We start from the raw sequence: 72089 nt of genomic DNA, 5'->3' as shown, positions 1-72089 counted from the left end.
GTAGCCAAGAAACACATTAACCTAGTGTCTAATCTACCCAACACTGAGAATATTAACCAACAAACACGCTATCCTAGTGTTTAACCTACCCAACACTGGGTATAGTAGCCAAGAAACACATTAACCTAGTGTCTAATCTACCCAACACTGAGTATATTAGGCAACAAACACACTACCCTAGTGTCTAATCTACCCAACACTGAGTATATTAGCCAACAAACACACTACCCTAGTGTCTAATCTACCCAACACTGAGTATATTAACCAACAAACACGCTATCCTAGTGTCTAATCTACCCACCACTGAGTATATTAGCCAACAAACACACTACCCTAGTGTCTAACCTACCCAACACTGAGTATATTAACCAACAAACACACTACCCTAGTGTCTAACCTACCCAACACTGAGTATATTAACCAACAAACACGCTATCCTAGTGTCTAACCTACCCAACACTGAGTATATTAACCAACAAACACGCTATCCTAGTGTTTAACCTACCCAACACTGGGTATAGTAGCCAAGAAACACATTAACCTAGTGTCTAATCTACCCAACACTGAGTATATTAACCAACAAATACACTACCCTAGTGTCTAACCTACCCAACACTGAGTATATTAACCAACAAACACGCTATCCTAGTGTCTAACCTACCCAACACTGAGTATATTAACCAACAAACACGCTATCCTAGTGTTTAACCTACCCAACACTGAAGAAATTATCCTAAAAAACACATCTATATACTGACTAAGTAAACACACTAACATAGAACATAGTGGCTAATCTACCCAACACTAAGTATATTAGCCAACAAACACACTACCCTAGTGTCTAATCTACCAAACACTGAAAAATATAAAAATAAAACTGTCCTGTTGTTCTCTTAAAAGACCACTAGCTGTCAGTAGCTGTGGCCACTAGGGGGTTAGTAGCAGCCTCTCACTTATCAGGAAGTGAGAGCAGGTTCAACCTCATGGGAGCTATTGTGTGTTGTATCTCAGTTAATCCAGTAAGATCTGCACACATCCGAATGCCTATGATAGCATCGTGGGTATGTACATATTATTTTATTATGATCTACCATCATAGACGCTTATTTTTTAATATTGTACGCTTTAAGGGTTGTTATATGTCATGTTGAGAATTGATTGGGGTGCCATTTTTGTGGTTTGTACTAGTCATGTGAGTACATATGAGCATGATACAGTGTGATTCCATGTTTGCATTGCATCACTTAACAAAACAAATTAACTTAGTGTATATTACCCAACAAACACACTAACCTAGTGGCTAATCTACCTAACACTGAAAAAATGATCCCACAAAACAAATTTACCTAGAGACTAGTCTACTCAACACAAAACAAAAAAGAAATTAACTCAGTGTATAACCCAAAACTAATAAAATTACCCAATGAGTGTAGACCCAACAGCTAATCTACCCAACACTGAGAAAATTTACCCTACAAAATATGTTAACCTAGCAGCTAACTGAGAACTGTTAAAATTACCCAGTGAAACATGTTGACCCAACAGCTTATCTACCCAACACTGAAGAAATGACTCAATGACAACAATTAAGTTAGCGAACAGAAAAGAGAAAATTGCCAAACGAAACACATCAGCTCAGGTGCTGAGGTGAATATATTAGCCCACTGGCTAACTGACATTGAAAAATTAACCAACATAAAACACATTAACCTAGTGACTAACTAAACATACTAATGTAGGTGCTAATTTACCCAACGCTGAGTATATAAGCCAACAAACACACTAACCTAGTGGCTAATCTACCAAAACCTTGAAAAAACTACCCAACAAAACACACTAACCTAGGGACTAGTCTACTTAATACTAAAGTAATAAGTAGTAGATAACTCAGAACTGAGGAAAATACCCAACAGAACACATAATCTCAACAGCTAATCGACCCAAAACTGATAAAATTACCCAACAAAACACACTATACTAGGGTGTAGTCAATACTAAAGTCAATACCCAACAAAAGAAACTGATGGAAATCACCAATTAAACAGATGGATATTACCCAACAAAACACACTATACTAGGGTAGAGTCAATACTTAAATCATTACCCAACAAAAGAAACTGATGGAAATTACCCAACAAAACACACTATACTAGAGACTAGTCAATACTAAAAAAATTGCCCAACAAAAGAAACTGATTAAAATAACCAATAAAACAGATGCTCTCAACAGCTAATCTACCCAACACTGATGAAATTACCCAACACAACACACTATACTAGGGTGTAGTCAATACTACAGTCATTACCCAACAAAAGAAACTGATGAAAATAACCAATAAAACAGATGCTCTCAACAGCTAATCGACCCAAATTTGATGAAATTACCCAACAAACTGATCCAACAGGTTGAGTGTTTGGTTGGAAGCAATGTTTAGTGAGCGCTAATACTGAATTCTAATACAGACTGAAAAAATTCATTCACTATTACAGAAGACGGGCAGTTGTCCTTATGAGGCGCTTCTCGTTTTTCTTTTTTTTTCTGGAGAAGAGATAAAGAGGACGTTCTGTCTTCAGTCTGATGAGGAGAGAGAGAAACAGAGAGAGAGAGAGAGAGAGAGAGGTTTGATTGGAAGCAGTTGCAGATGGGCAACATTAATCAGAGAGATATAATCAAAGCCACAGTGTTTCACTGCTGTTCACTGCATTCATTACAACTCCTTCACTTAACTCTGCCCTATAGTTAACACACACACACACACACACATACACACAAACACAGTGAGCAGGGGTCAAAACATTCAGTACAATTAATCAGTACAATCAGTACACAATTAATCTGGAACTTTAATACGTGCATTTATTTTAACACAAATGTATAATTTCAAAAAGTTTGACCCTGGCTTTCTTCTGCTGATTACTTTTTATTAAAGCTGAAATATGGATTAAATCCCATAACTAACCTTCAGCTACCCTTTCATTCTATTCTTTCTGTCTCTCACTCTCTCTCTCACACACATGCACACAGTTTATTGAGTTTAACAGCAGTAGTGGTTATCTGTTAGAGCTGAGAGCGGTGCAGTGGTAGCTGTGTTCAAAAATGGCCAAATCTACAGCAAGATGTAAGGTTTAATATTTACTTTATCCAGTTTGCAATGTGTACCAAGCTACACATTTCTTAGTTTTTCCTCCCTCCCTAAAATACAAATCATGACTAATTAAATGTTTGCTTTCTGGTAAAGCTGGATCATTATTTAAGTGTTTAAGTATTACAAATAAACAAATTACAGTACTAGTCAAAAGTTTGAACACACCTTTTAATTTATTTATTTACTTTTTTTTTACATTGGACTATAATACTGAACACATAAAGAATCATGTAGGAACTTTAAAAGGTTAAACAAAACAATATACTTTGTGAAGCACTTAGGTGCTGTTATCTGGAGACTCTTGGGCTTACTTACCTGGTACGGTCCTGATAAAAGTGTGTTAGTTTAAAACTTATTTTTACTAAATAATTTCATTTTTTTTTCTTTACAGTTTGGCATCATTTAAGATTAAAGTTACCTTTAATGACATCATTGGCATCATAACCTTTCACGTTCTCTTCCTGTTTTGGTTCCCTCCAGTCTGTCCCTGTGTTTATTTTTACCCTCCTCTGCTTGTGCCCTGTGTTTATCCCTTGTCTCTGGCCCTGTTGCTCACCTATTGGTTTGTAGCTCCGCCCCCTTGTTACCTGGCCCCAGGTGTTTCCCATTTCTTGTCCTTGTCTGTGTGTATAAATAATCCTCTTGTTCCTCTGTTATTTGTACGTGGTTGTGCGTGTTTACGTCTGTCAGGTTATGCGGTTCTTTGGTTTGGTCTATCCCTGTGTTCTCAGATTTTAAGTTTTTGGTTCTTTTTTTGTTTGTGTTGTTTTAATAAACTACTGGCAAGTGCATCTGCTCTCCCCATCATCTTTTTTTTTATCAATTGAGTATAATGGTATCATGTGAACTCTAGTAGTTGCTATGGGCAGTATCTCTATATGAGGCCAAAGGGTCAACTTTTAAAAAATATATAATAATTTGATATCATGGTGCAGAGAAATTTAATGTCCACTTATGAGGAGGTATGGTCTCATGAGGATATTTTCACTTAATATTTCTCATATTGTCTCCATGCTGAGCTTAAAGAGGTAAAGTTTAAGCTGTCCACCCTATCGCAGTAAAATAACACAGTAATTAAAATAATTTTAAAATATAGAAATTAATCATTGGAACAGAACAAGAATAGTCACTATGGTCAGTTTCACATGTTTGTAACTCTAGATCAAACACATTTCCATCAAATTTGATGACAAGTTTGTCCACCCTGTCATTGTCCATCCTATTTTGCAACTAGCTGTAAAAAATATGAGTCATTGTTTTAAGCTTTAGTGGCCAGTGTATTTATAATATTTTCATTAAGACCTGTAGCTAAGCTGTCCACCCTGTTATGATAAAATATGTAAAGTATAAATCAGTAAAGTATCTTTGTGCTTTAGGCGCTTCTGTTTTTCCCACACACAGCTCGGAGGTTTTCAGTTAGACAACTACACTACCCAGAACGCACCACCCGCTGACATCACACACACCCGATCACGTGACACCTCACCTGCTTCCTCCAGGAAGCCCCGAATACTGATTACCTGCTGTATAAAAGGACACTCCACGCGTATTGTTTGGTTTATCCACTTTACAAAGCGTTATTTTCTCTGTTTGTTTTTCTCGTGTATGACCTTGCTTTTTGTATCCTCGACACAGATTTCTGCCTGTATCTCTGATTGTGGATTTACTGTGCATGATCTGGACTGTTTAACGTTTTTGATTTTTGGATTATCTCTGATGCTGGCTTTCCCGTGTATTAACACTGGACTGTCTTCCGTTTATGGTATGGTTTTGCCTACGTGGCTACTGTTTTCCGGTGCTCTACTGTTTCTGTTTACGACTACCCCTGTACCATCCAAGCCTGTAATAAACATCTATTTTATCTGTACCTGCGAGTGTCTGTATTCCGTCACCAATATGACAATCTTAATCAATATAAGGTCAATATAAAGAATTTTACATGGCTACAACAACAGGTTTTCATTAAATTCCAGTTTTCACCAAAATGATCCACCCTGTTGAGCAGCTTGCTGTAACACGGTGGACAAAGGCATCACAGGAAATAAGGCTGGGAATATATGATATCTGTGTTGTCTAAAGTCTCATGATAAATATGATAAATGGCCGAAAGAATAAAACCTTTTAAGTCTTTTTATTTCTGCTAAAAGTGACCCACACACTCATTCTTAAACAGTTCTGACAGTCACAAGCCCACGAGCTAGAGACCCCTGATTGTAACTGACCGATCAAATATCGCTGCGAGTTGATTGGCCGTGTCCAGCATGTGAAATTACCGGCATTAATCTAAAAGTTCTCCCAGGACGGCCTCTCTGTTTGCGACGCATTGATTAATCAGTATTAAAATCACACTCCTACAATATCTAATTAATCCAGCCCGGTCCGACGGGACCGTTCAGGCACAGATATATACCCACTCTGACAACTTCAACAGCCACTAATGTGAGTGGAAACCCAATATTTCTTACACAACTCTATTTGTTTAATAAATTCAGCTCTCCTGTGAAAATTTAAGTCCATCGGATTGTCAGGCAGAGCAATGAGACTGAGAGTAAAACAGCGTTTATGAGACGGCTTATCTGCTATAAAATCAGCTTGATGTGCGAAACTGTGAGACTGGGATATTGGGAGAGTGCTAGTACTAGTAAAAACTGTTTTAAAGGCATGTAAAAAAGAAAAAATACAGTTTTACTATAAATGTACTGTTTTATTTTAATAGGTATTCAGTAACTGATACATATGTAAAGAACGTGATGTAAAAATTAATTACAAATGGTGATTTAGCTCTGGGGAAAAATAAATCCTAGAAAATACAGAGAAGAGTTGATAGTTGGAATTAAATCTTTATACGTGTGAATGTTATATATGTATGATGATATATTACAGCGAGGACAATATTAGCCTGGATACAAGATGAGATACTGTATGGTTGAGCATGCAGGTATACAGGTTCCATATAGCATCCTGCAGCACATTTACCGACAGATGTTGCAGCTGGGTCTGTAGATCCTGCTCTACACTCGTAGATTGTTCCCATAAATGTTGGATAGGTGACATTCATGGGAAGCCCTTGCTGTGTATGGATGAGCATTATCCTGCTGAAAAATGCCAATTGGTAGCTCTGTCACGAGTGGCAGCAACACACGTGGCTGCAGGAAGTCCTGCACATATCACTAAACAGTTATTGTCCCCCGTGTCACTACTAAGGGTTACTGACTGTCGTGTCTGATGCTCCCCAGATCTTCAATCACACCAGCAGTCTGGGCAGTGTGTTGCTCTAGAGCAAAGACAGGGTTGTAGAGCTCACAATGAGGCCTCCATACTCAAACCTGAATGTAATAGAACCCTAAAAAGAACCTGGATTCATCACTAAAGAAGAAATAATATGGTTCTAGTCTGTAGCAGCACAACACTGCTGCAAACAAAGGTAACCATCCTGTAGGAATTGATGCAACCACTTTCAAAGTCAAATTTTAATGCATTATAAAAGCATGTCTAGCACTCAAAGATCTTTCACCAAATATTGCATCTGAGAGCCTTTTTATATTGTTTCACCAGTAAGAGCAGAGTGTGAAGGTTCAATTATCAGGGTAAGATCACAGTTTTGCTCAAAATATTGCAATGCACCATTATGGGTGACATACCAAAAGAGTGAGTGAGTTCAAAAGAGGACAAATTGTTGGTGCACGTCTTGCTGCCGCATCTGTGACCAAGACAGCAAGTCTTTGTGATGTATCAAGCGCCACGGTATCCAGGGTAACGTCTGCATACCACCAAGAAGGATGGAACCACATCCAACAGGATTAACTGTGGACACAAGAGGAAGCTGTCTGAAAGGGATGTTCGGGTGCTAACCCGGATTGTATCCAAAAAACATAAAACCACGGTTGCTCAAATAATGGCAGAGTTCAATGTGCACCTCAACTCTCCTGTTTCCACCAGAACTGTCCATCAGGACAATAAATGATTGTGCTCTAAAAGCAGGTGTTTCACTTTCATTGTCCAACACCTGTAAATGTACTGTATATAAAGTATACATTTGTACAACTTGTAAATTACTTTGTATAAGAATATTAAATTTACACACAAAAAAGTGACGTACAGTACTTATATACATTTATATAATTACTTAAACAACTACATAAATTAAAGGAGGACTCATTAATTTTGCAAAGAAACAATTACTGTATAAAAAACACACTGAAATGAAATCTAACCATAACATACAGGACTCGTATCTTCACAAAGTGCTTTACAGTCTCTGAGGCAAACAAAATAAAGTGTATGTTGTTGTTTTTTTATAAACAAAGGAATGATAGCAGATTAATCATGCTTAAGAAAAAAAAAACATTAAAAGGAAACATCCAGAATACATCAGATGAGCGGAAAGAGCGTTGCTGAGGACGATCGTTTCAGAGTGACTAATTAGGTTCAGCTGAGCTCCGGCGTCTCTCGCTAAGAGAAAGCCAAAGCTTAATTACCTTCCAGCTCTAAGAGACTCTTCAGGAAAATCCATAATCTCAGGTCTGAAGTTGCGGAGAAGCTGCAGAGGAGCTGCAGTGAAAAAAAACTTCATTTTTACTCTTTATTTTCAAGAACAAAAGTACACTGTCAGTGTGTAGTCATTTCCCTTGGGCTATCTTCTCTACACAGCATATCTATCTATCTATCCATCTATCCATCTATCCATCTATCCATCTATCCATCTATCCATCTATCCATCTATCTATCTAGACGTCCAGTTAAGTATTAATTATTATGCTACAATGCTAATGCATTGTATTTCCTCTTTCACAGGTACCCCAGGACAACCCTTGGACTCTACCAAGACCTTAAGGACCCAGGTGAGTACTCTGTTTGTTTTAAGAATGTCTGTGCAGGTAAAATGTCTCTCATCATAAAGTTCTTCAGTGACCAAGTGCAATAGTGTAAGAGCATGTTTTTATTTTCCTTACTGTGAAGTGAGATTTAAAACTGCAATGAATGAAGCAGGATTAATTTAACAAATAAAAAACGGTAAAATGTTTTGCCAGATAAGATGCAAGCCAGTGATCATCCTCTATTTAGAAACAAAGCCACAAGATAATCTTGCCTGAATAAGCAATATTTAATCATATTAAAAAGGGCTAATAAAGACACACTGATAGTCCTCTAATTCCTTTTTTGAGTATTACCTAAATACCCATGGGAAGTAAGACCTTGTCGAAAAGACACTCAGCTCTGCCTGCAATCTCCAGTCTCTGGACTACAATACCCAGAACACACCACTCACTGACATCACTTTTATTTACGATCACATATCCAGGAAGTTGTTCACCTGAATACTGATCTCATGTTCTCTCTCGCTAGTATAGAGAGTCCTTCTACCCACACTCTAGTGCTGAGTATTGTTTGGCTTATACCACTTTACAAAGCGTTCTTTAATCCCGTGTTTGCTCTCTTGTGTACTGACCTTATTTTATTCATTTTGATTTTCCATGTTTTTCGCCTTGCCTTTGGTATTCTCTTGCCATGTTTTAACGCCTGGACTGTTTCTCATGTGTGTAGCCCTGGATATTTCTGTTTACCGTTGTTGACCCTGCTTGCTCTGACTACTCTCTGTATGCATCCATGTGTGTCTGAGCCCTGTCCCACTATGACAGCACCCATTATGCAAATAAATTTTATACAAAGTATTATATAAGTATTTTTTTTTCCATGGGGATGTAATTAATACCTGAAGACGTGAATAATAGATAGATAGAAGGAAATTCAGGTTTTCAGCAGTAACAACACAATACAATAAGAAACATATTTAAACATCAATTAAAATACAGAAAATATATAAGGGTATAAAAAACGTTCTATACAAGATAAAGGAGAAGTAACGGAGAAGTGCAGTATGCAGTAGATGTTGCTAATGGTCTTTAAATAAATATGCATACGGAACAAATATAGTTCAAATATAGTTCTTCTAATACTATTGCCAGTAGCAATTCTTCACCTACATCATATTTTTAAATAATCACTCAACATGACTAATTAGTGCTTGTTTAGGGAAGGTTAGCTTGTTTTTAACCAATAATATAATGGTGCTGCTTCCCTTCTGCCAGCCTATTTTGCCATTACATAGAAAAAAAATCTAGAAATTCTGCTTTACTGAAGTTTTTAGTCAGTATTAATTTATATATAAATTACTGAATTTAAGTAAAATATAATTTATAATATTTGGTAATGGAAAAATAAAAATACAGTTAAAATTAAGATTGAGAATGTTGAAATAGGAAGGGTATATATAAAAAAAATTCTTGGTATAACAACTGATCATAAATTGTGTTGGAAACAACCCATAAAATTGGGTAAAAACTAAAATCTCAAATTCTGGCAATACTATATAAAACTTAAGATATATTGAATCAAAATGTATTTTTTACTTTCTAGTTGTAAGCAGGAGCTGTTTGAAATTAAAGAGAGCAAGTATGAACTTCGAGGAACAGGTGTGTTTAAAAGAAAAATGTATATCTGTTAAAGAGGTTAAGTTAGGGAATAATTTTGAAAAAGATTTAATAATGTGTAGAGCACTGTGCAATTTTAAAAGAATGTGGTGATTAACACTTATAAAAATGAGGAATGTACAACTATTAATATTGATTAAGACTTTGCCATTCTTCTGTATTATTTATGTGTAAGATGTGATTGTATAAGATATAAGAAGATTGTATACGATTTAAAAAGGCAAAATAAGTAATAGCTTGAATAGCTTGTTGAATACTAATATCATTTTTTTGTGTGTGTGAAAGCATATGGGCACTTAATATTTTTCATTACTGTTATTATTGCCATTTTGCATAAATGTGTGTAACCGTGTGATAAACAGAAATAAACTAAACTAAACTAAACCAAATAATATGGTAACTTGCTTGTATTGCCTATAACATCGTAACCAGGCAGTCAACCATTATGAAAAATATTGTACAATATAACTGAATACTAAAGAGAAGTTAAGTAGGGCTGGCCCGAATAGCGTTTTTTGAGCTCCGGATATTCGGCACTGATTCGAAGCGAATATTCGAATATTCGTTTTTAAAAAAAGAGGTAAAAAAAAAAAATAAAAAAAAGCAAATCACGGCCCCTTTAATCCACTGAAAAATTTTCAATTTGCTCTGACCGACGAGACATATTCACCCCGGATTTTTGGTGTTTTTATCCCCCATATTTTTGTGTTTTCACCCCATATTTTTTCTGTGTTTTTAGCCCAGATTTCTTTGTGTTTTCATCCCGGAATTTCTGCTGCCCCACACCGCGGCTTATCCGCTGCGTAAGCAGGCTAGGAGGCTGCTGCACGGTTTCTCCGCTGCGCAAGCCAGCCCAGTAAATTGCTGTTTGTGTTTTCACACTTAGGCTATTTGCTTAAAAAAACAAACAAAAAAAAAACGTTTGTTCAGGAAGTATTTTATATTCTTAAACATTGTTAATTATATTAGAGGACAGTCATTGTAAACTGTACTTGGTCTATTTCGGTTAAAGGATTGTGCAGGGCATATTACTGATTTTGTATTTTTGCACTTGGGCTATAAGCTCAATATTAAATATTTCGTTTGTTCAGAAATTATTTTATATTTTTAAACCATGTTAAATTATATTAGAGTAGAGGAAAGTCATTGTTAATGACGTTATTGTACTTGGTCTATTTCGGTTTAAGCATTGTGCAGGGCATAGCCGTATTACTGATTTTGTATTTTTGCACTTGGGCTATAAGCTCAATATTAAATATTTCGTTTGCTTAGAAATTATTTTATATTTTTAAACCATTTTACATTATATTAGATAAGAGGAAATTCGTTCAGATTCGTTCATTTTTGTAGGCCAGGCTTTTGTAACCGATTTAGCCCCTACTGTTGCCACATTACCCCTTACGTTTTATTATATAAATCAGTTTCGAAGAGCCTGCATTTTTTTTATATCATGTATAATAGAGGTCTGCGCGAGACTGATTTTTAAACCCACTCTTCCACGCTCCCGCGTTTCTGTCTCGTTACCGCTCCACAAAAAAATTGCTTCTTTTAATCCCGCGCCCGCCCGCCACATACACATTTCTGCCGCTCCCGCCCCACGTTCCTAATATAAATTAAATAAACTACATTTAATGCTTCAAATTTACTTATATATTTATTAAAACAGCAGCGCTGAATAGTGTGGTCCCGTTCCTTACCCCAGTCCAAACACCATCGGTGTGTGCGTGTGTGTGTCGGTCCATCCTGCGCGTTGAGAGTTTTCTTTAGGTTTTTTTTTTTTTTACAATTATTACAGTTTTCTTGCTCCCGCATCGTCTGGATTAAACTCCCGCTCCAGCCAATAACAGTTCAGTTCTGTCCCGCGCGCAAGATATTCTGACGGGACCCGCTAAAACAGAAGTGGTTAGAGTGAGGTGGAACTCTGGAAAGGAGAAAAAAAACGAATATCCGAATACCAAAATTAAAAACCGAATACCTACTCAACGAACGAATATCCGAATACCCGAATATTCGGGTCCAGCCCTAAAGTTAAGACAGGTGGGAAAGACTACACAAAGACGGTTAGTGAGGGTTGGGGAAACATACCAAAATAAATGCGAATAAATGTGGCCAGGATACAATAGGAAAAATGTCTAAGTAAGAAATTAAGTAGACAAACCCATATTTTTTGTGTGTCTCAGCTGTTCAATTTAAGGTAGTATTTACTCAACCCAGAATAGCACAGCTTTAAATACTTTGTTCTAAATCCTAAACTCTGTTTCATTTTCAGTTAAGTTAATAACTTAAATAGCTTCTGTAATAGATAATAAAAACATGCTACAGGAGAGCGTGTGCAGTAGATTATTTATAAAGCATTTAGTTAATTTGAGTTATGTATTTATATGAATCAAGATAATGGAGAATGCAGAAATTAAGTTTGTTGTTAAAATAATGGGGTTTTTTTTGGGTTGAGGAGGTGGAGTTTTGTTCCTGGATTTGCTCCTGTGTGTATATATTAACTTTTTCCCACTGGAACTGAATATTACAAAGTAGAAATTAGTATTAATATATTTTACTACACCAACAAGGGCATTTTTTCTCTGTGCTGCGGTGCAGCTGCTGTGGAGCTGCTGTGAGACTGTGGTGGAGCTGCGGTGGAGCTGGGAGGTGCAGTGGTGATATGGTGCTCCTTGTTGTGTGTTTCAGTGATGAGGACCTTGCTGGACATGCAAGATTAATGACCAGGAATGGATCAGCTGCCTGGAGCTCTGAGAGTCTCTTAAAACAGGCCACGCTCCCCCAGATGCAGCACAAACAAATCTAAATTCCTCTCAAACACTACACACACACACACACACACACACACACACTTCACTGCATCTGCGCTAAACACATGCTATCTGCTCTGTGCAGGTACACTGGCTATTGTTTTACTTTAAGCATAAATAATAGGTTTGTAGGTTTGTTGTCCAGTAGTTTCTTTCAGTAAATATTTTATTTAAAAAGTTTGGGTTAAATAGTAGCCCTTATTTAAACTCCACTACTAACATTACTCAAAGCTTTTCTTGCCACACCACAAGAGGGCGTAAGGGGGCCTCCCCTGCTGCCCTATTAAATGATGTGCAGGACATCCTGTGACCATGTGCAGATTCATCACCAATCCAGCATTTATGGGAGAGACTGGGACGGCAGCTTCAGCAACCTACGAGTGTAGAGCAGGATCTACAGACCCAGCTGCAACATCTATACGAAAACTCTATGCTTTCATGCCCAACTGTATCTCATTATACATCTTCACTGTATCCATATCCATAACATACAGCTCTAGAAAAACAAATAAGAGACCACTTAAAATTATGAGTTTTTTTTTATTTGATATATAGCAAAATCAGAGAAAGTGCTTTAGAAACTGAAGTGGTCTCTTAATTTTTTCCAGAGCTGTATATCCAAAATTATATTTCATTTATGTCATTTAGCTGACGCTCTCATCCAGAGTGACTTACAAGGTTATTACTATTACAGAATTGAGCCAACGTAATGTTAGGAGTCTTGTCCAAGGACTTTAAAAGGTCCCAGTATCCCACATGATGCGGTAGCTCACAGGCAGGTAGCCAACCAACCAACATATCCAACATTAACACATATAAACATTCATCACATTCCAACTATCCACATCTTGCTGTATTATTTTATTATGTATGATTTACTGTATAATTTTATAAAGGAGCTAAAGTGCTACAGATAGCTAACAAACATTCTAAAAAGCTAGTTATCAACGTACTTGGCATTCCAAAGCTGTTGGGAAACTCACATCCCATTCATAACAGGTTTTTGTTACTTATACCATATGTTTTTTCGCTCTTAATGTGTTTGTGCTGCTTTAAAGATGAGATAAATACCCCAAATGTGCAACACAGGCACATCTAATTACACCATATTTCTAACTGAATAAAGCTGTTCATTTTTTGGGGTTGTAAATCGACACAGCCAAATTTCCCAGTTTGAAACGGAACAAACAGTTTGGTGCCCAATTTGCAGGTGTGGCAATTAGAGAGGCTGCAGAAAAAACTTTAAACATGTGGAGAGAGAGGGTGATAAGCAGATTTCAAACAGAGACAGCAGAGCTTCAGGAGCGAGAGAAAGTCGTTAAAATCGATGCGCGCTGACAGAAAAGAGGCAGGAATAGAAACTTAACTGCAAACAGTTGTATATTTGTTAAAGAGTGGGCAAGAAAATGAGGAACCGTGGCATTAAAATGACCGGGTCAGAACCGGGATGAACTAAATCTGTGCCTAGTTAAAGCCACAGTGAGGATACTATGAATATGTGCCCACAGAAGCACTGAATAACAATTTAAACTGGGTGTAAATATGGGAGTTGTAGCTTGACCTCTGGGCAGCAGAAACAATGGCATTAGTATAAGAACCATTTGACTCTGGAATTATTATTATGGTTGCACATTGTATATCATTATCAGACTTACATTCTACTGATAAAGAGATTGCCTGTTTAAATCCTGTTCATGTAGCTTGCCATCAACTACCCCCACATCACTCCAAAGGGTGATGTTGATCAGCACGAGGCGTCTGTGAGCTGAGGTATCAGAACCGAGTCGCTGCTGTTTCCTCCGAGTGCGCAGCAGCTCGAATAGAGGCGGTGGCTGAGTTTGCATGTATCGGAGGAGGCGTGTGCTAGTCTTCACTCTCCTGGGGTTAGGGCATCATTAGTGATAGTCCTTATAAGTGGGTTGAGCAATTGGCCTTGCAAATTGGGGGAAAAATTAGAAAAAAAAAATTATATTTTTCTTCTTCTTAACTTTCTGCCAAATTCTTTTTAACTCCTCAGCATCTGCTGACCCCACTCTGTCATTTTATGTGGCCTACCACTTTGTGGCTGAGTTGCTTTCATTCTGAGTTGCTTCCACAACTAGACAGTAGACTGTGGAATATTTAGTAGTGCAGAAATTTTAAGCCTGGACTTGTTTTTTCTGCCAAATCCTTCTAAATCCTGATTGGGTTAATTGTGCTTCCATTCACCATATTCTTTCACACCTAATTTCAAAAGTTTTTTTTTTCTACCATTGCTTTGGTTCATTCCAGAGAATACAGTTCAATTGTTTCTTGATTTTCTCTTGTTTTTCTTCCAATTTATCTTGTCCCATCCATTCAGCTGCTAGCCAGTTGTATATCCCCCATCACTAGTGATGCCTCAACACCAGGAGGGTGAAGACTAGCACACACCTCCTCCAAGCCAATCACCACCTCTTTTTGAACTGATGCTGATGCAGCACTGCCGAGTAGCATCACAGTGCACTCAGAGGAAATCGCAGCGACTCGGTTCTGAGACATCAGCTCACAGATGCATTGTGCTGCGGACATCATCCTTTGGAGTGATGAGGGGAGAGAGAGAGAGAGCCATTTACCCACCCAGAGAGAGCAAGGCCAGCTGATGGCAAGCTGCATGACCGAGATTCGAACCAAAGACCTCCCTATCAAAGTGGCAGCGCTTTAAACCACTGGACCAGTCGGTACCCCTTATTGTTCCTTTTATGGAACAATTTCAGAAAAATATTCCTTAATTTACAATTATGAATACTCTACACACCCTCTACAGCCCATAATATCATCAAAAGAGCCAAAGAATCAGGAGTAGTTTTTGTATGTAAGGGGTAAGGCTGACGGTCAGTACTGGATGCTGGTGATCTTCGGACCCTCATTAAAATGACAGGTATTTTGTCTGATAAATAAACAAACAGACAGATATATCGATACTTTCTATACAGATACTAAATAGAAAATTCACATTGTGCACAGAAGACATAAGTTACAATAGAATGATACAAATAGAAAAATAGAGATAAAAATAAAATAAAAATATAGAGAACTCTTTGTGTTATGTTTAATGAAAGAAGTGCAGTTAAGCAACGTAAACCAGTTTGTAGTGCAAATAGAGAAAGCCGACCGATGTCAGCCATTAAAATAGTGCAAACACAGTTTGACTTGGCCCTGTCCCAACACTTTTTGAAGTGTGTTGCTATGAAGTTGTAAATGAGTTCATGTTTTTCATGAAATAAATTGACAAAAGTATTCGCTCCCCTGCATTGCAATTGATAAGTTGAGGCAAGGATAGAGGTGTTCAGCCATGGAAACCCATTCTATGAAGCTCTCTTTGCTCTACTGTTCTTGAGCTAATCTGAAGCTACATAAGGTTTGGAGTTCTATAGTGATTGGTGACCTCTGTGCACCATACTCCTCAGCTTCTGCTGACCTTGCTCTGTTATTTTTTACTGAGAGAGTGAATAGCTTTTGTTTTGCTTCTACTGTGTTATAATATCTCTGACAGTTGACTATGGAATATTTTGTAGTGAGGAAACTTCACGACGGGACTTGTTGCACAGGTGTTGCATCCTCTCACACTGGACCACACTGGAACTTAATGAGCTCTTGAGAGAGACCCATTCTTTCACTAATGTTTGTAGTGTTGGAAGTTTTTGATACTTATGAGTATTTAGTAGAAATGACTGAATTTCAGGCCTAGTAAAAAACAGATGTCCCACACAGACTCACGTCAGATCAAGCCAGGAAGTGTGACAGCAATTAGTGCTGGGGTGCCTGGCGCATCCTGGGAGGGAGAAGACTAGTTACGACCTAGCGACCTAAAGACCTAACTTTTGTTCAAATCAAGAGTGTATGGGGCACCGAGTGGTCCAGCGGTCTAAAGCGCTGCCCCTATGAGCTGGAGGTTGCAGGTTTGAACCACAACTCATGCAGCTTTGCCATCAAGCTGCCGGCGCTCAGAGGGAGCACAATTGGCCCTGCTCCCTCCGGGTGGGAAGATGGCGCTCTCTCCCCACATCAATCCTAGGGTGATGTCTGCAGCACAGGGCGTCTGTGAGCTGATGTATCAGAACCGAGTTGCTATGATGCTGCTCGGCAGTGCTGCATCAGCAGCAGCATGAAAAGAAGCTTTGGCTTGCTTCACATGTATTGGAGTTAGTCTTCAACCTCCTAGTGTGTTGGGGCATCACTAGTGAGCGGGTTGGGTAATTGGCCATGTAAATTGGGGAAAAAATAGGAAAAAAATTAAATAAAATTATAAAAACAAAATCAAGAGTATAGATTTGCTGTATGTGTGTGTAAAACCATTTGTTGCTAATGTGTGTGTGCCATCTGTGCTGTATAAAAGTCTAAACCAGAGTTGGCCAAGGGGTTCGACTTTGACAGCCGGCCGAGGATGATCGAACCGAATAAACCTGCTTTTCTCTGAACCTGAACTCAGAAGTATTTGACTTGGTTGATAAAAAAATGACAAGAGAAACCACACTGCTGAGGACACTGGAGGAAACCTGTGACCATGGAAATGATTGGAACCTGAGTTAAATGATTTGGTGGGGTGAGCGAATACTTTTGGTAGTCTAGTGTATGTGTTGAATGTGTGCATCAATGTGTTCTGTTGTGAATTGTGAACATTCACATTTTATACAGCATCCAAACTTTTTTAGAATATATATATTTATGATATATCTGAGTGAATCTCTGGGTCAGATTCAGCCGCAGTGTGGTGCAGCTGGTTGAGAAGAAATAATGGGCAGCATTTGCAATTAGGTTGAATTCAGGCTGTTGAGAACAGGATCAATTCTCCATAAGTTCCAGCAGATGTGCTCGGCCGTGAATTGGCTGTGAATATATAATGAGGGAGCCGGGCGGTGATGCATGCGGGGCCGTGATCTACGCTGAGAAATAAATGGCGCTGAAAAGGGCAGTGTTGAATAGGCTGGATTCAAATGTGTGCATCATTTCCACATGAATAAAACATCCACGTCTACACAGGTACCGGGGAACGAACCTACACTGATGGACGGGGATTGTAGTGGTGCAACAGATTTCATTCATATGGAAAATATTATACACATATCTGCCTTTATGTACAGTATATTCAATCCTGCATTCTCTGTAGAGTTGGACTGAGATATAATTACACAGGGTGAGTAATTGTAGATGATTTTTGATCAAAGGCCTTAAACACTATATGTCCAAATATTTGTAGTTAATCACACATTGCGAGCATGTCTAGTCTCTGCTGAGATGTGCTGCCAATAGAATAGGACTCTCTAGAGCAGGTAAACCAACATATTGGCACCTTATCTAATGCCAGAAGTGGGTACACACAGGTATAAGGCCCTCAGTATTGATCTGTGGAGAAATGGAACTGTGTTCTCTGGAATGATGGAGCTCTATCCAATACTTTTGGATGGGATGAGTTAAGGAGTTGGGAAGTTGGGTATGAGGTGGGGTGGTGATAATGTTTACAAAATCTTTTGATCCTGACCCAACACTCACATTTGTTGAATGTGAAATGCAATCAAATCCCCACAGCAACCCTGCAGACTCTTGTAGAGAGTCTTCTGAGGACAGTAGAGACAGTTACTCCAACAAAAGCAGGATAAACTATTTTAATAGACTCAATTTCAGAGGAAACAATGAAGGAATGAGCAGATGTCCCAATATTTTTGTCCATGTATTACATTATATTGTAGCCCTGTTTAATTTTCAAGTTATGTAAATTAAGAAAATTCTAAAAACAAGTTCATTTTTATTTTTATAAAAGCTTTTTGTGCTTACTCACGGTAGTTAATAAATAATTGTGTTTACTCATGTTAAAAAAACTTCTGTTAAAATATATATATATATTTTTGGAGCAAGATAATTGGTTATTTTTCCTGTCAGTCAGAACTCTTGAGAAGTGGGTGGAGCTAGCAGCTGCGTTGTGAGCAGCAGGGGGGCAGCAGGAGAGAGAGAGAAGGAGAGAGAACTAAGCAGAGTCAGCCATGCAGCACAGGAGCTGTTTTGGTGCTCAATATAAGTCCAAAACGTGGCTAACGGCCAGTTTAAACCACTTGTGTGACTTTTTGTGGCATCTTTGATGAGGACACGGACAGTGTTTCTGACGAGCCCAGTGAGCTACATAGAGCTTGAGAGCTGACGAGGGAGCTGTTTCTTCTTGGCTGTTCTACCATTCCATGAGCATCGCTCTCACCCTAAACTTCTACTAGACTGCCTAAACTACTGCCAGACTGCCTAAACTACAACTTCGCTGATTCTACGTCGTCCTGCTTTCACCAGACACCCAGAACATTCTCTAGAGAGGTCGTGAGTACTGAGAGTGCACAAACAAATATTTTATTTTGCTTACTTTAAGTAAGTGAAGCGGCTATTAAAGTTTTGAGCCTCACCGTACCCAAGCCACGACTCAAGCCTGCAACTTTTTGTTTCTTTTATTTTTTCTATTACTTTTTCTGAGTGTGTGTGAGTCTGCGTGTGTGGGCCCACAAGTTAGGTATTTGTTTATTTGTTGAGAGCTGTTATTTATATTTTTTGGAGAATATTTTGGGTTACATTATTGTTAATTAGTATACTGGATAAGCTACAACACATATGTCTAAAACCTCATCTATTTCATTTATAATTTAAAACTGTGATACCTGCTCTGCCAAAATTCATACAATAATCTGAGTAAAAGAAAGGTAGCTAAGCATTAAAACTCATTTTTTTGGTTAATAGAGTGTTCATTTCATTAATTACTGGTTATTTATTTATTTATATTTCTTTATTTTCCTTTTTGAATAATCTCTATTAAAATAGAGTGTGTGAAACGGAGAGATTTCTAAAAATAGAGTATACTAAGTCTACTTATTTTGTTTATACAAAATTTGAAATACATTAGTCTGTACCAATAATCATTGGGACCCAGGGCCCTGCCTTTAATACATAGGTGGTTAGGCAGGGTGTTACATATAAAATAAAAAAAAATGTAAGAATGTAATAATGATTATTTTAGGCTTTTGGAATGGAGCTTGATTCATACTTATTATGGCTCATTTATTATACTTCTCTCTTTTATGAAAGAATCCTTTCCAGTTAGAAGCGAAAACAAATGACAACTTAATTATATTGTAATAATTTTTTTTCAATATGTCACTTCACTACATGCAAAAAATCTATTACATTACATGATAAGGGTTTGAATACATTAACAACAATTTATATCATTAAGAGTTGTTAAAGCACGTGTGTTACTACAGTATGAGCAGTTATTAAATTATGAGTTACTAGAGTACACCTGTCAATACCAAAGCCTTTTAACTTAACTTAGTTGGGATCATATGATTGGCTATATAAAAAAGGTTCAATTGGTTAGCACTCAGTCAATTAAGCAATACAGAGAAAAAGATTGAGGCATTTAAAGCAGCAACATCTAAGCTTTTTTGTCTTAAGTTTAAAACAGTAGTAATTTCTAAAGAGTCTAAGGTGGACATAATATTGTTATTAATTAGTTATCAGTTTTCTGGCGCAACCATCTTTAGGGCTTCCCTTCAGCAACTAATATATTCACTCTAAAAACAATCAGAGGAGTCTGGTAGGTTTTTTGGATGTAACTGCTTTCTAACGTTCGACAGTATTTTATAAATTTAGTAAAAGAACAAATCAATATTATACTCAAAGAAAATGTTGTCGCTGTCCAATGAAAAACACTTATCTCCAAAACAGCAAAAGAAAAGACAACTTTCAAAAAGAAACTTTCAATGGAAGTCAATGTAAAAAGAGTTTATTTGGGTAATTTTGAAGAGTTTCTATTGGTCCCTTCATCAAAAAAATTTGGCACAGTGTAAGGGACAGTTTATCTGTTCAAACTATGTAGTAAACTAAAAATGTACAAAAATGGAGATTTTTACATAAATCTGTATTAAAAGTGCAATTACACATTCTTACCAGAGAGGTCTCCAAATCCCCAAATCACCCAAACTTACACACTGTTACTTTAATGCAGAACAGAGCAGGATTGTTCATTTTTAACCACTACACTGGCTACACTGATTATTTTGTAAGTCACACTTGATACTGGTGTCTATAATTATGAAAGAAATGAGTCACTGGAATATATATTTTTTGAATATGAAATAATTATTGTCAGAAATAACCACTGGGTTTGTAATTGTAATTATTAAAGTTGTAATTATTTAGTAGGGTTGTAACCCCACCCCCATTCCACTGGAAATTATACTCTTACCTACAGTCTGTACACCAGCTAGTTTGAGATGCATGCTGTCTAATCAGCAGGTTTTGCCCTTGTAAATAGTTTTAATCATTTTTTTTTTTCAAACATAATTATCTTTCAAACGAGACTCAAATTCCCAAAACAACTCCCTGGTCCTTTCACTATCTTTCTTCCTCCTTCATCGTCCTCATCGTTCATCATTCACCAGCTACAGGGTGCAGTTGATTTCTTTCAGAGCTAACTCCCCATGTCTCAAATCATGTATGTAATCCAAACTGGCCTCCATTAGGCCTCAGTCATAATAACTCAGCGCTAAGTGGACTGGAGTCGCTGAGCCTGCATCAGTCAACAGGTCGCCACTGTGAACCACCTCCCCTACCGGCCAGGCCTGCAGGAGTTTGTGTGGTGTGCACACTCATTAAGCGCTAGATACCACTGTGAAGCAAATTAGCAACTCAGCTAATTAGAAAATAAATTGGACTCATTAGCGCACTGAAGTGATTATACTCTAAGAGTATTGATAGATAGGAAAAGAAAGTCATTAATAAATGAGAAATTATAGCACCTGCGTGAAGTATGATTGTTAAAATACCATAAAATCACCTTCAGTGGGGGGGGGGGGGGGGGGGGGACTGCTACAGGTTTCAGTACAGGTGTGTTTGTACACAGAAATAGAGATGCACTGAAGTGAAAATGAACAAATTTTTTGTATGGATGAACGCCAAATACAAAAATACGTTTTGCTGTATTTCATTAATCTTTCCACTTTTTCCATTAAACAAATTACAATTTTCCAAAGCAAGTACAAAAGAACAATGTAAAAATATAAATTGACCACTTCATTTTAAAATCCTAACAGACACACTGACAAAGCACAACACTTTTATCACAAAGGTGCTATTCTAACCGTAAATTTACCTGTGCAGTACTATTCTAATCATGAATTTACCTCAGCTGTGCTATTAATGCTATTAAGAATTTACCTTTGCAGTTCTACTCTAATCATGCATTTACCTTAGATCTACTAATCTAATCATGATTTTACCACAGTAGTGCTATTCTAATCATCCATTTACCTAGGCAGTATTACTCTAATTATGAATTTACCTGTGCAGTGCTATTCTAATCATGAAATTACCTCAGCAGTGTAATTCTAACCATGAATTTACCTCAGCAGTGTTATTCTAATGATGATTTTACAAAACCGGTTTACTCTAATCATGAATTTACCACAGTATTGGTATTCTAATCATACATTTACTTCAGCAGTGATATTCTAATCATACATTTACCTCAGCAGTGGTATTCTAATCATGACTTTACCTTAGCAGTACTACTCTAATCATGAATTTACATTAGCAGTGCTATTCTAACCATATATTTTTCTGTGCAGTGCTATTCTAAACATGAATTTACTTGTGCAGTGCTATTCAAACCATACATTAATATGTGCAGGACTATTTTAACCATGATTTTACCTGTGCAGTGCTATTCTAATTATACAATTTACCTGTGTAGTGATATTCTAAACATACATTTACCTCATCAGTGCTACTTTAATCATACATTTACCTCAGCAGTGTTACTGTAATCATAAAACCATTCAAATCAGAAGTCTACTAAGCAGAGTTCTCGGATATCCATCCAGAACGCTTCCAGAAGCTCTAATGTTCTTCTCAAATAAAAAATTACTGCTCTCTCCATATAATGACATTTTTAAGCAACCTATCCGACACAACATAAAGCCAGGCCCATAAATATCTGACAGCAGGCTGAGTTATTGTGAGTTATTGTGATTTAAAGCATCACTCAGAGCATACTGGAGCTGAAATTGAGTAATGAATATGAGCCGAAAATGAAGAGCCTCATTATTTCACTTCCAAGCAGCAGATAAAAGGTCTGGAGCTGATTGCGAGTGTGGCATTTGCATTTGAAATCTTTTGGAGGAAAGTCCAAAACCTGCCACCTGCTGTCTCAATCTTTACCGGTGTTTCAATATTTATGGTCCTGATTGTGTAAGGGCAATTCTTCAGTCGGGGGGCACCTTTTTCCATCTTAACTTCTGAATAATGAAATTAGCAATAGTTTTGCATTAATTATATCAATGCATAATTAATGCATAATGCATGTGAGTGGTGAATCATGCTCAGCAGTGACAAATGCTAGATGGATGGGACATGGGACATGATACTAGTCTAGTCACTTCTTGTTCCATGGCCTTTTGAATGCCAGTGTATTTATTGAATTTTATAAATAGTTTAAAACCTGGGAACATTAAAATTCCTTTAAGTTAGTATATTTATGTTAGGGTCATTATCATTATAAAGTGCCTTTGAGACATTGCAATTTCGATAAGAAAAAGGTAAGATTTCCCCTTTCACTTTATAATCATGTTATTAAGCTGCCCCTTGGGTGTTAAAAATACATATTGGTCAAGCTTAAACACTTTTTATGAATTAAATACAGAATGTCAAAATATGGGCATATTGCAAAATATGTCCACCCTGTCGGGGACAAATGTAAGCTTCAACTATATGTTATTTTTTACATAATTATAATTAAACATACCTTTTCAGAAAGGTCTTTTGTCCCTTTCTAGTTAACACATTTCAGATAATGGGAAAAGTCTTTGGGAAATACTAAAATTAGAATAAAATTACAGCTCATCTACAGCAATAGCCATAGGTCTTCTTTGTTTTTTAAAATAAAATGACAAAAACAAATGTAACTAGCAAAACTTTTTAGTGGTTTTGTTTGGTCATCATTTGGACATCAGGAAATCACACACGGGGTTAATTTATATTCAATACATATTTAGTTTTTTTCATTAAACTTAAATTTGACAGGGTGGACATCGGCACGATAGGGTGGAAAATTACATGACAGGGTGGACAAATGCAATTCATTAAGTACAGAAAAACATTAGAAAGGATGAGTTAGGTACAAACTGTACTCAGTTAATTCATACACCAACATCAGAACACATATGCTTCTCAACAGAACATCAAAACAGAACATCAAAAAACATCTAGCGTAGGCCTACTCATCAGAACATTAGGACACGTATCTAGGTCTACTGTAATTGGTCCTCCATGTACTTCCAAATAGATGGCTCCACTGAGAAAGCACGCCTGTTAACTAGTTGCGGTTCCGGCATGAGGCACAGAATCTGCCAATCCCCATACCAGTTGATGTCATCACGAGGACTTGGCCAACAGAATTTGTTGATTCCTTTGTTGTGCATGCATTTAACTTTCACGCTGTGCTCCTCTACATCGAGAATGATACCAGGGTATCAGTGGCGGATGCTGGTCTTTCAAGGAGGGGAAGCTCAATTTCGGCCTACATCTTAACATATGTAGTTTTATTTATACGTAAATTCTACTCTCCCTGATATTTATTTTTTTTGTAAACAAAATGCATTATTTTCAAGTTTTCACTACACAACAAAAAGGTACCCATTCTTTACATTGAACAATTACATAAAAAACGACGCTATGACATGAATAAACATAAAATGATCAGTAAAAAAAACACTACGCAAAATCTTTAAAGTTGGTAAAGGAAAAAAATGCAGGTAAATTTATTTCCTTTTTAATTTCCTTAAATAATCACTTTATTAATTTAAATTATTTAAATTATTTTTAATAATAACACAATACTTACTACTGGCCCCTGTTCATTTATGTCCTGAGATTCATCAAGAGGAATGGCCATCAGTACATTTTATTTGTTACAGCACTTCCAGTCAGCCAGCTCACTTTATCAAACCAGAACAGCTGAAAATACCTGTAACTTTTCCCCACCTTTTACACCAATTTAATCTGAGCAGTTGATCTGCCCTGCTGCTGTTTAACTCTAAGTTTTTCTTCGTAAGGAAGACTATCAAATGGATTTTTACACTAAAAGATCGCTGATTCGCACATTTCGCTGTCAATCAAAAAGGCACTCCGCCTCAGACAGATCATCCAATCATCACGCAGAAGCTGAGCGTCCGGGCCGGCCGAGGCCAGCCCACTGCCCCATAGACCCCCAGAGACGCTGAGCGTCCGATGGGCGGGACAAAGCCCAGCATTTATCCAATGGCTCGTCTCGTTTGGCCGCGCGCTTTGCTCCGCTATTGAAGTCTGTGCACTGTTTAAAGCAGCGCTGTGAAGCTGCGGGAATGAGTGAGAGGAAAGCCGCGGCGTTACCAGTGATAAGAAGCTGATTCTGAACTAAGTTCAGCGCGGTGTAGCGCATATTTAATCAGGGACATGTACACACAACAGTATATATTTAATCACTTATTTTTTTACATTTTAGGGGAAGCTGAGCTTCCCTTGCAGTCTTAGAGCAATCGCCACTGCAAGGTATCCATCATTGTCGTAGTTGGCTACACACCATTCACCGATGTGCTTCTCTTCGATGACTTCTGGCCTCCAACTTTTATTTGGTTTTATTTTGGTTTTAAATGATCAGATGCCAGCAGGGACACTTTTTGAAGGTTGAAACATAAACAATATAGTATAATGTTATTTTATTACGTTATTATTGTCATTATTGTCAAAAAACTATCCACCTGTCCCCCCTGTCATGCATCATGTCCACCCTATCAGGAAAGTATTAATGACAGGGTGGACAACGATAGGGTGGACATTTTCAGCTAAAATTAGCAATTGATAAGCACATGGGGGCCCCTCAGCTAGCAGAGTTAGCATTAGCGAAGGTGACCTCAAAATAAATATGACAATATTTAAAAAATTTGAAAAATAATAATATTTTTTTATATTTCCCCATGATAGGGTGGACATGTTACGCTCGACACCATGCAACAAGAAAGACAATATGAAGAAAATTGTGAAATTAAGGTGTAAATACTTACTGATAAGGGGTCGTATGTGTCAACCATCATTGAAGATCGTCTAAATGGTGGTCGTGATGTCACCGATGACATCGGCTACTGCATTAAAGGGCCAGTTACAACATAATGACAGGGTGGACAATGATTTGAGGGACATGTATTAACTACTTAATATTTATATTAAATATCTGTTGATAACTACTAGAATTACCCATTTATGAAAGTTCTTGTCAATAATAATAAGACCACAAAAAAAACATTTTAATTTTGTTTAATTTAATGACTTATTATACTCATAGTTGCTCCCACTATTGTGAGAGGGACATGGCAAAATCGCCTACACACACTTAAAGAAAATAGTACAAATTAATAAAAAATAACTCCAAGATGGCAAATATAGTATAGATATGTTTTAATGATTATACATTTGTAATAAAAACTCAAAACATAATTATTTTACATTAAATTGAAAATAAATGTGTGATTCTGACTGGGACCTTGAAAGGCACTTTATAATGATAATGACTCGTTATCCAGTATTTAATATGAGATCAGCTAAATCCCAGAAGGTTTCTGAGAGAAGAAATTCCAGGAATTTCACAATGATTTATGTGTTGAGATTAGATTTTGTCCTCTTACAGGGAGTGGGACAGTTTACCCCAGGGGGGCTTCATCTCGTCTTTACGACCCAGAATGTTTTATTTGTACACTGATGCTGAAGCGGGCTGTCTGAACTGGGCCGGGATTGTAGAACATCCCTCCCTCGGCTGATAGATAATACATCTTTACCTGTCATTTACTCTGAACAATATCAGCTGATGCTTTTCAATCAGACACAGCAGGATATGGGACTGATTTTCAACATAAAATATAAAAGTAACAGTATAAACAGTAACTTCACAGAGTAAATATACCCTATGATCCAAAAGAATACATGATTAAATTATGAAATTTTGAAGATATAAATATTTGTAAGATATGAACTTCCCTGATATATGCTCATATGTCTGTCTTTGTTTTTACAATAACATAGCTCTCTTAAAGGAGAAATAAAGTCTGAAATGGACTTGAGGTGTAGTGAAATGTAATAATGTGAATGAACTTTTGTGTAAAATAGCCCCCAGCATTCAGAAATACAGGGCTTTTAGCCAATGCTCTCAACAGTCTCACAATGCCAGTGATAGAAGCATAGCACAGTCCATAAAAAGAAATTAACACTATTTTTACACCATTAAGAAGCTAAAAAGTAGCTTCACACTTCATTGGTAGAATTCTGAGGGACCTGACATTTAAAATAAGGCACTGAAAACTTTGAAAGTGCACAGGTAGGTCATTACAAAGACAGTACATAGTACATTCAGGTACAAGCACAATTATTTAAGAAAAAAAAAAATAAGAACAGATCTCTGAAAGATCAATGAGGTCTGGACATCAGTAAATTAGGCTACAAGAATAATCTCTGAATGATTTTTCTCTAATCTAATATAATTTAAGAATTTAACATAGTGTAAGAATATAAAATAGAATATAAAATTATGATAAACTTACAGCCTAAGCAAAAAAAAAACACACAAAAAAAACAGGACGTGCACAGGAATCTTGAAGGGCAGTTGCTCTCACCTGAAGAAAGGGCGTTTTGAATTTTCTGCATTAACACAACGTGCATGTGAATAATTTGAATAGTGCTTTATGTCCTGTCTCTGCTAGTCGGCTGAAGCTCCCCCCGGTCCTGTGCTGCGTTTTTTTTTTTTTTTTCTTTTTTCTAGTGAAGCATGGCACACCTGCGCCCCTCCCTTCTCTCGAGGTGACTGAATCTGACTGAATCTTGTTGAAATATGAAATCATATTTGCCTATATTATTTGTTCCCCTCCCTCGGAAGGGCAATATCAGCCAAGGACGGCAAAAGGGCAGTTGCCCAAGCACATTGGGCCATAGCGTCTGCACTTCACTGGCGCTACGGCTAAGCAAAGCACAATCATAAAACCGAAATAGACGAAACAATAACATCATCTACAATTACTTTTGTCTATTTAAATATAACTAACAATGTTTAAGAATTTAAAACACTTTCTGAACAAACACTTTTTTTTATTTTAAGCATAATTTTTAGCATCATTTTTTGAGGCTGATCCGGCCTGATGAAAGTGGCGGGAAATCTCGGGCCAATCTGGCACGAGTTGAGGTCGGGCTCGGAATCAGGCAGAGAATCTAAACTCTTGGGACCAGTACATGTCTCCGCATATGCCTGTGGTGGCCAGCATTAGAATGGCTGTGATGAGGAGATAAAGCGCCACCTACTGTACCGACCCAGTAAAGACATGTGTTTTCCATTGCTAAGATGCCAAAAATGTACCTAAACACACCTTATAAGCCCATCAGCATAGATATATTCACAAGCACCGTTGATTTTTAAATAACCCAGGTGGAAAGCATGAAAATAGGTTCTAGACGTGGTGGTAGAGAGCGTCCATAATGTCAGCGCATTTAATTGTCAAGGCCCAAAAAATGAAAAAAAAAAAAAAATGGTGGTGCAATAAATAACATATTTAACCCTGCTATTATGTTCATTTTTCAGGAACAGCAATGGTTCTCCCGGGTCAATTTGAACTGGTGCATGTTTAATTATCCAAAAGATGTCTGAAAAAATAGTAACAAGCAGTGTGAATATTTTATGTCTAACTCTAATGGCTAATTATTATCAATATAGTCAATATTTTGTGCAGTGGTGTTCCTCACCTATAACAAGTAGTGGTTCAATTAGGATTATTATTTTACTCTTTTTTTCATGAAAAAAGTGATGTTCAAACTTTTTTTTACTTTTGAAAGACCAACATATAAAATAATAGTTCTACATAACATTACAATTTAGTTTTAGCTTTAGTTTTTGCAGGGGGTGGTTGCAAATGTGTGAAATGAAGCGTTTTCATATTATATGTAATTATATTATTACATATTATACTAATTAAGGCAAGCAGAATAATTTTTTGACTAATTTTAATAGAGCTTCAAACTTTAAAACGGGTCAGTTTGACCCGTAACATAACAGGAGGGTTGAAAGCAAAGTTATTTATTGATTATTTTATTGTTTAAGAATTTTCAAAATGAATTTTTGAATGAACTTGCATAGTTCCCCCTTTATTTCACATTTATCCAATCATTTATTTCTCAAAAGGTTTCTGGGAGAAGAAATCTGAGGAATGTTGTTACTCAGATAAAATCTCACAATGAATTATGTGCTGAGATTAGATTAGATTTATCTCCCTTATCTAATCAGAACAGGAATACAGGACAGTTTACCCCGGGGGGCTTCGTCTGGTTTTTGCGACCCTGAGTGTTTTATTTGTACACTGATGCTGAAGCGGGCTGTCTGAACCGGGCCGGGATTGTAGAACATCCCTCCCTCTGCTGATAGATAATACAGCAACACGTGTCATTTACGCTCAACAATATCAGCCGGTGCTATTCTATTCAGTCAGACGCAGCACACTACCGCACACCTCCCTGCTTAATGAATTAAAACCCGGCTCAGGAGACTGGAGAAATTTCCCCCCGCTTCCTCCAGTACCAGCGTCCCAGTGGGCACATTGTTGGCGCTGCGTGGGATGACGGATAAGCTCTCAGCGCCGTAACTCTGCCCGATGTGGCAGCTAAACATGATGAAGCTGTTTGTAGCCGTAAGCGGCGCATGACTGCGGCCTGCCAGAGGAGAATGAATCGAGGCGAGGGAAATGGAGTCGCTGAGGGAAAAAGAAAACTTTACATAGGTGCGAAAGCCTGGCTAGACAGTAAGCAATGCTGAGGGAGAATTGAGTTAGATTGTGATATAGTACCCATATTTTCACTAGATTACCAATTGGGCTCTTTTAATAAAGTTTTGAGATTGTAATACATTACCTGTCTATTCACTACAGTACAGTTTTCCTGCTCTTTTAGCTGAATTGCATTGTTACTAATACTAATGTATAGTCATAGCTTTTTTAATTGAGTTAAATTGTAGTGCAGAAACCGCACTTTCACACAATACAGTTTTTTTTCTCTTTTAACTGAATTAAATTGTGAAACTGTATCCATTTTTTTTACTATAGTACAGTTTTTCAACTCGTTTGATTGAACTATGTTGTGAAACAGTACCAATACTTTCACTATAGTACAATAACTTTTTTTAATTGAGTGATGTTGCAATAAAAAAATGAAACTGAAACACCTGGTTTTAGACCACAATAATTTATTGTCCTGACGGACAGTTCTGGTGGAAAAAGGAGAGTTGAGGTGCACATTGAATTCTGCTGTGATTTGGGCAGCCATTGATTTATGTTTTTTTGGATACAATCCGGGTTAGCACCCGAACATCCCTTTCAGACAGCTTCCTCTTACAGCATCCACAGTTAATGCTGTTGGATGTGGTTGGTTCTTCTTGGTGGTATGCTGACATTACCCTGGATACCGTGGCTCTTGATACATCACAAAGACTTGCTGTCTTGGTCACAGATCCGCCAGCAAGACGTGCACCAACTATTTGTTCTCTTTTGAACTCTGGTATGTCACCCATAATGTTGTGTACATTTCAATATATGGAGCAAAACTGTGCTCTTACCCTGCTAATTAAACCTTCACACTCTGCTCTTACTGGTGCAATGTGTAATTAATGAAGATTGGCCACCAGGCTGCTCCAATTTAGCCATGAAACCTCCCACACTAAAATGACAGGTGTTTCAGTTTTAACTGTAAAACATTACCCATAATTTGATTATTGTACTCTTTCTCTGTTCTTTTAATTGAGTTAGATTATGAAACAGTACCATTAATTTCACTATTGTACACTTTGCCTGCTCTTTTAATTGGGTTAAATTATGAAACCGTAGATTGTGATACAGTACCCTTACTTTCATTATAGCACGATTTGTGTTTTTTTTTAATTGAGTTAGATTTGGAAACAGTACACATACTTTCACTATTGTGCACTTTTTCTGCTCTTTTAATTGAGTTAGATTATGAAACATAACCATTAATTCTTCTATTGTACACTTTGTCTGCTCTTTTAATTGAGTTAGATTATAAACAGCACCCATTTTTCATTATTGTACACTTTCTCTGTTCTTTTAATTGAGTTAAATTAAGTAAGAAAATACCTATATTTTTACTATATTATATTCCTCCAGTGCTCTTTTAATTGAGCTAGATATTAATACAGTGTAATACAGTGATATTTCTATATTGTAGCGTCTGCTCTTTCAATTGAGCTAGATTAGGTCACAGTATTCTTTACTCAGTACGTTTACTATAGTAAACTTTCTCTTCTCTTTTAATTGAGTTAGATTATAATACAGTACCCATATTTTACTATAGTACACTTTCTTTCCTCTTGTAATTGAGTTAGATTATAATACAGTACCCAAACTTTCTGCTCCTTTAAATTGAGTTAGATTTCAGTACATTGCCCATAAAGTTCTCATACTTCCACAGTAGTACAACTTCATTTTGATTTTTTACTGTACCACTGTGGTATGATGTGAGTCTATGTTGTTCACATGCTGTGTGAAATTTCAGTGTTTTAAATGCTGTGCTGTGGCTCAGGCGATATCACAGACTGGTGAAAGGGATGCTGGATAGGAGAGCAGGGGTCTCAGCGGGTATCAGATTTCTAATGAAAAGGAGACAAGCCCCCGGAGGACCACCGGAAAGCTTTCATATCCCACTCCAGCTTTTACTCTCAAGGTCAAATCCCCATCAGGAGCGAGTCTGGAGGCCACAGGCTCAGGATATTGTTTCTGTGTCGGTGTGTGAGGGATTGATGGGGTGGGAGGGTGTTTGTTGTGCTTGTTTTGATTTATTTCTGGTATTAAAATGCTCCTGACTTCAAAACCTCCTTTAGAAATGAAGGAGCTGTTATTTATGGTAACTTTGGTTAAGGAGGGGGATAGATTTAGAGGCTTTAAAATGTTGGTGACACTGTATTTTATGGTATTGTGAATACTTTTTTTTTACTTTTATTTTCTCAAATATATATATATATATTGTATATGTATTTGACAATGAGGTATTTGCCTAAAAATATGATTTGTATATTACAAATTACACTACTTTTAAAAAAGAATAGTTAAACATAATTTAGCTTTGTTTTAATTGCTTCTAAAATGTTTAGAAAAAAGATCAATCGACCGCTCAACATAAAATAAAAAACAGACTAAAAAAAAAAAGATTTTAAGATTTCTTTGTAAAACTATTTTAATATGAGGAAAAAACTGCAACCACTGTGAAAATATTATACAATTTATTGGTAAAAGCTTGTAATGTGTGTTACAGCATACCAACCATAGCCAAACATTTCAGTGGCTCTTGTAAATGGGTGGTATATATTAGACAGTGAGTGAACAGTTAGTTCTTGAAGTGTTAAAGCAGGTAAAATGGCATAAGAATCTGAGAATTGACTGGTCAGAACATCTGTGTGAGGCAGGTGTTGTGTGGTGGATCAGATACAGCAGTGCTGCTGGAGTTTTAAACACCTCAGTGTCACTGCTCTACTGAGGATAGATCACCAACGGTGTCCTGTTGGCAGTGATGAAAGACTAGAGAATGACCAATACAAACTGTGCAGCAACAGATTCAGAGTTTCAGTCTCTGACTTTAATTTATCTACAAGGTGGAGCAGCTAGAAATAGGAGTTTCTAACAGAGTAAACAGAGAGTAATTAAACAGTGTTTAAAAACTCCAGCAGCACTGCTGTATCTGATCTACTCATGCCATCAGTACAACACACACTAACACCTCATACACCAGTATTTAAGAACAGGGTGAAAAAGGAGTATAATAATTAAGTATACAGAGAAACAGATACAGGACTACAGTCTGTAATTATAGAACTACAGAGTGTCCCATGTGATCAGTGGCGCTGAGAAGGTATGCAAACTGCTTCTACAAACATTAATGAAACAATGGGTCGGTCTCAGGAGCTCAGTGAATTCCAGCAACAAGTCCAGTTATAATGAGTGATGGGAATAACGGTGTCAGTAAGGAGTAATCTAACTAATTACTCTGAATGTAACTATAACGCCGTTACCATTTCCGACACCCCGTTGCTGCACGTTACTTTAGCAGCTGAATAAACTTTTTTTTAACTTCTCGCATGCAGACAAAGGGCCCCATCATACACCCCGCGCAAGGTGTGTAGCGTGGCGTGTTGCCACCCGTCAACAGTCTATTTTTACGCCTTGCACGCGTCCTTAAAATAGCGTTGGACTTTTGGAATATATTAACGCTGATGGGCGTGGTGGTCTGGAAATGATGTGTGTTCAGGTAAATTTTTGGCTTGTTTCTATCTTGGCGGCGGAAAAAAGCTTTGTGCGCAGAGTAACATCTCTCTTCTAAAAAAAAAAAAACAAACAAAAAAAAAACGTTTTAATAAATAAGGTCGGACACGTATAGTAAAATTCATGTTATTAAATTCACTAAAGCCAACAAATGTACTGATAAATAATCAGGAGAAATCAGGCAAAATGCGCTGCGTCTCTCTCTCTCTCTCTTTCGCAGCGTGGAGCTATAAATATTATTATTTAACTCAGTTCAGTTAAATAAAAATAAGTAAGTTAAGTTAATCAAATATTGTCAAATATAAAGGATAGGTTGAGGTTTTGGTGAGCTGTTTTCATGATTTGAAACTGAAACTAACTGAAACTTTTATTATTCTGCGCAAAAAGCCTGTGATTGTTTTAATGAGTATTTTTAATGGATTGTTGATTTTTTCTATTATTTTGTTTAGTTTATATATACATTTTTCCTTGAAAAATTCCTTGAGTGTGGTTTGGTTTGTTTAATTTAATCCCCAGACGGGTATTTGGTTTTTCCGGTTTTTTTTTTTCAGTATTACAAGTCTTAGTAATTTTCTTTGGTCCTGTGCAGTTTTTCGTTTCTTATTTTTTTTATTCGTTAGATTATATTTTTGTAAACCTTTTGCGTTTATTTTCATTTGTTATTTCTCTAATAATAATAGTAATTACATCATTTATTTACTTTTGTTTATTTTTTTTATGGGGCAAATAACAAAAGTAACGCAATAGTTACTTTCACAGGTAACTAGTTACTTTTATAGTGGAGTAACTGCAGTTAGTAACTCAGTTACTTTTTTGGAGAAGTAACTAGTAACTATAACTAATTACTTTTTCAAAGTAATGTGCCCAACACTGGTTATAAAATTTGCTCACTGCTAAATATTCCACAACTGTCAGTGATATTATAACAAAGTGTAAGACACTGGTTAAAAAATGATGCTGAGATCACCAAATTTCTATGGAGTTAATCACTGCCCTCCTACAAACTTCATTTGGCCTTCAGATTATCAAGAACAATAGAGTGTAGAGAGCTTCATGGAATAGGTTTCAATGGCAGAGCAGTTGTATATAAACAGCTCTGGAAATAAAATTAATAGACCACTTTAGATTCTGAATCATTTTCTCGGATTTTGCTATTTATTGGTAAATGTTTGAGTAAAATGAACATTATTGTTTTATTCTATAAACTACGGACAACATTTCTCCCAAATTCGAAATAGAAATATAGTAATTTAGAGCATTAATTAATCACAATTTTCATTTATCTTGGCATGTTCTCCTCCACCAGTCTTACACACTGCTTTTGGATAAGTTTCTGCTACTTCTGGTGCAAAAATGTAAGCAGTTCAGCTTGGTTTAATGGCTGTGATCATCCATCCTCCTCTTAAATATATTCCAGAGCTGTATATATACTATATAGTGTAGTGATACATCAGATGTCAGATGAAATGCCCCTATACACCTCAAAGCAGAAACCCAACTATTCAGCTGGATGGCTCGAGTGTGTGTGTGTGTTTTCAGTAGGGATATGTGTGTTTTTCATTTGTAAACAGCAGCTGTTGGGTTGAATTATGTTGTGGTAAATGACCCTCGAGATAACGAGCAATTCCGTCCGTTTGGAAGCTGCAGAAAAGGCCAGACACAGAGGACGAGGTTGCCAGACGTTCGGCTGAAAAGGCTGGGTCAGGGTTGCCAGATAGATCATGGTTTTACATCCTTTTTAAAGCGCAGTCTGTTCAGACGCATTGTTGGCTAGGTAATGTGCTGTGTTAATGACTGCAGGAGAGAAACTGAGATGTTCAATGGTCCACAGCTGAAAACAACAAAACTGGACTGAACTAAAGTCTGCAGGACTGAGTCAGCACTGAGCTGGAGACTAAACTAAACATATCCTCGCTACCATAAAAATATAAAACATATTACTGTCTTGTATTAACATTTACTAAACAATTGCATTAAGATGAATAATTTAGCTTTAAGTTTATAAGCCCACATCAGATAAATGTTGACAGTATCTAAGTGTAAACTCAGTTTTTCTTATTTCTATGTCTATTTTGACCATTATTGGAATGCAGACATTAAAAATCCAAGGTATTTTCATGTTTTGTCTACTCAACTTAATTTTTATTTATTAAAACACAATAATTTCTGCATGAAAAAAAATTGAACTAGGCCATTTTAGAACTAGTAATGAAGGACTGCTCCAAAAACTACCATTCAGTTATAGCTGATATAACAGTATGGGCAAGATATTACTCTACTAACCTTTATTCCTTTATTAGCTTAACACTTTGTGGCTTGCAGTACGTTTTATGAACGTTACAATTAAAAACTTAGAACAATCAGTCTGTCTATAAACATTCTAGTAATGTTTCTGCAACATTACTTGTGTCAATATGTTAATTTTTAGTTTATGAATTTTACTTAAAAATGGGAACATTATGTTAGAATCATTCTAATAACTTGGAACATTATTTCTGTAATGTTACAGGCTACCCTTCCTGGAACCATTTCAAAACATTGCTAAATGTTGTTTTAGCTAAGATTGAGCTCAATTGTAATACAGATATACATTCATTAATACAAATTTACAAATTTACTTTTTAGCGAATCCTGGTCATGCAGCTTGCCATCTGCTGCCGGAGCCCTAAAAGAAAGCACAATTGGCATTGCTCTCTCTGGGTGGGTAGATGGCAAGCTCTCTCTTCCCACATCATTCCAAAGGGTGATGTCGATCAGCACAGACAAGGCGTCTGTGAGCTGATGTATCAGAACCGAGTCTCTGCGCTTTCCTCCGAGCTCGCTGTGATGCTACTCAGCAATGCTGCATCAGCAACAGTGTGAAAAGAGGTGGAGGCTGACTTCACATGTATCGGAGGAAGCATGTGCTAGTCTTCACGCTCCTGGTGTTATGGTATCACTAGTGATGGGGTATATACAGCTGATAACAGCTACATGGGTAGGACAATTGGCCTAGAAATAAAAAAATGGAAAAAAAAAAATACAAAGGATCATCCAGACTGTTTTCAGCAACAATTCCAATATCCAGGGTCTGTCCTAGATCCTAGGGCAACATGTGCTCCCTTCAATGCAACATGTTTTAAAGAGGCGTTTATGAATTTTATTAACAAAACAATGCAAAACCACATGCTGCACACATTCTAAAGGCATACTGGCTTCAGAAAAAGAGGGTACAGTGTCCCAATCCTTCTTCAGTGACCTATCACTTTAAGGACTAAAAACTGCCCTGAATTAGATGTCCAAACTAATCCTGTGCCCATTACTCTTTAAGATCTCTCTCTGTAGTACAGAATCAGTGGAAGTCGGTGTGGTAGCATTAACCCTGTGACTGGTTGTTGCTCAGAAGGCGGTTCTGTCAGGAGGGGCTGTTCGGAATATCAAAGCGAAATGAACTACGACATGTCGAACATTTGGCAGATAGTTCCCCGCGGCACCGCCAGGCCATTTCACTACAGATCTCAATTAGCTGCTTGGTTGCTTTTTTCATGTGCCATTATCTGAGTCCATTATACTTTAAAATGGAACAGGGAGGCTGAGGGGCAGACGGGACGAAACGAGGGGAGGGAAGAAAATAAGAACTGGCGCCCAGAGCAACAGCGTCTGAGAACATCCCACCTTTAAAAGGAAAAAAGGGCAGGAAAGGAATTCTTAGTTAAGGGAGAGCACTCAGGCTTGAACACGGTATGAAAACTCAGCTGAAGCTTCAAACTATTCAGGAATATTTATGCTGCATTCAGTTTGAACTTGTCAGAATATGATGTCACAGTTTCTGAGTTCTCAGCAAGAATTTGAACTGGAACTCTCTCCCACAAGTTGGATTTCCTACTAGGAAAGTCGGGAGAGCCAAACCCCAACCTCACAAAGCCCAACTTTAGAATCAAAGATGGCTGCCCCACACATCAACATAGCTGTAAAAACAGTGTGTTGCACGCTTTTGTTATCAATACTATATATTATCTATTAGTAAATCATTTCTTCATAAAGAACTGCTCAACATCTAGCTGTGCACATGTTTCTAAATGGGTTTGGATTTATAAAATAATGTATAATGCATAACCCAACAATGCTAAACTGTGACTATTCTAACAATGCTGACCTGCAGCATATTTGTTTCAATAAGCCAAACCAGTTGTGGTTTCAAAACTCAAACTCAAAATGTTCAACTGAATTTTTGGTAGGACTTTATTTTGAGTGGTCCTCTCAGTAAACTCTCAGTAAATCAACAACATATCAGTGAACATTCAGTAGATTATCAAGAGACTCTTTTTTTGTAACTCAAATTGTTTTTATTTTAATTAATGAATTAAATCAGATGCTTTACTGCTGCTACTGCAATATGTTGTTAATTTGTTCCTGATATTTTATTTAGAGTTGAATGAACATTTACAAAGGGCCACTTTAAATAAAGCGTGACCCCAACATGTAAATGGAATGCAGCATTATTATGGAATTATTACAGCCAGCAATTGCTTTACGATGAACAAAAACAAAAATGTTATATACATAATGGGTCATATACTGGAGCATTTTGAACGGAGATTTTCCAATATAAAAGGAAAATATAGTGTACAACTGGGCGTAATCTCTGTCTGGGAAACTGACCTGATATAACACCCATTCTTTTTGTATTCTTCTTCTTCTATATTCCCCCATTCTGAATGTATTTCAGCTCATTGACTGTATATACTATTTAAAGCCATGGACAATGTGGGCACTCTCTTACACCCTTTGCAAGGTGCGTCACAATGCACATTGCTATCTTACACCCCAATAACAGAGTATTTTCAAACCTTCCACCTGCATTATTAAAATAGCAATATCACTTGTGAATATATCTACAGCAATGGATGTGTTGGGCACGTGCACCACTGACTAAAATAAACCTAGGCAGATGTCAACCATAAGACGTTCATTGCTATCTTGGCAGTAAATTGTCAACAGCCATGTGCCCAACAACATGTGTGCACCCCTGCTTTTATTACGCACACATGGACACAAACCCTTAGCATCTGCTATTTTTTGGCCCCTGAACAGCTTCCTTTTGCGTCCACAGTTAATCCTGTTGGATGTGGTTCGTCCTTCTTGGTGGTATGCTGACGCTACCCTGGATACCGTGGCTCTTGATACATCACAAAGACTTGCTGTCTTGGTCACAGATGCACCAGCAAAACGTGCACCAACAATTTGTCCTCTTTTGAACTCTGGTATGTCACCCATAATGTTATGTGCAATATTTTGAGCAGAACTGTGCTCTTACCCTGCTAATTGAACCTTCACACTCTGCTCTCACTGGTGCAACCAATTTAGCCATGAAACCTCCCACACTAAAATGACAGGTGTTTCAGTTTCATTGTCCAATCCCTGTAGATATGTAGTAGAAATAAGCCTTGATTTCTACAGGGATTAGACAAGCTGTGTATCCAATGGGTTCAACTTTACATAGTCGAATGAATTCATTAGGACTATCGGTATCTGAAGATTAATATTCCTGAGCTCTGCTTATCTGCAGTGTGCTGGTGGTGTGCAGTGTTTATAGCCTGTAATGATGGCAAGCGCTAACGTTGGCAGACGACTGTACAGCCTGTAGGAACACCACTACACGCCTATTACCTACTACACACGATTAATGATCAGAAAGAGAGAGAGAGAGAGGAGGGGGGGCGTGAAAGAGAGACTGACCTTCCGGGATGATGGGATGATAAAGCGAGAGGTGGTCAAAAGAAAGGAAGTGAGAGAGCTTTGAAAGAGAGACACTTTTAAAGGAGAGATAAGGGGATTATGGAAGTGGGTAAAATAGAGATTGAGGGTGGAGAGAGTGATTGAGACAAAGTGGACGAGTTATATAAATGGGAATGAGTGAGAGAAAGAAAGAGTGAGAAAGCACTGGAAAAGGATTCAAAGTGAAGAGCAAGAAGCTTCTCAGGCATTTCTGAGCTGAGTTCCTTTAGCCTAGTTAAGGTTTGAATATACTGTAGGTACAACTCTTGATCTAATGCTCAATATACATTAGAGTCTGAAATCAATTGGCTCAGTACCAGTTTGTATCCAGCTCTAATGTTTGGCTCAAATTGGGCCAACTGACACATTTAGGATGCATCAATCTGCATCCAGCACAAGTATTGTTTGGATCAAAGTCTGATTTTGGTCCAAATACTCAGCTCACATCCAGGCCAAGTGATGCATGCCATGTCTAAGTTCATTTGGCTCAGTTCCATAATGAACAGGTCCAGTTCTGGCCCACATCCAAGCCATGTGCCTCATAACATTCCTATGCCAAGCTCAGACTACACAACATTTTTGTCCCTCACAATGTTCACTATGTCAGATTAAGCAGTTATTTTTGTTTTGTGTCGTTCTCGGGGGACTGGCAACACTACATGTTAGTCACCGACCAATCATCGTCCGCGTCCTCGCGTGAGTTCGTAGGTAATCGTGGGGGAGAAGCATTGAATCTGAGAATCACCGCTAGAAAAAAAAAACTGAAAAATAGGAACAAGCGACTGTGGGCTCATTTTTTGGATGACCCAAATGGACATTACATGCTTCGTGTACTACAGAGAGAACTTAAGGTATGTTAAAGATGTAGCTACTTAGGTTTCAGTGAATGTAAACAGAACATCTCGTGGATGAAGTCGATTATTAGATGATTGATAGATTATTCTTCTGTTTCTCTGGTCCAGCGAACTTCTTGAGCACCGTCTGCTTTCTTTTCCTGTGTTTACATCTGTGCACCACAGAACGCTCTGTCTTCCTATTGGTCAGAGTCCGGGAGCATGTCACAGAGCATGTCAAACTAGTCGATAAAATACAAAAAATTCTAACATGCTAGTCTTTCCGTCGGACGCTCCGATGGCGTCACTCACGTCAAATTACTGATCTTTGACTGTGTCAAACTACACGGACCTTTGTCGCTCACGATACTGAATTCGGATCCGACGCACGCAATGTGTCGGCACCGACAAAATCAGGTCAAAATCGGGCTAAAATCGTGTAGTCTCATCCGGGCATTAGGATGCATTAGCCTGTCTCCGGCCCAAATGTGGGGTTGGCACTAACAAGACAACTGATGGAGGGCATGATTGCTTGTTGAATTTCTGCAGTTGTGGCTGTTGGATCACTCTGAGTAGGTTGGTCAATCTGTCGGTTCTCTGTCTTTATGGTTGGTGTAGATCTCACAGGGTGTGCATTCATCTATCCACCGCCACCAACAGCATGCTAGGTTTAGGGCTAGCCCTAACCATAATTGTAACTCTAACTCTGAATGGACTCCACTGTTGGAATTGCTTTGTAACTCTCTGATCCTCTGGGGTTTTATACTTTACTTACAAAGGATGCTCCAACACAATATTGAAACAATGGAAGCACGCCCATGGGGATTAACTCGAGGTACAGCAAAGCTTTGCTTTGTTTACAGCACATGCATGTTTGAGTGTGAATCCTGTATCATTTGCGTGTGTCTCACAATGTTAAAAATACCCACCAAGTTTTATTCCTCTTGGTTGATTACTTTTGGGTGCAACAAATTTTTTGACAATGAATGTTAATCTGTAACAGTTTAAACTTAAGTGGTGAGAACCATTCCAGATAGCATGAAGATCCATTCTGGGCTTGACTGATAATTTTTTCAGCACTGGCTGAGACTCAGCATTGGCCATGTGGAATTGGGCTAAATGTGGTTTACACCTATAATATATACTGCCACAAGCTGCTCTGGACGATTGTCATATTATATTTGATGACCAGAATCTTAATACATGTGGTGTGGGCCGATTCCCATATTATACTCTGCAATCAGAGCGTTGGCACAAGCAGCTTGGATCGGTTTGTGGGAAGATTTGGCTTGGGGTGATTTTCAGGTAATACTCTGCAATAGGGGTGTTGGGTGTTGGCTTAGGCTGATTGCCATATTATACCTGGCAACCAGGGTGTTGGCACAAACAGCATGAGCCAAGATGTGAGCCATAACTTTGGGCAATAAATAGTACTAGATTCAAACAGTAGCTGAGCTGATGGAAACAGAGTGATTTTTGCTTTCTTGTCCGATGTACAGCAGCATTGGCTGAGCCATGGCGTTGGCCATGTGAAATATTATACATCACAAGTAATTGCCATTCTATATTTGGTTACACGAGATTGATACTTATGGTGTGGGCTGATTCCCATATTATACTCTGCAACTGGAGTATCAGCACAAGTGGCTTGAACTGGTTTGTGGAAAGATTTGGCTTGGGCTGATTTCCAGGTTATACTCTGCAATAGGGGTGTTTGCCCATGTGTCTCAGGCTGATTGCCATATTATACTCAGCAACCGGGGTATTAGCACAAACAGCATGAGCTGAGATGTGAGCAATGCATATACAAGCATATACAAGCATGTACTTCCATATTATTTGGTGAACAGAGGTTGGTACTTATGACGTAGGCCGATTCCCATATTATACCCTGCAACCAGAGTGTCAGCACACGTGACTTGGAATGGTTAATGAGAATAATTGGCTTGGGTCGATTCCCAATTTACACACCACTTTGTAACATGTGGCTCAGGCTGATTCCCATATTATACTCGACAACCAGGATGTTGGCGCAAGCAGCCATAATCTTCCTGCCATAATCAGTCCTAGATTTAAACAGGAGCTGAGCTTTCTGGTATAACCACAAACCCAGACTGTTTAAAAACACCACCGTTGCAAAAGAGGACTACGAGTGATAAAGAGAAAGAGGGAGAGGCAGCACTGGGAATTGGAATGAGAGAAAGAGAGAATGAAATGGAGAGAGAAAGAGAGAGAGAGAGAGAGATAGCACCACTCCTCATCCATCTGCACAGACAGGTACAATAATTGCAGACGCTCCGGCGTTCCGTCTTGCCACACTTTTTGATCGGCGCTCCTAAACAAGCAATTTCCTTTAAACATTTCATTCCCTCCGCCCTCCAGCTCCGCCCCCCTCCGGCTCCTCCAGCTCCTACAGCAGGAAGCTCTAATTTGCAGACCGGCTCATCAATAATCATTTTCCCTCCGAATATTACACAGATTGAATTGATTGCGTCTGGCGTCCCCCCATAGCGCTCTGAAAAATTACACCCGATCTCCAACACATCTCCTCTGGAACAGGGTGGGGGGAGGAGTGAATGAGTGAAGAATGGGTCGGGAAGAGGTTGTTGTTTAATATAAAGCGTTTGTGTTGCTCAGACTTGTAGTCAAACTCACTGTGAGAATGAAACAATGCACCGCTTAAAGAGACGCAACAACAAATTCCAGCAAACACTCCTCTTGCTCACAGCAGCCTGGGTTTGATTAATTAGGGAATACTTTTACTTCCCAGTCGCAGGTCTGTTATCTTTACTCATTTGGAGCTTCATTAATTGGATATCCTTGGATATTAATTACCTACTCACATTAATCTGCCTCAACAGTCTCTGAAACTCTTAAACTGGATGGTAATATAGCTCCATTAATCAAAAAATTAAAAGTACTAACAGTTGAAGCGAGTAAAATTGATAATCTGGTTTCAGAGGCTCCTGTAACGAGATGGTATATATTAGGCAGCAAGGGAACCAGAACCAGTACCACCAGAACAAAATCTTTGGATTTTCAATTGGATTGAAAACAATATCCGAAGAAAAAGTATTTGATTTGAAATAAAAGTCTTTGGCATAGGTTCCATCATGAGCCCAGGTCTTGTGGCATCTAGACACAAGAAGACAGGGGTGGAGCCAAGTTGGTAAGTGTTTCTAATAAAGTGTCCAAAAATGAGTGGAAGTTTGAGGTACCTCTTTAAGTGTCTCTAATTAAGTGGCCAAAAATAGGTGCACACACACATGGTGGTAGGTGTTTCTAATAAAGTGGCCAAACCTAAATGAAACCATAAAGTACAGTAGGTTTTTCTTACAAAATGACAAAAAGTAGTGGATATACAAGCTGGTAGCTGTTTCTGATAAAGTGGCCCAAAATGAACTGAAGTGTAAGATAGCGGATGTTTATGATAAGTTGGCTAAAAGTAAGTGGAAGTACAATGTGGTAAGTGTTTCTAATAAAGTGGCCGGTAACACTTTACTTGGATGGTCCATTTTTGACACTAAAGTGAGTGTAAACTAACTATCAAAAACATGTCACTGAACTGTTCCATGAATATCAAGTTCCTCTGTCAATAGTGGCATCACATTATATCATATAGATGATCAGGTGAGTGTCATCTGCATCTCAACAACGTGTCAACTGCATATCAACAACATAAAAAGTAAATTCTCAACTACATCTAGCAAAGATTTATCTACTGATAGGCACCTTAGTGTAACATGACATCTCTATCTTTTGCACCACCCAACAACAATTAGTGCAATTAAAACATAGACTGTCAACTGCATGTCAGTTGACCCTCAATTGAGTTTGTTTGAACACTATGTTGCGTATATGCTGAATATATGTTGAAAGTCAAGGACTCACCTTTTAAATGTATTTTAATCATCATTTGGACCATCCAAGTAAAGTAAAACCATGATGGTCAACTTTAACTAAGCTAAATAACTTCTTTGTGTCAACTGCATGTCAGTTGACTCTCAACTTAGTTTATATTTCACTAAGTTGCGTATATGCTGAATATATGTTGAAAGTCAAGGACTCACCTTTTACATGTATTTTAATCATCATTTGGACCATCCAAGTAAAGTAAAACCATGATGGTCAACTTTAACTAAGTTAAATAACTTCTTTGTGTCAACTGCATGTCAGTTGACTCTCAGCTTCATGTCCATTACATTACCATAGATATGCAATGAGGAATAAGTACAAGGGATTTGAAAAAGAAGAGGTTTTATTACACATTTTTTCACATAAACACAAATGTTATATGAAACATTTTTCCAGGTAATTGTGAATAAAAATGTCTGAAAGAAGTGACCGTTTAACAGGTCATTAACTTTAACTTTAACATTAACTTGTTTAGTCCCTTTAGAGAAGTAATGCCAACAATATATATCTCCCTAGGGCAGATTAATAAACAAAGCTATTGGAACCATTTAATGCCAGGTGTGGGCTAGAGGGGTATAAAGTTCTGAATAAAGATTATAAACACACACCAAAAAAAACAAACAAAAAAACATATATATATATATATATATATATATATATATATATATATATATATATATATATATATATATATATATATATATATATCACATTACTACAGTCATTTTTAAACCATTTCAGAATTACAGGTCAAACAGCCAATAAAACAAAACATACACATTACTGAAATATCAAAAACAGTATACTGAATTACCTTTTTGCTCTATGCACATCTGATGTCTTTAAAAAGTCTACCAAGCACCCCATATTTGTGCATTCTGCCCAACCAGTATGTCCACTCTATGAAGCAGAGATGCTTTCTTAAAGATTTCTCAGACCTGTTGGCTCTCATATGCCAAACCTCCTTTTTGTATGTCTGCCATGCCCTCTCGATGTTTTGTGTGTGCAGACCTGAAATCGGGTCGATGTAGTTTTGACTGTGGTTAACCCTTACATGCCGATATCCTTCCTCTTTTAGGCTTGAGTAAGCTCTCCAGTCATCGCTTACTACAAGAGTCGTAGGCTTAACATGTTTTCTGATGATCGGGATCAGTGTGTTTTTGTCTCTTTTTTTGACCAGGCGGAGTATGGGACGCTTGAGGTGTGGCCTTATTTCAAGCATTCCAAATACCCACGTTCTCTTCCTCCTCCAAGTGTTTCCATAGCGACCTTTGCCATACTAGAAAAAGACCAAAGGTATAAGGGTTGTACAAATAGTTTAAAATCATTTAAATAACAGCTCTACAACCTTACTGTATAGAGACAAAGTGCAAAGCGTCATCGGGAGAAAACCACACCCCTTGTGGGGGAAAACATTATGGATGGTTTGAATAGAAGTGAATGGTAAATTGTGGCTTGCAGTGTCTTTAAAGAGCTTGATGTCATGGGCCCTGCATTGTTTAATATCACAATATATATTGTCGAAAAAAGAAATGTTTTTGAAAAAATATGGGGCAGCCCTAAAAGATATATACTAAAACTAGATATGACTGTACTCCACTGCTGTTCATTTTCTGTTATAATGTTTTGTGGAGGATATACAGCACCAAGCGAAGAGTTGCCACTGTGACTCATAATGTACCATTCCCTCACAGAGGTTGACAGACTAACATTTTCAACCTTAGCTTACATCTATAACATATGACACTGCATCTTATTAACACTCCTGTTTCAAATGCTGAAGTGTAGCTCCACTATTATATATTATAAGAACTACTATTCCCATTATCTGCATCAGTCAAAAATAATATTTAATATTCATAGCCTAAATAAACTAAAGATGTACCCAGTGATCTATACTAACTAGACAACCTAAAAATGTCAGGAGAAATTTAAACTAGCCCAAAAATCACTGGAAATTAATGGATAGAAGATTGTAGAGTTCACTGGCTACAGTAGCTTAAGTGAGCTGATATGCTTAAAGCATTTCACCCCTTTTGTAAAATTAGCCGATTAATATATGATATTAATTTAGACTGATACATAACAAGGGTGATATGGGTAACAACAGTGTTAATAAGATGTAGTATAATACACTAGATTTGAACATTTTGATGACAGTGTTAGCTAATGTTAAATAGCCTATCCTGCCTGGTGTCTCCTTGGGGTAGTGGTACATTAAGAGTCACAAATAGTGACTCCATGTGATGATATTTCCTGGGTAACACAAGGGAAGGCCAGTCATATTTATTTTTAGTACAAATCTTAATATATATATATATATAAAACTGTTGCGTATACTTTAAGTTAAAGCTGTTTAAAGACACAGTGAGGTGCAATGTCTCATTCACATCTCATTCTCATGTGTGTGTGACCATTTAATTGCAGACAGTGTGCTCAAGATATTTTATGTTTTATCTGCTCAGCTTTTTTTCTTTATTAATGTACACCCATTCCTGCATTTTATCCATGCAAAACGTTCCAAAAAATGGTGGGACAGATTAAATTTAAGGCTAGTAATAAGGTAAAATATTAAATACAATTTATTTGAAACACATCATGTCGTGGTCATGATTTGATTCAAAAGCAGCCTCCACAAACCACAGAGTCTCTGCTACCACTTACAACTTTACTGTACAGAAGCAGCGTCCACTTCTCTACTGGACTCACATCACACAGAGGAAGCACAGTGTTTTGTTGACAGAGTGATCAGTATTACATATCTTTTTGGTGAAAATTAACACTGTGTGCTCCAGACCAAATACAACAAGTCTAAAAGGTTCTCTCATGGTATGGGTGTGCCAATTACACATATATAGGCATGCTGTGAAATGTATGGGTACTGGGCTGGCTGGACTGCAGTCCTGATCTGCCTCCAATAGAGAATGTATAAACAAAAAACAACAACAACCCTGCACTCATACACAACTTACTAAAATATTTTCTGTGTCTGTGTTTTAGTGTTTGAAACACTTCATCACTTAGTATTCTTGATTAAAAGTGTTGTGTGAAGTAATGAAAACATTACAAAGTGGTAAATGCTTTGCTGTCCCAACTATTTTTAAATTTGTGGCAGGGCTGAAATGGACGTATATTTATAAACATTAATATTACTAAATAAAATATATTAAGAAATTAAATGAAGTTGAGCAGATAAAATGTACTGGGCTCATACTGTCTGCAATCAAATAAATGTCAAAATAAATGTTAGAAACAGCTTTTTTTGTTTTATGCATTTTCCAAACTGTTCCACATTTTTCTGATCTGGGGTTCTGGAATATGTAATCCAAATCATATTAATATTTTACAAATTTGTGGAAAATTTGTGTACCTCATTGCAGGCTTAATCACTTATTTGTTTTAGAAACCAGTACTGCCAATTACTTTTTTTGTGTCACACCAATAAATGGTCTATGGGATTTCAGTTATGTTAATTAAATTTATATACCTTTCGCTTGTGGCAGAACTTGCTCTCATCAATCTGAACAATGATGTCAGCTCCCCCCACTTTCTGTCCTTTCTTTTTGCGAAACTTTCGCAGACTTTTGACGCACATTTGCTTGAGTTTGTTGGACATCATAGAGAGGGTCCTGGTGCTCTTTGTTATTCCATCTTGGATCATGTCCACCTGTCGCATTTGTAAGCCTTGTGAGAACCTACAAAAACAAAAAAAATTAGTGTTGAACTTTTCTGAAACACGGTAAAAGGTGCAGCTGGGACACATCCTCAGTTCAACGCTGAGGATGTGTCCAGGCTGCACCACAAAAGATTTAGGCTCAGGCAAATCAGGCATTCATGTCAATGGCATATACACATTGCCGAAATTTACAGACTCACCTATGTATGTATTTCATCCATGTAAAAAGGTCACTGTGGGAACCTGAGAAGAGCGACTTGGCTCTCACACTTCTCTTCAACCTTCCACAATGCCGCCTTCGACACTCCCTGGCAAACAAATTGTTGCAAAAGGTAGAAAAATTTATGTCCTATCATATTAGAGTACCGTATGGAGTAGGGTATGCAGTTCTGTGTTTCAGGAAAAATATATATATACACAAACCGGATTCCAAAAAAGTTGGGACACTAAACAAATTGTGAATAAAAACTGAATGCAATGATGTGGAGATGGCAAATCCGGTTTGTGTATATATATATACAGCTCTGGAACAAAAATGAGACCACTTTTAGTAAAAAAAAAAAAAAGTTAACTTATTTCAGTAATTCAGTTACAAATGTGAAACTCATATATTATATAGATGTATTAAACACAGAGTGATCTATTTTAAGCGTTTATTTATTTTATTGTTGATGAATCAGTGTCTCAGAAAATTTGAATATTATATTATAAGACCAATTGGTACTTTCTGCAGTGTGGGCAGTTTGCCAAGTCCTGCTGGAAAATGAAATCCACATCTCCATAAAATTGTCAGCAGAAGGAAGCATGAAGTGCTGTAAGATTTTGTGGGAAAACCAAACTGCACTGACTTTAGACTTGATAATAAAACACAGTGGATCAACACCAGCAGATGACATGTCTCTCCAAACCATCACTGATTGGTGGAAACTTCACACTAGACCTCGAGCAGTTTGGACTGTGTGTCTCTCCACTTTTCCTCCAGACTCCCTTGATTTACACATGAAATGTAAAATTTACTGATGATCAGTGATGGTTTGGAGAGTCATGTCTGCCATCTGCTGGTGTTGATCCACTGTGTTTTATTATCAAGTCTAAAGTCAGTTCAGTTTTGTTTTCCCTCAAAATCTTACAGCACTTCATGCTTCCCTCTGCTACTGACAACTTTAATGGAGATGCAGATTTCATTTTCCAGCAGGACTTAGCACACTGCCCACACTGCCAAACGTATCAATTGGTCTTATATAATATCCAAATTTACTGAGACACTGATTTTTGGGTTTTCATTGGCTGTAAGCCAAAATCACCAACAATAAAAGAAATAAACGCTTAAAATATATCTCTGTGTGTTTAATACGTCTATATAATGTATGAGTTTCACATTTTCAACTGAATTACTGAAATAAAGTAACTTTTCAAAGATATTCTATTTTTTTAGATGGCCCTGTATATATATATATATATATATATATATATATATATATATATACATAGCCAAAATGAATGGGATTCATGTGAAGCATTTAAGCAAAATCAGTTTATAAATGATTAATAATTTTTAAACTGAAACTTTTACTAATTTTTATAACACAAAATTTTATCAAAGGTTTCAGCTCTGCAGACCTTTTAAACATGCTCTGACTGTATCTCCAGCATCTTCAACCTCACAGTAGCAGCAATGCTAGCGCCTATACAGCTTAAAACCTGTTTACTGATGAAACACTAAGATATGTTGATAAGTATTCTTTGCTTTTTTAAGGAAATACTTCATTTTACTTTCCTATATTAAAGAAAAATCCCGACCTAGGGAATAGTTCGTATTTTTTATTTGTGTTTTTAGCCGTGTAGCTTAATTCACTCCCATTCATTTTGGACTCTCTCGCGGGCTCCCCCTAGCGGCTGTCAGTCATTTTCTGATATAACGGCGAAGACAGTAACAGCTCTGTTACTGCAGACTTTGGTTAATAGGTATTTTATGTTGTAATAAAATAGTTTATTTTATTATAACAGAGTAACAGATTTTAGATATTAAGGAAAAATATGTCTTAGATTGTAGACTGACTGTACATTTTCCAATTAGCTTATATAAACAAAATGACCTTACCATATAAAATTGTCAGCACAGTGGGAATGTACCATCCTCATCCTCTTGTTACACCTCTTGCATTTTAGTTTGCGTTTTAGTAATTTTTCATTTTGCATCCATCTGATCAGGTTATAAGATGTTTTTTTGTTTTTTCTTACATAAACATTTTTCATTAATCTTCGTAAAATACTCATTGCTTCTGTAGCCACCTAATCACGGTACTGTTTTAAGCTCTGTTTGTTTTAAAGTAAGAATAGGCGCGCTTTTATTTCATTTGCTGAAAGTCTCCGTGGCTTTTCATCCTGCTCTCTGATTGGCTGTTGAAAGACGTGATGAGCTGGAATGAAGAAGTCCCGCCCCACTCTCTGACCGCGGAGCTCAATTAAAGTTAGGTAGGTCTTTCTCTGCTTGTACTTTTTACCGAGCCTGTACACGAAACGGCTTGAGGTGCTGCTCGTTTGGTTTGGCTGTAGAACAAAGCTTAATACAGTTTTCTTTTTTTGTGTAATTTGCAGTAAAACTCAGGAGCACGCGTGTGTTAGATGGGTAAATGGCTGCAGGATTGAAAACGCGCGCCAGAGCTCGTTTACTGGCCACAGATGAGGCAGAGGAAAGGCGTCAGGAGAGCACGGTGGTTCAGGGTACGGTAGTCAGTTATCTTTTAAGGAAATATTTCACTAATAATCATGTTATACATCGTGTTTAAATTGTTCTGGAAACACAAATATTGCAATTTGTCATGCTACGTGCAGCTCAGTGAAGCATTTTAGTGGATGTACTAAGCACCAGCTGTCTACCACTGATGTTTAAGGATCTGGCTAGCTTACTCTTCTTAGCTAGGTAGGTTAGCTAGTCAGCTGACTAGCTGATTTTGAATACTCTGATCTAAGTACATTTGTACATAAAATATGATGAGTTAACTAGGAAAAATATTGTGTGCTATATTAAGTTATTTACTATCATGTAATCATATAACGTTATACAGAGCCATCTAAAAGAAAATAGAATATCTTTAAAAAGTTACTTTTTTTATTTCAGTAATTCAGTTGAAAATGTGAAACTCATATTATATAGATGTATTACACACAGAGTGATCTATTTTAAGTGTTTATTTATTTTATTGTTGATGATTCTGGCTTACAGCCAATAAAAATCCAAAAATCAGTGTCTCAGAAAATTAAAATATTATATAAGACCAATTGGTACTTTCTGCAGTGTGGGCAGTGTGCCAAGTCCTGCTGGACAATGAAATCCGCATCTCCATAAAAGTTGTCAGTAGCAGAGGGAAGAAGCATGAAGTGCTGTAAGATTTTCTGGGAAAACAAAACTGCACTGACTTTAGACTTGATAATAAAACACAGTGGATCAACACCAGCAGATGACAGACATGACTCTCCAAACCATCACTGATCATCAGTAAATTTTACATTTCATGTGTAAATCAAGAGACCAAAGTCTGGAGGAAGAGTGGAGAGAGTCCAAACTGCTCGAGGTCTAGTGTGAAGTTTCCACCAATCAGTGATGGTTTGGAGAGACATGTGCAACATCTGCTGGTGTTGATCCACTGTGTTTTATTATCAAGTCTAAAGTCAGTGCAGTTTTGTTTTCCCACAAAATCTTAAAGCACTTCGTGCTTCTTCCCTCTGCTGACAACTTTTATGGAGATGCAGATTTCAATTTCCAGCAGGATTTGGCACACTGCCCACACTGCCAAAAGTACAAATTGGTCTTATATAATATTCTAATTTCCTGAGACACCAATTTTTGGGTTTTCATTGGCTGTAAGCCAAAATCATCAACAATAAAATAAGTAAACACTTAAAATTGATCACTCTTTGTTTAATACATCTATATAATATGAGTTTCACATTTTGAACTGAATTACTGAAATAAAGTTATTAAACTTTTAAAAGATATTTTACTTTTTTGAGATTGCCCTGTATATATAAGTATATATATATATATATATATATATATATATATATATATATATATATTCATTACTTCAAAGTGACTTCAGTGTTTGTTAAAGTTAAAATTGAGTTGCTCTCATTTGTGATTAAAGCCCTTTTGATTCCTAAAACCATACTCTGTGTATAACATTACTTAGTTATGTGTAATTGACACTTTAGAGATACCTCAACCTTTGAAGGTTTAATGAGTAGTTGCAAGCTGGGTTATATTGCTAAAATGCTCTTATGTTTATTTTCCTTATTTGTTCTTAGGTGCCTCCTGTTATGCACCACAGCCTTTTAAACAAGATGTTCTGAAATGGCAAAGTAAGGTTGAACATTTAGAAAACCAAATTAAAGACTTAAAGGAGGATAATGCATTTCTGCGTAAACAATTGGAGGACCAACAAAAGAAAGGTACGGTTATATTTGTGTGTGTGTGTGTGTGTGTGTGTGTGTGTGTTTGTGTGTGAGAGTGAATGAATGTTTTTATTTTTGTTTCCTACATAGTAAATGAATAGTGAAGTGATTTAGACTATAAAGGAAAACATAAGGAATCATGTACAAACTTAATAGTGTTAAAAAACAATACAAAAAACAGAATACTTTGTGAAGTGTTTAGATGTTCCTACCTGGGGTGTGGTTAACTTGCAGTTTCTGAGGCTGGAACTTAACTTAGGATGAACTTATCCTGTAATGCAGAGGTAACTTGCGGTCTTACTTTCCAGAAATGGTCCTGATGAGAGCCAGTTTCATTGTAACATTTGACGGTCTTTGCGACTGCACTTGAGGATGCTTTCAAAAATGTTTCAGATTGACTGACCTTTATTTGAATAGTTCTTAGTTGAGTAATTCTTGCTCCTCATAATTAGAATATTTCTTTACCACTGATGGTCTCAAACACAAGAGGCAAGAAATTCAAGTAATTAACTCTTTACAAGTCACAATTTTAAATTTTAACACTGATTTCATAGTGTCCAAAACACACTGTTTTTGTGTGTGTATATATATGCAGTATATATTACATTCTCTTTTCATATATAGATTGGATTAGGGCTGGGCGATATGGATCAAAAACTATATCTTGATAATTTTTTTCTGAATTGGGATATACGATATATATCTCTTTTTTTTTTATCCCATAAGGTAATATCAAAAAGATACTTTAGAGATAAAGAGGCATGATCCAAATTTTATATTGGTATTTTTATAATTCAGTGCCGTTGTTCTGTCGAATTGTCCTACCCATTGATACATACTCCCAAAGGTACTGCGCATGCTCTGACCTGCACAATTTAATTATTTATCATGTTCTTTATTTATAATTAATCTGTTTTATAGGGGTTTATGTGCATTAAACACAAAAGTGCAAATGGAAACTAATAATTACAATTATTATTATAAATAAATACAAAAGCAGTTTGTAATGAGCTCTATGTGCCATCATTTGCCATGATACAATGATTTATGCAATCCAAATCTAATAACGTGCATCTACTGAAATGTCACTGGTTACATACCCTAAACCAGTGCTTTTTTTGTATTTTTACAGTTAAATATATAGATTAGGGCAGCACGGTTTGACAAGATAGGACAATTTGACAGAACACCGTATCCTGTATATTAGAGTAGCCTAGCAGTTCTAGCAGCATTTTATATAATCAACAACTGAAAGTCATTTCAAATTATACTAATTATAAACATATATATTAAACAATTCCTCAAATTATTTTTTTTTAACTTAAAGTAGCCTAAAAACAAGGGATATATAAAATATATGCTTTTGGAAAAAGGGCATTTAAAGTGCTTAAGAAAAAATAAAATAAAAAGCGCAGTTTGAGTTTTCTGTATATCTGGGCTGAAACAGTGTCAGGTCTATTCTCATACACATGTGAAGGAGCTGATTGATCAGTTCAGGTTAGAGTGGGTGTGTCTGCTCTAAAGATGAGTGTTAGTTAGTTCAGTGGTGATGCTTCAGAACATGAGACGCGCTGCTGTTTCTCTGAAAAGTCGGGTTCTGCCGTCACTGTGTATTTTTATAAAGAACATTGTCCGGATGAGCTTCGTATCTCTCCTCTGTGCGCGTCACACTTTATTTAGAACGCAGGCGATTGATCTTTGAGTTTCCTGCACTGCAAAACCTCTGTCAACGGCTAATAAAGTTTGAAATAAACCCTCTAGAAGTGAACTAGTTCTCAATAGTGGACCTGGTCCGCCTATTACTGACCCCCGCTCTACAAAATACCTTATTCTGCTGCTCATCTTACTCGCTGAATCAAAACCATCTAAAAATGAGATGTAACGGGAGGTTTCTCTGTCACCTTCTCTCTCTCTCCCCGCTCTGCTGCTGATGCTGACTGCGGTGGGGGAGGGGTAGTGTGTTCAGTGAAGGAGGGAGGCAGGGCTAGGTGAAGCTGTACAGAGACACAGCGGGAGAACTGATGAGGCTCACTGTAACGCAGCGTAGTCTATATCGATATGAACAATATTGTCTCGTCTTATATCGCACCTTATTGCATGTTTTTTATTAGTTGGCCCTTAAAGAACCTGTTATGTGTTCTGCTTGATTAAAATAAAAATAGGCTTCAAACATCCAAACAAATCCAAACAAGAATTTGAACAAGTCAAATGTCAAAACACTTATCAAAAAAAACACTGTTGCAATCAGAACCGAAACTTTTTCGTGGGGTCAGAAATGTTCAGTGTCCAGTCATTAATAATAAGGACTTCGTAACCTCATACTTAAGAATTAAGAATATAATGCAAATTGGTTTCTATTAGTTGGGCTTGCTTCTGTAAAATAACTGAAACAATTAATTTAACTGGATGTAGGTTTGTAGGAGATTGTTTGTAGATGTGTATTTAAATTAAATAATTAAATATTTTTATATACTTTATATGACATTGTTAGGTATTCATGTTTTGTGGTTTTATAATGAGAATATAATCATATTTTTATTGGTGGTACCATTGGGGAACTACAGTATAGTTCATTTGATTAGGGTTTCAGATTAAGCCCTATCAGTGCAGCTGTAGGTGGTCTATTTCTGAAAATTCAAAGTAACTGTTTATTGTACATTTTATAGCTGTTTTTTTCCTGCCTGTCTTTCAGCTGATGAAGCCAGCAGAGAGACAGGACCCTCTGGTGAGGATTCCATGACAGAGTCAGACTCCGGCTCAGAATCTACCTCTGATTCTCTGACTACTTCAGACTTTGAATCAAGCCTGGAATCTGACTCTAGCTCAGATGAAAAAAAGCATAGGAAGTGGAAGCATATGAAAAGGGACAGGGATAAGAAGAAGAAGAAAAAAGAAAAGGCAAAGAGGAAGAAAAAAGACAAGAAGAAGACAAAGGAGAAAAAAAAAACCTTCTCAAAAGAAAAGGGTAGGTAATTTATTCAGACATTGTATCATAATGTGATAATAGCTCTGTCAGAGATAATACAGAAACACTGAATGTTTTATTTTTATTTTTTATTATTATATAAATGCATTAATGGCATCACACAGATTTTACATGACATTAAAACTGACTGATTTAAAAATAATAATAATAATTAAAAGCTACAGAGACTGTATCAATGGCTAACAGTCCTGTTCCAGGGCACTACTAGCCAGCAGGTATTAGTGTTTCCTGCAGTCACACATCTAAGTTCTCATCAGTGAGAGCTTGACAGTTGAATAGTTGGATCAGGAGTGCTGTAATTAGTATAAACTCTGCAGGACCAAGGTTGAGAACAACTGCACTATACTATTTTCAGTAAAACAATGTTAGTGAAAATTATTTTTTATTTGGAATACACATTATTTGCATATATTTTTTGTACTGATTTGAACAGTATAGCATTTAAAGTCAGGTCACACTGGATATACTGCTTCAATTGTTCGTATCAAAACCTGTAACATAACCTGAAATATGGAACAGCTGAATGTAAGAATAAATTGCACTAAATATTAAACAGACCTTTATATAAAAAAATAAAGTAACTGTTTTTTTTTTTTTAACTCTTGACACAAAGGCACTTGCAGATACTTTTTTCTGATTATATATGTATATGCTATAAAACACACATTAGCACACATTAACACACGTGTCCATATGATCAAAGGCACAGATAGCACAGCAGGCCATAGCTCTTGCTATAAATGTATTTTTTATGTAACTGTCAGACAAATTTAGAGCAGGAACACCAGCATGTTTAGCGTGCGGGGCTTGAGGCAGGATTTCTCTGGGGAACAGTATTTAATATTCAGCTGGATTAATTGGGCTGGATGGTTGTGCTTTAAATAAGATCTCAGGTTAGTAGTGTTGCCAGCTTTTGTTGCCACTGTTTTGAAACAAAGTCCACATACTGGCTATTTTGCATTGATGGTTCTCCTCGCTCACGTGGAAACCTACTGGCTGTTGTCGACATTGGCAAAAATGGTCACGATAAAAAAAAAATATATATATCGCACAAAAAGTCGATATGGTAGCGTCGATATTGCGACAGGCCTACTTCCTCATCTTCAGGTGTTCATGAGTGAATCTTTGGTCAGTAATCGACATGCTGTTGCAGTGAAGGGGAAATAACAGGCCTTTCGTTGGAGCTGAATATTTTACACATTTAGGGACACATAATACAGTCTTAAAATAAGGAGTTACAAAAGGGTTATGTGGGCACAGTTCATAAAGTGTGTTGCCAACAACCCTTATCCTGGATGTTGTATGATTGTTAGCCTACCATAACTTTTTTTTCATAGCCATTTTTTTTTGTGGATATTGATATTAAGAAACACTTTGCCCATTTTATGTCTAATCTCTGTTTTGTTTTGTCTAGTGAGCAGCATAAAAGAAGTTGTCCGGAGATACAGAAAGGTTCTTCGCTGCATCCAGAAGGGAATGAAAATGGCTCATGCATTCAAAAAGGTTGCAGTATCGAGGAATGCTGTGAAGGGGATGGCAGCCATTGCAGAGTTGTATCTTACTGAAAGACCACTTCTCAGTGGTTTTAAAGGACAATACAAGACTCTCAGAGGCCTGGCCCACCTTTGTGCCACCAAAATTCAAGGAGATGATGCTCTTGCTGCAAAGGTGGTCACAATGAAAAGAGAGAAAAAACTGATCCCTTTCAATGTTGATAAAGAATACTGAAGAAGTGGTGTAAGGTATGGTCTGCATGTAAGGCCACATGGTATAAAAATGACTAGTAATGTAATTATAGTAATATATATATATATATATATAAAAATTTGAATATCTTTGAAAAGTTACTTTATTTCAGTAATTCAGTTAAAAATGTGAAACTCATCTATTATATATATGTATTACACACAGAATGATCTATTTTTAAGTGTTTATTTATTTTATTGTTGATGATTATGGCGTACAGCCAATGAAAACCCAAAAAACAGTGTCTCCGAAAATTTTAATATTATATAAGACCAGTTGGTACTTTTGGCAGTGTGGGCAGTGTGCCAAGTCCTGCTGGAAAATGAAATCCGCATCTCCATAAAAGTTATCAGCGGATGGAAGCATGAAGTGCTGTAAAATTTTGTGGGAAAACAAACTGCACTGACTTTAGACTTGATAATAAAACACAGTGGATCAACACCAGCAGATGTTGCACATGTCTCTCCAAACCATCACTGATTGGTGGAAACTTCACTAAACCTAGACTAGACTTCATGTCTGTCATCTGCTGGTGTTGATCCACTGTGTTTTATTATCAAGTCTAAAGTCAGTGCAGTTTTGTTTTCCCAGAAAATCTTAAAGCACTTCATGCTTCTTCCCTCTGCTGATTATAACTTTTATGGAGATGCAGATTTCATTGTCCAGCAGGACTTGGCACACTGCACACACTGCAGAAAGTACCAATTGGTCTTATATAATATTTTAATTTTCTGAGACACTGATTTTTGGGTTTTATTGGCTGTAAGCCAAAATCAATAAAATAAATAAACACTTAAAATAGATCATTCTGTGTGTTTAATACATCTATATAATATGAGTTTCACATTTTTAACAGGATTACTGAAATAAAGTAACTTTTCAAAGATATTCTAATTTTTTTAGATGGCCCTGTATATAATATAATATAATATAATATAATATATGTTTTTTTTTTTGTTTGTTTTTTTTGGTGTGTGTTTATAATCTTTATTCAGAACTTTATACCCCTCTAGCCCACACCTGGCATTAAATGGTTCCAATAGCTTTGTTTATTAATCTGCCCTAGGGAGATATATATTGTTGGCATTACTTCTCTAAGGGGACTAAACAAGTTAATGTTAAAGTTAAAGTTAATGACCTGTTAAACGGTCACTTCTTTCAGACATTTTTATTCACAATTACCTGGAAAAATGTTTCATATAACATTTGTGTTTATGTGAAAAAATGTGTAATAAAACCTCTTCTTTTTCAAATCCCTTGTACTTATTCCTCATTGCATATCTATGGTAATGTAATGGACATGAAGCTGAGAGTCAACTGACATGCAGTTGACACAAAGAAGTTATTTAACTTAGTTAAAGTTGACCATCATGGTTTTACTTTACTTGGATGGTCCAAATGATGATTAAAATACATTTAAAAGGTGAGTCCTTGACTTACAACATATATTCAGCATATACGCAACATAGTGTTCAAACAAACTCAATTGAGGGTCAACTGACATGCAGTTGACAGTCTATGTTTTAATTGCACTAATTGTTGTTGGGTGGTGCAAAAGATAGAGATGTCATGTTACACTAAGGTGCCTATCAGTAGATAAATCTTTGCTAGATGTAGTTGAGAATTTACTTTTTATGTTGTTGATATGCAGTTGACACGTTGTTGAGATGCAGATGACACTCACCTGATCATCTATATGATATAATGTGATGCCACTATTGACAGAGGAACTTGATATTCATGGAACAGTTCAGTGACATGTTTTTGATAGTTAGTTTACACTCACTTTAGTGTCAAAAATGGACCATCCAAGTAAAGTGTTACCAAGTGGCCAAAACAAGTGGAAGTTTAAGGTTATTGGTGTTTCTAATAATGTGGCCAGTGAGTGGAATCATTGCTGTATTTCTATTGGTCCATTCATCAAGAAATTTGGCTGTTCAAATTTTGTAGTAAACTAAAAATCAACAAAAATGGAAGTACTGTTTTTTCATTGGACAGTGACGAAATACAAGGTAAAGTAGGTGTTTCTAAGAAAATGGCCAAAATGAATAAATATATAAGCTCGTAGCTGTTTCTGATAAAGTGGCCCAAAATGAATTGAAGTGTAAGATTGTAGATGTTTTCAATGAAGTGGCAAAGAATAAGTGGAAGTACAATGTGGTAAGTGTTTCTAATAAAGTGGCCAACAATTAGTGGACAAACAAGATAGAAGTTGTGTCTAATAAAGTGGCCAAAATGAATGTAAGTGTAAGGTTGTAGGTGGAAATTGTTGCTGTCCAATGGAAAACAAGTAACTTTACAGGAGAAACATAAAAAAAACCTTTCAAACTTTCAATGGAAATAGAGTTAGAGTTTATTTCGGGTAATTTTGAAGTATTTTTATTGGTCCATTCATCAAGAAATTTGGGCACAGTGTAAGGGACAGTTTGGCTGTTCAAATTGTGTGGTAAACTAAAAATCAACAGAAATGGAGGTACTGTTTTTTCATTGGACAACAAGGAAATACAAGGTACAGTAGGTGTTTCTAACAAATTTTCAAGAATGAGTGGCTATACAGTACAAGCTGGTCAAAAGACCAGTGGAAGTATAAGGTTGTAGGTGTTTCTAATAAAGTGGCCAGTGGAACGGTAAGGTAATAAAGTGGCTGATGTTAACTTTAAGTCAGTGAGTTCGTTGGCTGTGTAAAACTGGCTTCTTTTCTAAAGTACTGAGCTTATCAATAGGCATGGCTGAAAGTTACCAAGGCCAAACTCCTTCTCCTCTGATTCCAAGAATAGCCCTTCACATCCCTCTCCAATCCCTTACTCTCTCTCTCTCTCTCTATCTTTCTTACTCTCTCTTTCTTTCTGTCTTACTCTCTCGCTCCTCTGCTATGTGTTGCCAGTGGCAACAGTAAGTTCATATCATTAACACAGCATGCATTACAGGCGGGGTAGTAAAGTGGCAGCGATTGCTGTATAGTCCCCCGCTGTACAGATTTAGAGATGTATGGGAGGTGTGATGTGCGCTGCGTCAGGATGGCAGAAGATGGGTAATTCAATTACACTCATCAGTCGGAGCTGAGGTCTATTTAAATTCTTACATTTCTGTTCAGAAGATGAGAACATCAGAGGACAGTGACACTTAAACGACAATGCAGTGTTCTGTTCCAATAAAATAACATAATTCATTACATGATAAAATAATGAACACTTTTTTTTACATTGTGCATTGTGTCTTATACTGGCCTCTTTATCAGAAACAGTTTTTAGAGTAGTGCAGTGTTTAAAGTTATTTAGCTTCTATGGGACATGACAAAAGCCACAAGACATAAGCTCCCTTGCTTTGCTGGGTGGGTAGATGGCGCTCTTTCCCCATCACGCGTCTGTGAGTGGATGGATCGGAACCTAGCCGCTGTGCTTTCCTCCGAGCGTGCTGGCTGCTAAGTCAATTTTTCATCAGCAGCAGCTCGAAAAAAGGGGTGACTAACTTTAGTCGGAGGAGGCGTGTGCTCGTCCGCATCCTCCAAGGGTCGCAGGTGCCACTGGTGATGTGGATGCACAAAGGGGTGGGACAATTGGAAAACCAAATTGGGAGAAAATGTGGAAAAATCTGAAATAAAATTATATATATATATATATATATATATATATATATATATATATATATATATATATATATATATATATATATATATAAATCAAAACATGCTATGACCACACACATCAGTAACTACTTTAGCACACTGACCTGTGTTAACATCTTTTGCTTAATTAGGCTTTTGATGACATCAAGTGTAAACAGCATGTGGTGATATTGCTGTGAGAAACACAAAATGCTTTATTTTATTTATAAAAACTGACTTTCATAAAATCAGCTCTGCTCTGGAGGCTTCGTTGTCCATCCATATTCACCTCAATTTTCGAATTGTACATAGCAAGTCAAATGTTTGGATACAATTTCTCATTCAATGTTTTTCCTTTCTATTATTTTTTCCTACATTGTAAATGAATACTAAAGTCATGAAGACTATGAAGGAGCACATAAGGAATCATGTAGTAACTTAAAAGTGTTCAACAAACCAAAATACTCTGTAAAGTATTTAGGTGCTTTTATCTGAGGTGATGTTAACTTGCGGTTTCTGAGGCTGGTAACTCTGATTAACACATTCTGTACCAAAGAGGTAACTTTTGGGCTTCCGTTCCTGGGGTGGTCCTGATAAGAGCCAGTTTCATCATAATGTTTTTGATGGTCTTGGGACTGCACTTGAGAATACTTTCCATTTCTGGTTAGGTCCATTTCTGAAAGTATTTTTTTTCCTGATTAGTTGAGTAGTTCTTGCCATAATATGAATTAGAACTTTGCTCTACAAATAAAGCTATTTTCTTCATACCAACTCTACCTCACAACTTCACAACTGATGCTCTCAAACATATTAAGAGGCAAGAAATTCATGTAATTAACTCTTAACAAGTTCAGCACAGCTGTTCACTGAAAGCCAATTTTCAGGTGACTCTACCTCATAAAGCTCATAAAAGAAAATCCAGCCAAGATGTTTAAAACTGTCATCTGAGTAAGAGGTGCTACTTTGAAGAATCTAAAATATAAAACAATATTCTGTTTTGTTTAACACTTACTTTTTGTTTAAATATCTAAATATCTTAACATGTCTTTCTTCATGATTTGGATGACTTTAGTATTCATATTGTTTGAAAGAGCCCAGACTTTGGGAAGCAGAACATGCCTATGAGCTCCTCTGTGCTCCCACTCCAAGAACTTCCTGTAGCTCTTTTATTTTTAAAAGTTTACATCATATGAGATGATATTACCACAGTGAAAGTAAAAAACACAAAACCACGATCTCAGAATGTGACCTTTTGTTATTTTATATAGAAAAGTTCAATAATGGACGTGGTTGCTATTGAGACAGTATGTATACTCAACCTTGTCCTACAGACATTATTTTACTGAAGAAAACAAATCAAGCACTCAAAAGTATGGAGGCAGAAAGCTCCTTTGTTAGCCAATCAGTCTGCAGCCTTGAGACCAAGGTGCTCCACAGTAATTTATGGTTGTTTTTTCCAGGGTCAACCAACCAGGCGGCTTCATCGTCTCCGGACTCTGGAATAACAGGAATAATAACCCTGAACTAATTCTGGGCTTGTTTGGTGAGGGGCTCATTAGCAGTGGTTTGTTTTCACACACAAGAAAACTGTGGATCGATTGCGCAAATCTGTGCATCAATTTTCTGTGTGTAGGTTCACAAAAACTACACTGTCAAAAAAAAAAAAACCTTTGCTATTATAATTAATGCAGTGCAGTGTGTGCAGTGAATATAGTGGGTGCCCATTCTGCAACCACCCCCCCTCCCCCCCGCCCGACAGAAACATTGATAAATACTGCAATTACTATATATTCTCTGTCTTGACTGATTATATGAACTTAATACACATTTACAGCCCACAAATACAGCTACAAACTACAAAAGTATACAATAGACTCTACAATAAATGCTTAATTTTCCTACAAGTACAGGCGGTCAACAAAGATCACTCATTTGTATGCCTACAGGATGCCAGAGCAGCCAAAACATTAAGTACACATAGAACTTATCAGTCAGGCAGCCTATTACTTAGTTTCACATTGAAGGGTAGCCTTTAAAAGGCTTTTTAATATGATATGACACAATATCTGTCTTATTTCCATGATAGTTAGCTAAATATTTAATTAATCCAGCATTCACGCTCTGTTTTAGGACTAATCAACGCACATCGCGTAACCCCTTCATCCGAGCGCAGAGAAGGGGCTAGACAGGCATGGCCCCGCCCCTGGAGTGAAAATCATGAATCTGATTGGTTAGATTGTCCAATGACTTTTCTAATAGAATCCTTACTACACCCTTCAAAAAATCAGGAGAAGGGTCACGCAGACACGTGGGGGCAGAAGCCATTTTAAAAAGCTTTGATTGTTCAGTACGGCTAGCAGTCTGATAAGAGTCCTGCAGAAACTGAAAAACACAGACTAATGCTTTAAATTAGTTGCTGTTTTTTTTATTTTACTTAATTTATAAAATAAATGCTTACACTTACAATAATTATATTATATACTTCCTGATAAAAAAATATGTAATTTACATGCACTTTTTGTCACCCCTTCTCTGAAGGGTTAGAAGGGCCACACTGCACACCACTGTAATTAGGTTTATTTAAGTACTATCTACAAGAATAATCTAATACAGTCTAGTAACTTAAGATTTTCAGATAAAATTATATGCACTACTTGGTGTTTCTTTGTAATTGTTTGTCTTCAAATACATTTATAAATTTTAGGCTAAATGCCAAAGTAAAATTTACATCAATTTTGTATTTTTTTTCCTTTGTGAGAAGCAAAACTGAAACCTGCAAGTAAAAGGTCTCTTACAGAATCCATGCATGTGCAGTGATGTCAGCTTCTGTTCCAAGTAAATCTTTTTTTCACAGAATGCAGTGGAGTGGTTTTCACTGCATGTTCAGCGTTTAAAATGACTCTAAATCTATATAATTTTTTTTTGCCCTATTTGTCATGATTTTAAAGTGTTTTTTAGTCCTGTACAAAGTTGCAAAGCATTTGTAATATACAATGAAACTCCATTTAATAGAATATCATGTGGTGCGACCATCAAGAAACTACTACTTTGGGACTTTTATGTTAAAACTAATTTAAAGACAGGAAGTTGCATCATTTATCAGTTTGCCAAGGACTCATGGAAGAAGCAAGCAAGTTTGTAACTCTTTCTGATATTTTGAATATATATATAATAATGTATACAATAATATATATTTTTTTGGTTGCAGCATGTAAGACTTAAATATTTGGTTAAAAGACAGATCTCTCTTGTTTTGTATTTAATCCCATATTTTTTTAATTGTACTATGTTAATTTTTTGACTGGTAAATGGAGATGCATTACTCCAAAACAATAAAAAAGTTGTTATAAAAACTTGTAAAGTATTACTTTAAATCTGTGTTTTTTGGAAAGTATATGCCATGTATTAACACCTACAGAAATGAATACTACAGTAAATAAAATATTTGGCAGGTGAGCATTACTAAAGAATTTCAAAATTACTACTTCTACTCCTACTAAGTAAATATTAAAAGCCGTGGAAGAATGTGTCGCTTCATTGTTGTAGTAAAATCTACTTAAATAAATGTGTTGCAAAGTAACATTTACTGAAAAAAAAAATAGTTAAATACAAATGTAATACATGCTCTGTTAAATTTACTTGCTGTTTTTATTTTAAAAAATGAAAGTTTTTTTAAGTAAATCCTACTCCACATTTTTTTCCAGGGTATGACTGTTGTTTAGCACTGGAGCGGTGAGGAGTTTTTGGAATACTTGGCATTTCACAGTGCAGGAACTCCTCATCCAGACCAACAGCCGTTCTCGTGTGAGAAGGTTTTTGTGTTGGTTTTTGGAGTGGTGATCATTCGAAACACCCAAACACTTTCTTCAAGAGCTACAGTAAAGTCAGGGTGTTGGATAATCACCACTCTACCTCATTCTCAACTCCCAAAAGTATTGCAAAGGACTGCATTATTCCAGAGAACACAGTTCCACTACTTCACAGCTTAAACTGTGGTTTTATACTCCTCTAGCCCATGATTATCTCTTTGAAAAAGTGCTTTTCTATTGGCTATACTCCTCTTCTGCAGGGAATAGACAAGCTGTGTGTGTGTGTGTGTGTGTGTGTGTGTGTGTGCATTACACATCTGTGTCCGCACTAGTTGCATCTTAAAGTAGCTGAGTGCTGTATTTATTAAAACATACAAACATTTGGACCTTTAGTGGAATGCAGTAATGTCTAATATGCTGCTGGTCTGGATTGAAAGTCCACTCAGTATCTCCTTTGGTTTCAGAGAGTCTGTGAGGGTGTAATAAATCATGGGCCAGTTCTGGTGTTGTTCTGTGGAGATGAGCTGGACGTTAAGGGTTAAACTAAGTGAATTTCAGTGTTTATCTCCTCAGATCACACGCACCTCCAGCCCCGGCGTCTCCTGGGAAATAACGGCCGGCCGAGACAAAGCCAAGAGGCTTCGACACAAATTACCCTCTCATCCAAACACATTCACCAACTGGCTAATTACACCACTAACTCCTGCCTAGCATTATTACTACACCACACTATCAGAGAGAGAGAGAGATAGTTGGAGTTATATATACACACTAGTGTATATGATGTGGTGTGAAAAAGTGCCATCCTCATGATTTCTTTTTTTTTTTTTGGCATTTTTGTCACACTCAACTGTTTCAGAACATCAAAAAAATCAGGACTTTGACAAGGTTGTTCATTTCAGCTTGAGGTCATGAACTGATGGCCGGACATTCTCCTACAGGATTTTTGGTAAAAAAAAAAAAAAAAACAGCCCAGACCATCACACAACCACCACCATGTTTTACTGTAGGTATGATGTTCTTTTTCTGAAATGCTGTGTTACTTTTACACCAGATGTAATGTGACACACACCTTCCAAAATGTTCACTTTGTCTCTCATCCACAGAGTATTTTCCCAAATGTATCAGGGATCCTCAAGATGTTTTCTGGAAAAATTGAGATGAGCTAAATATTCTTTTTGCTCAGAAGTGTTTTTTGTCTTGGCACTCTGCCTCTTTTTTTATGATGACGTCATGAACGCTGACCTTAACTGAGGTAAATAAGGCCTGCAGTTCTTCAGATGTTGTTGTGGGGTATTTTGTGACCTCTTGGATAAGTAATTTGCTGTGCTTTTTGGGGTAATGAAAGCAAGATAAGACAAAGTAAAAGAGAGAGATTGAGAGTGACAAACAGAAAAAAAAAGTACAGAAAGAGTGAGAGATCATTTGCAGGTGAGAAGGAGGAGCAAAAAACAAAGATAAGAAGAAGGAAAAAAGAGAAGAGAAAGAAAAGAGAAAACGAAACTAAGTGTATATGTACTGTAAATACAGGGAAATTGAAAATAGGTAGGTTAAAAAGATGGGGAAAGGAAAAGTAAAATAGGGGGAAAGAAGAAAAAAGAGAGACAAAAAGGGAAATTGATGTGACAGAGAAAGAAGTGATGTGTCATACCTGTAGTCTGTGTCTGTCTTACTCAGTTCTCCTGATTTGTTTACCTTACCTGTGCTCCTTGAGCACATGGCTTTGTTAAGGTGCTTACACACTGCACGCGGTAGGTGCGGTGCGGTACGCTGACCCCCATAGGATTCAATAGTGTCTAGAGCGGTGCGTTGCTGCCGCGGAGCAGAGCGGAAAGCGGCGCGTTTCCCCGCCCATAACCACGCCTCCACCGCGCTACCGCTTACCGCGGGCAAAGTTCAACATGGTTCAACTTTGACCTCGCGGCAAGCGGTACCTCGGCAGAAAACGCATGACGTGAACTCACGCGACTAGAGAGAAACTGTAGTCCAAACAACAATAAACGTGCGCGAGAGACTAATAATAGCGATTAGTGAATCCCCTCAGCTGTACATCACTTCCCTACACTCATAGAGATAACAGGAGGAAGAGAAGAATCAGAGCTTTGTTCTGAGGCTGAGAAACAGATACAGATCCACAGAGGCTGTAGAGACTCAAAACTACAAAACACCGCTCGCAGAGGTGATGGGTTTTAGAAAACTCCGCCTATTATCAGCAGGAGACGCTTGGCGTCAGCAGCAGCCCAACGCAACAACAACTGGCCAGCGTCCAGCTGAGCGGCGGCACAGCGGAATACAGCGCGGTGTACCGCGTTCAGTGTGTAAGAACCTTTATTTTATTGGTCCTGTCTCCACCCTAGCCCCGCCCTAGACTTTTGTGTTGTCTCTGTTTGTCTTGTTTGTAACTCGCCCCCTTAATTCCTTCCCCAGGTGTTCCTCACCCTCTCTGTGTATATATAGCCTATAGTTTAAGTATTTCCTTGTCGAGTCTTTTGAATTTTTTGTGTTCCATAGAATCTCTGTGTTTGCGTGTCTAGTTTGTGTAGTCTTAGATCTCAGTCTTGTTCCAGCTATTGAGTTTCTTGTTTGCTTTGTTCTGCTTAGTCCTATTTCTAGTCTTGTTTGTCTAGTTTTTGCTTTACCCGTGTTTGATTTCTGCTTTTCTTTTGTATATCTAGTTTGTTTAATTAAAATATACTGTAATATCTTCACTTACATCCGTCCTCTCGTCTGTGACATGATGGAGAGAGAGGCAGCAATAGCAAATGAAAGAAATTAGTAGACAGAGAGAGAAAAGCCAGGGATGTTGAGAAAAAAATAGCTGAAGGGATAGAGACAATGAGAAAAAAATATAGAGTAGAGGAGGAAGAGAAAAGAGAAAGAAAGGGGTAGAGACAGAAAAGGTAGGAGAGCGCAGAGAGAGATGGTGAGAGATGTAGAGTAAAAAAATATAAAGGAGAGACAAAAAGAAAGGGCAAGCGAGACATAGAAAATAGCAAAAGGAGCAAGAGAGACAGCAAAAGTCAAGAATGAAAGAGAGGTGGAGGGGAACAAAGGGAAAATATAATTTTATCACCTCTGCCTAAACATGAATTATTGAGGCTGAGTGTTTTGGCCGGGGTGGCCGACATCATTAATCATGTATGCTCCTGCATCCATTAACTCCTCCAGCACAATCCCAGAAATTACACAACTGACGGGTCTGTGGTTCCAGTACTGTGACTGAGCTTCTGCTGCGAAGAACGTCCAACTAGTCTGTACAGAAACTCTCTTTACTGAAGCACAGCCTCCAAACTCCAACTTCACATATTTATTTAAAGGGTTACCTATTACATGTATACTCTCAAAAAAAAAAAAAAAATGTTGACAGTAGGAGTGTGTTGATATAGTGATGATATACAGGTGCTGGTCAACAAATTAGAATAATTTGAAATAGTGCAATCATGAAATTCTTTGAATGCATTTTTTTGTGCAGAAAGCAAATCAGGTGTTCACCGCACCTGTCCTACTCGTTAGACTAATCACAGAACTCGTTACCTGGAAAAAGATTTGCTCAGCTGAGCTTTCCAAAAGGCCCATTTTGGACTGCTGAAGACTGGCAGAAAGTGGTCTTCAGTGACTTCAGTGAATCACGCTTCTGCATCTCCTTCGGTGACCAAGGTCCTCGTGTCTGGCGTCGCGGTGGCGAAACCTACAACCACGAGTGCGTGAAAAGATCCGTCAAGTTTCCCCAGAGCGTTATGGTCTGGGGATGCATGTCCGCTCGAGGTGTAGGGAAACTCTGCTTCCTCAAGAAGACTGTCAATGCTGCCGTATATCAAGATGTTCTGGAAACGTTCCTGATTCCGACTGTTGAGGAACAGTTCGGCGAAGAAGACTTCATATTTCAACAGGATCTTGCACCGGCTCATGCGGCAAAGTCGACCAAAGATAGGTTCACTAAAAAACAGCTTGAAGTTTTGGCATGGCCGGCCAACTCGCCTGACCTCAATGTCATTGAAAACCTTTGGGCCATCGTCAAGCGGAAAATTCGCGACAGAAAGCCTACTACGCTGGACCAACTGAAGCAGAACATCGCCACTGCCTGGGAAGCTGTGAGTGCGGAAACTTGCGACAAGCTGGTCAAATCGATGCCGCGGAGACTTCAGGCAGTCATACAAGCCAAGGGGGCAGCCACAAAATACTGAGAAAGTGATTGTAATTATAATAAAAATTATTCTAATTCAATGAAACGGTTTCTCCATTATTCTAATTCAATAAAACAACAGTGTCACAGTTAAATGGCCTAAATGGCCTTTTGGAAAGCTCAGCTGAGCAAATTTTTTTCCAGGTAACGAGTTCTGTGATTAGTCTAACGAGTAGGACAGGTGCGGTGAACACCTGATTTGCTTTCTGCACAAAAAATGCATTCAAAGAATTTCATGATTGCATTTCAAATTATTCTAATTCGTTGACCAGCACCTGTATTAAAGTGATTATAATACATTACATTACATTACATTACATTTGGTAGACGCTTTTGTCCAAATAGTGATGTACAATAGTGAAGTACAAAACTAATAGAAGTTTAAAGGTAAAAACATCTTTAGATAGGGTCTAAAGGAGATCAAAGGGAAATAATGGGATAGTGAAGTGAAGGAGAAGAAGAAGGAAATGAGGTTAGAAGCAGTTAGTGTGTTAGAGGTGTTAAGAGAGTAAGTGCTCTTTGAAGAGCTCTGTCTTCAGGAGTTTCTTAAAGATAGCGAGAGATTCTCCTGATCTGGTAGTGGAAGGTAGTTTGTTCCACCATTGGGGAACTCTGTATGAGAACAGTCTGGATTGCTTTGTGTGAATGTTTGTTTGGTAAAGCGAGGCGACGTTCATTGGAGGAGCGCAGCGGGCGGGAGGTAGCGTAAGCCTTCAGGAGCGAGTGCAGGTAGGAAGGAGCCTGTTCTGTCATCACCTTGTAGGCGATTGTAAGAGCTTTGAATTTAATACGAGCATCAACTGGTAGCCGGTGGAGCTCAGTGAGCAGCGGGGTGACGTGCCTGTTTTGGCTGGTTGAAGATCAGACGTGCTGCTGCGTTCTGGATAATTTGGAGTGGTTTTACTACACAGGCTGGGAGGACAGTTAGTAGGGCATTGCAGTAGTCGAGGTGTGAGATGACGACTGCTTGTACCAGGAGTTGGGTGGCCTGTTGCGTCAGAAACAGTCTAATTTTCCTGATGTTATAAAGCGCAAAACGGCAGGATTCTGCCCTTAAAATTTTGTTTTCCACCGGATCCAACTGATTAGCTAATAAACAGTCATTTACTGAGTGTACCTGTTAAAATCTCTCATTATGTATATCAGCAGTGTATTAGACACATCATACCACCACTTACTTTATTAAGTGCATTTAAAGCAGAGAAATCTCTACAATATGCAGAACAGTGGGAATATGCAATAGAATATGTAAGAACAGGGTTAAGAGACACTGATCTAATCTGACTTCTGTTCATTTGTAGTTTACAGTAAAAACACATGTCCTGACGTCTAACGTTTATATTAACTTCTGACAAAAATCCCTAGGAAACGTAAAGTTAAATTCTTTTTCATAAAAGGACACCATCATAAGAAGTGCTTTCAGTAGAAACAATTAAGTGCGGGACACAATGCTACTCAGTTTGGAGAAAATGTAAATATACAACATACAATACATAATTAATAATAATAATAATCAAATCTGTTATATTATTTTAAATATTAGGTGATAACTGATCAGTTTTTGTCATATGTATTTAATTCAGACCTTTCACGTATAATTTTTTTCTAGCAACAGTAAATGTAATGTGGAGTAACCTGTTTAGGTTGTAAAATCACCTTTACTTGGATGTAACTAATAATAAACAGAATATAGAAAAAAATGAATATTTGGGATTAAAAGTAATTCCGCAAATGTTTTGGTTTTGGTTCATATTAGCAAATGTGTCCCCCCCCCCCCCCCCCCCCAATATCAAACCCGCTCCTACGCCCTTGGCGAAAAGAGTTTATTGGGGAAAACTGTTCTGTAATTGAAAGGAGGCTCTAGTAAATTGTTGGAGCCTCTAGCCTGGATACAAGGTAAGATTCTGCATGGTTGGATGTGGAGAAATAAAGATTTAGTATGTCATCCTACAGCACACAGGGGATTGAGAGGATCCCTTCTCAACAACTGTGAACTGGACAAAATGTCTTCAACTGTTTTGTAGAGGCATAGGTAGCAGTCAGCAATTGCTCACCAAGATGCACACTGGTTGATGGTACACCTAAAGATCGCTGAAACTGGGCCCTCAGTTTCTAATCAGACCACACCTGTAACCACTTATGAATCTGTCTGAGATACAACTGCATACCAACTTCCACTGATTTCTTATTACGTTTTATTAGATTTAGATTTTAAAAGAAATACCTACCACCTTGTACTTCCTTCCCCTCATTGTTCACTTTATTCATACTCTAGTTAAGTTTAATTTTGTGAAAGTTTTAAACAGTTAGAGTTGCTGTAAGTTTCTTAGTGTAAAGTCAGACTGTGAATTATTGGTCTGAACTCCTCTTCTACTGGACTGTCCAGACTTAATAGGGCTATTCATTAAAGAGGATGCTGCTAATTTGTTTAAAGTTGCCTAAGATGTCTGAAAATATCAGGCAGAAATATTGCAGTTCAGCTGTGTGTGAGGTTCACTCCGCTGCTGTAAATGCTAAGTCGCTATGTCTTTGTCTGGTGGAGTTAATACACTGTAGCTGGATGATAAGAGAAAGAGGACTAGACTAGGAACAAATTCAGAGGGGTTTAATGTAATTCAGATGGTAAATGGATTCAGTGTTGTGGTTTAATAAATCAGAGATGGTTGAAGGAGTCATTGGGTCAGAATGAAACAATGGAGACGCCCAAGTGTGCAATAGCTGGTGGTGTGGAAGAGGAACGATAACTCTAAACCAGCTGTAAGATCAAGAACATCATTTATATGCTATTAAAGTTACCTTTTTTGCTAGTATGGCACACAATGTGGAAGGCTGATACAGAAAGGCAAAAACAAATGATTGCCAAGAAGCATGGCCGATCTCACATGGTATTCTAATCTTGTGAGGGGATTTCTTTTGCAATTTCCACTGGAAGCAGGGCTGAAGGTCTTTCAGGAGGCATGGTGAGCGTCTTCCATTTGCTGTGGATGGAGTTTTTGACCAAATCCAGATGCTTAGTTAGTTTGGCTTGGGTTCCAGCCATGAGTATCACCTAGCTTGTTATTGTAGCATGCTCAGCTAACCTGTGTGGACGGTGGATGGTCTGGGATTGATGTTATTAAGTATTAATGAAAGAAGTTTAACTTACAGTACAGGCCAAAAATTTGGACACACCTTCTCATTTAATGCGTTTTCTTTATTTTCTTTATCAATGCACTTTCTTTATTTTCTTTAAATTATGACTATTTACATTGTAGATTCTCACTGAAGGAACCAAAACTATGAATGAACACGTGAAGATATGTACTTAACAAAAAAATGACCTCCAAAGTCCACAGATGGTTTGGGGTGAGCTGGACCACAGAGTGAAGGCAAAGGGGCCAACAAGTGCTAAACACCTCTGGGAACTCCTTCAAGACTGTTGGAAAACCATTTCAGGTGACTCTTTACCTCTTGAAGCTCATAGTGTCACGGATGACCCAGGCAGGGAGACGAGGAGACGGACGCAAGTGCAGGTATGGCGAAATGAATAATTTAATAAATAAATATAAATAAACAAAGAAACAAGTAAACACTTAAACATAGAACAGGGAGATATATATATATATATATATATAAGAAACTGGGCAATAAACTAAATAACTGAAAATAGATAAACATATAACCGCAAAACCAAAACAAACGAGAGAAACTAAAGAACATAAACTAAACAAACTAGAGATAATAAAGAAAAAACAAACAGGGAATATATACAAGGAGCTAAACTAGGAATCAACACAAAGCAGGGTATATACAGGGAGCTAGGGATAAACAAGAAACTAGAAAAACCAAACAAGAAATAAACAGAGGTAAACACGGAGCAAACAAACAACTAGAGCTAAGAGATACAAGGAAAGACTAAACAACTGGGGAAGGTGCAAAGACCGACGAGGGACAAGTGACAGAGGAGGGATATTTATAGTGACTTGAAACACACAAGAATTGGAAACACCTGGGGAAGGGGCGGAGCTACAAATGAGACACGTGGTGGAAAATTACTGAGACAGGGGACACAGAGAAGCAGGGGTCACGTGGGAACAACACAACAGGCAGGAGAACAGACAAAACAGGGCGAGGACGTGACACATAGAGAAAATCCCAAGAGTGTTCAAAGCAGTAATCAGAGCAAAGGGTGGCTATTTTGAAGAAACTAGAATAAAATAAAATAAAATCTTATTACAGTTATTTCACTTTTTTTTGTTAAGTACATCAAACTCCACATGTGTTCATTCATAGTTTTGATGCCTTCAGTGAGAATCTACAATGT

At 37.3% G+C, this 72089-nt stretch overlaps 2 protein-coding genes across 3 annotated transcripts; one reads left to right on the top strand and one right to left on the bottom strand.

The window, feature by feature from the left end:
* Positions 1-44025: 44025 nt before the first annotated feature.
* On the bottom strand, positions 44026-47255 carry LOC125796564 (uncharacterized). Its single transcript, XM_049473844.1, has 3 exons — positions 47204-47255; positions 46815-47022; positions 44026-44606 (listed from the first exon to the last, which is right to left on the bottom strand). Exons 1-3 carry the CDS (start codon positions 47218-47220, stop codon positions 44151-44153), a joined length of 681 nt encoding a protein of 226 aa, XP_049329801.1. The 5' UTR covers positions 47221-47255; the 3' UTR covers positions 44026-44150.
* A 2168-nt stretch (positions 47256-49423) lies between these two features.
* LOC111195523 (uncharacterized) lies at positions 49424-56452 on the top strand. Of its 2 annotated transcripts, XM_049473843.1 has the most exons (5): positions 49424-49478; positions 49602-49727; positions 51312-51455; positions 54151-54423; positions 55859-56452. In XM_049473843.1, exons 2-5 carry the CDS (start codon positions 49637-49639, stop codon positions 56170-56172), a joined length of 822 nt encoding a protein of 273 aa, XP_049329800.1. In that variant the 5' UTR covers positions 49424-49478; positions 49602-49636; the 3' UTR covers positions 56173-56452. The 2 variants fall into 2 exon arrangements, with proteins under 2 accessions (XP_049329800.1, XP_049329799.1); XM_049473842.1 differs by lacking the exon at positions 49424-49478 and having other exon boundaries at positions 49491-49727.
* The last annotated feature ends 15637 nt before the right edge of the window (positions 56453-72089 follow it).

The sequence above is a fragment of the Astyanax mexicanus genome, chromosome 2 (assembly GCF_023375975.1).
Source record: "Astyanax mexicanus isolate ESR-SI-001 chromosome 2, AstMex3_surface, whole genome shotgun sequence".
NCBI classification, from domain to species: Eukaryota; Metazoa; Chordata; class Actinopteri; order Characiformes; family Acestrorhamphidae; genus Astyanax; species Astyanax mexicanus.
This window is presented reverse-complemented; position numbering and strand designations above follow the sequence as displayed.

What these genes read in the sequence shown, in the direction of transcription:
- LOC125796564 (XM_049473844.1), bottom strand. An exon ending in AGTTCTGCCACAAGCGAAAG is followed by an intron (nt 44,607 to 46,814) that starts GTATATAAATTT and finishes GTCTTTTTCTAG; the next exon opens with TATGGCAAAGGTCGCTATGG.
- LOC111195523 (XM_049473843.1), top strand. Translation starts at nt 49,637, where the DNA reads ATGGCTGCAGGATTGAAAACGCGCGCCAGAGCTCGTTTACTGGCCACA. An exon ending in GGAGAGCACGGTGGTTCAGG is followed by an intron (nt 49,728 to 51,311) that starts GTACGGTAGTCA and finishes ATTTGTTCTTAG; the next exon opens with GTGCCTCCTGTTATGCACCA. An exon ending in AACCTTCTCAAAAGAAAAGG is followed by an intron (nt 54,424 to 55,858) that starts GTAGGTAATTTA and finishes TGTTTTGTCTAG; the next exon opens with TGAGCAGCATAAAAGAAGTT.